This window comes from Quercus lobata, chromosome 5 (assembly GCF_001633185.2).
Source record: "Quercus lobata isolate SW786 chromosome 5, ValleyOak3.0 Primary Assembly, whole genome shotgun sequence".
NCBI classification, from domain to species: Eukaryota; Viridiplantae; Streptophyta; class Magnoliopsida; order Fagales; family Fagaceae; genus Quercus; species Quercus lobata.
In genome coordinates, this window is record NC_044908.1 from 33,008,672 (window position 1) to 33,080,760 (window position 72,089).

Sequence of the window (72,089 nt, forward strand, 5' to 3'; positions counted from 1 at the left end):
TTAGTCCTCTAACTTTTCATGCTTCAACTTTTCCATTCTCTCTACCAAGCACATATGGTGGAAAACAAAAATATTTTAAATCCTCTAACTTTTCTATCATCTCCTAATTTTCCATCCATCCAAGCAAACAAAGCCGAGATTTAGTGTTGCTGTTGCTTTGTTGGTGGGGCTTACATGGAGAAGGTGGATATTATATGGAATTGAATTTGTATGTTTAGTGATAATAGCTTAATTTTGCATATTTATATCATTATTAGAAATTATTATCATACTTATTTTGAGTTAATTCATGCATTTTATAGTTGATTTTGGAATAATGCTGAATAATCAATTTTGTGCTTAATTGAATTTTAATGCGTGAATTTGTCTTTTATAGGATAATGAAATTAAATAAGTGGATTTGTGCAAAAAAGAAAGCTAATGGACTTTAATTTTACAAGGGCCATGATGAAGTCAAAGAAGGCCAACCCAATTAAATTCAAGTCCAATTGGAGCAAGGAATCAAAGGAAATTTGCACCTAATCCAAGTCCAATTCGGATTAGGATTCTAGCTTGCACATCAGTTAGTATTTGGAGCATAACTTTCGGTGCAGATGTCCAATCGAGATGATTCACATTGGGCTGGAAAGATAAATTAAAGGGCTACAACTTTGTAGTTTACGAAAAGTTCGAATTCTGAAGTTAAGTGGGCCAAAAACGTCGGTGAAGTGAAGCCTAAAACCTGATTTCCTCCAAACGGGAATTCAACTTGTAATAGGATTCCTTGACCTATTTATAAGCTCTTTAGGGCAAAATTCAGAGAGGATCTACTGAAGAACATAATTTAGGTTTTCTTTTTTTTTTTTTTTTTTTTTTTTTTTTTTTTTTTTTTTTTTTACAGTTTTTAGAGTTTTATTTGTGTTATAGCTTGCTAGAAGCCTTGCTAAGGCAAGGGGTGAAACCCAACCGCTTATTGGTATGTTCTTAACAATTATTTATTGGTTTTAATGCTTATGTTTTTATGTTCTTGATTGTTTTACTCATCTAGAAAAGTGTTTAGATCTATATAATTCTTTGATTTATTGTAGACTCCAGGCATGTTAAATGCTTAGTATTCCCTGCAAACTAATTCACTAGTTTTGTTTTGCCTAAAATCAATCAATTGCATGAAACTACCTTAGACAATTAATTCTTGAGTTTTTATTGTTAAATCATCTGACTAAAATCATCCTTTGTATGAATTTTAGTTGAGTTATAAAATAAATATTGTTAAGACTATTAATAGGTGTGTTGTGTGTGGATCCCTAAACCTTAGCACCTTAATATATTGTTATTTTCACTCAATTTAAATTACCTTTACCAAACTACCAAAAATCTCTTTAGTTAAACTTTATTATTTTAGTTTTATTCTCTTGTGATTTGCTAATCAATTCCCTTTTCCCTGTGGATTCAACCTCGGACTTACTAAGTTATTACTTCGCGACAATCCTGCACTTGGGAGCATTATTTAAGTCGTAGCATTTAGCATCTGTTGGACTGCTTTACCTTCTAAACAGGTTATCAAAAAGAAATGAGTTTTTCAATATGTGATATGAGTAAGCTAATGAGTTTTCCTTCAAATTGCACTTCCTTGTAAAAGCAAGGTAGAAGATGAGGCAATGAGTTCAAATCAATCAATTATCAATCATCATCAATCTATATATATAATAATAGGTGAAGCTGAGAGAAACTCAAATTAGAATTTCAAATTAGAGTTCCAATTTTGTGCCATGTGTCCTAAATTATTTATTTTTAAATAGTTTTATTTCTTAATTTTAAAATAAAATGTGGGACCACATCATAAATATTCATTCAAGTGAGTTATTAAGTACAAAAACCAAAGAGTCTAGAATAAATGAATCGTAAAAAAAAAAAAAAAAAATTAAAAAAAAAGTGCTTCACAATCTTTTTTTTTTTAATGGACAATTTACATTTTATATCTAATAATATCCTTACAAAAATTTTTAAAGAGTTAACAAAATATAAAAATGACTATCAATAATATTTAAATTATATATACATGAATTATATTATGCATCTTATTTTATATCCTTAAGTGTATTCATGCATATGCATGGAGTTACAAGCTAGTATATATATAAAATCAGAGACCTCATGTTAGAGAACATGAGATTCTGCTAAGTGGCATATTCCTTGAGGCTCTCTCATTTAGGCTTCCACATCATCAAAATTTGCATTTATATCAAATTTTTGTTCATTGAATGTGTTAATGGAGTAAATACACATATTAATTATCTATAAGTGTGCACTAATTATATATATTGGTTTTTTTTTTTTTTAGTTTTTTTTAATCAATATATGTACAAAATTTAGCTACAAAATTGGTTGTAGCTTTAGGCTACAACCTTACTCAATATCTTTTTATTGAAAGTGGATTTTGACAAATCCACCATTGAATTACATCTTCTTCTTATATTGTCCATGCTTGCAAAATTTCTAGAAAATCAAAGATCAATAGCTATGTCATCAATAAATTATTTAAATTGCAAGTTTTGGTAGTTTAAAATTATATATAAAATATAAGCTTATAGATTATATAGTAAATAATATTTAATTGACACAAAATTTGAGTATTAAGAGCGTAAATAACATACAAGTCAACGGTTAGATTTTCGAAATATATAGTGATATTAATCTTATTGAGTAAGGTTGTAGCCTTAGGCTACAACCAATTTTGTAGCTAAACTTTGTCCTTATTTTATTATGTTATTTATATTATTTTGTTGTGTTGAAAGCTAAAATAAAATCACTAGATGTTTTGTAAAATAAGATGGTAAAATAGATAAAGTAACTTTTTGTGGTGCTAAATTACTACATTTATAGCTCCACCAACGTGCATGCTCGCAAAAAGTGGCTTTATGCACCACAGAACCAATCAGTTGATTTCTGTCACTTTTATGTTTGAAGAGTTGATTTTTGTAGCTTTTCTAGGAGATTCTAGGCTTTTGCCCCTATTGAGCAAAATATTTGGCAATATGTCCCTATTTCCAAACTATATAGAGGCATGCTCCTGTTTCGATACTTGAACACCCAATAATCGAGGTATTTAAGGAACTCGACTATTGTAAAGCTGAGTTCTTGGCAGGTTCTTGCCACGGTGGCAATCTAGCGTGACTTTTGGGCAATAAAATATTCTTGCGTAACTGTTTAGAACTAGGCAATGTAGAAACCGAGTTATATGCAGAATAAATTGGAATTTTGAATGTAACGTCTCCAAAACAGTTTGTCTCCCTTCCTCAGTTTGATTAGTAGCCACCCTCAATCCATTCTGTCTCCCTCCCTTAGTCCGTTCTGAGTAGACAAAGCCAAGTTCACATCTTCAAGTTCTCTTATTTCTACCTGTAGGCTGAAGCTCAACGCAAACCCACACCCAAAAACTCTCACCATAACCCTCACCATAGCCGAAGGTCAACCCAATCCATCTTTAGAGTTAAAGGATTAGAAACGTATTAAGGTAATTTGTAAATGCTGAGTTCAATTTTTTCCCTTTGCATTTAATCTAAGTTAATTGTGGCTTGTGCATGTACTCTGATTTGAGTGTGGCTTCTTAAGTTTTTCTTTGTTAGATTTTTCTCTATTCATTATTATTGTTGTTGTTTGAGCTTTTTTGGGTTTGGTTTTGAATTGGGTTTTGATGCATAACTAGGGCACAAATTCAGGTAAAATACAGTTGGCATGACAATGGTGTTCATTATTAGGGAAAATTGCTTTTTAATTCATATAGTTTGAAACTATATCAAATCAAAATCTATAATTTCAACAGAAAGTAAAAAAAAAAAAAAATCTAATCTTTACCCTAGAACTATATCGTATTTGGGCTTTAATATGGATTGTGGGTCTAATTTGTTCTCTTAAAGTAGGAGCTTTAAAATATAATTTTTCCACATACTTATAATAAACTTACTAGAGACTCAATAAAGCTATAGACATATCTCATGGCAGGAAATGTGAATTGTGTCTCAATTACGTTTCTTGATTTCTCTAACAAAAGGTATAGCTAGCCTGAATTTTATAATTTAAAAAATAATATTCATCTTGAAAGCTAGCTAGAGATTTCACTTTCATGACCCAACTTTGTGGATGTTATTGACAATGGGATTACATTTTAGATAGTATGTACTCCACACTCCATCCAAGTTTCTTATTATGAATCTTGAAAGACTGAATTTTAATGCAAAATGTTGTGAGGTGGGTTTGTGAGAGATTGAATTTTACTGCAAAATGTTACGTATGTAGTAGAACTCTTTTTTTTTTTTTAGGAAAGAAGTAGAACTCTTTTGTGAAGGAAAATGCTAAAGGTGACGCAAGTTTTACTACATAAAGCTTACAAACTGATGAGTCAATGAATGTGATTAGTGGGTTTCAACAACGTCTTAACTGAACATTTGAATTGCCTCTTTATAATTGGTGACATATCAATTTGTTAGTTCAATGTAGTAAAACTTGTAGTATCTGTAGCAATACTCGTTTGTAAATAATTATAGAGAAAAACCTAATTTCACAACTTGCTGACTTGTGCAACTGTGAGTGGCAGACACATTTTGCCCATGTAGACCCACCACTTGCTATCACATAAGGCAACAAGTTGTGAAATTGGATGTGAGGATGGGTGTGTCCATAGGAGAACTGATATTTTGAATTTGGTTCACGCAAAAGCTATGGCTACATGTGTACTCATTCTTGATTTAGTTGATTAGCCTGTGTATGATGATTAACGGTTTGGAATTAAGTAAGCCTTCTTAAATAGACATAGAGAGTAGAGGGCATTAATGACTTATTTGGGAGTTCATTCGAAGAAAAAATAAGGTTTGAGTCGGGTGGTTTGATGTAGGCTTTACTAGTGCTATATATATTTAATCATCGGTGGGTGATGTCAAAAGACAAGGTTGTTGAATTGAGGTTGACTATGATTGTGGAATTTGAAGTATATTTTGTGGTTCAAGAATATTTTTAGGTTTAAACTCTAGTGCTTTTTCTTTTTTTAAATGTAAACCTATTTTGTAAAGGTAAGTACAATGCACTCAACCATATGGGATTCAAACTTTGAGTTTAAAAGTTAAGGTCTTTTCCCTTATATTAAAGCTATAGCTACATATGTACTCACTCTTGAGTTAGTTGAGACTAAAAAAAAAAAAGGGGGGGGGGGGGGGGGGGGGGTGTAAGTATGAGCTAAACTTTCATTGCATTGCCTACCAATCACCATTCCTTGACTCCATACAAGTGTACAACCTATTTTACGACCTTTTTATTTGTTTATAAAGCACATGGGTTTGGGTTGTATGATTATAATCTGGCTCTGATAAAGTCATGAGTAAAACATTCATTGTAGTGGACTTTATTGGTTTTAGTTTAGTCCTAGTGTTGATCTGCGGGAATTCAACCTGAATTGTTGTTATCTTTTACCTGAATCTTAAGTATGTCTATCTTCTTGATATATGTAATGGTTTTGATAGTTTAAAAACATAATTTCTATAGTAAGTTTCCCCTCCAAATTTCATGGTGATCGGTTCTGAAGGAAAGTTTAAACTTTTTGAAATTCTGTTCTGCCAAATTTGAACCTTATGCATGTTCAATTTTAACAGTGTGAGCATGGCTTGCTTGGATTGTACTTAATCTCATTTAGATGTCAGAGATCAATTACAATATTCAGAAATGACAAGAATTTCGTAATGATTTAAGTCATGGGAATTATATGATTTCGTAATTTTATAGGACTTTTGAACCCTTGTTACATGTTTATAGAGAATACCATGAGTTTGATAAAATACGTTTGTTTGGAATCTTGTCTTGGTTTTTTCTTTTGGCAAAAGGAAGATTGCTTTATAGTGTAATTTCAACTGACAATTCTTGAGACTGGTTGCAGTTGTAAGTCTGACCATTTTAAGGTTCGAATTTAAAAGATTTTTTTTTCTATTTATTTATTTATAAAATTGATGATTTTTTTTTTCTAACTAATTTGAAGAATAAGAGAAATAGAAAAGATTCATTATCCATAATCTCAAAATTGTTAACTCTTGGACTGTATTCATAAAAATAAATAATAAAAAAAAACCCAAAAGAAAAGAAAGCAAAGCTCTTGGACTGTTATGGTCACCAATTCAATGTTCATTTGACACATAACTATGCACACACCATCATTTGATGGCACACACCATCATTTGATGGTATAGGTCTCACAATTGTTTAATCCATTTAATTAAGCTCAATATTAATTTGATTATTATTAGTTGCCTCCAAAGCTGTGCTTGTGAGTGAGATGTCCATTACCTACTTCTATGTTTGTCTCCCCTTTTTTCTTGAAAAAACTCCTCACTAGCCACTAACTTATTATGAACCCTTTTCACTTCTTGCTTTATGAAATAAAATATCTTTTAGAATGTGATGTCAAGTACGGAGGTACTTAAAGATTAGGGGAAAAATACTTTTTCCCCTAATATCTTTATCTTTTCAAAAGTTGTTTTCTGTCTAAAGCTGCATGTTAGTTGTTATGATACTTTCATAGTTAATATGCAACTTCTATTTTTTTGCAAGTCCTAGCTGTATTGGAAATTATGAATGTTTATAATTGCAAGTCCTGGTTGTATTGTTAATGTCTGCCTGCGATCAATGGTTTATTAACATGATTGCATGCGTGTCAGATATGTAACAACTGCCAAATATGGATCCTGGACCCGTGGTTGGTACATAGTTGACGCAGCAGCCAGCTCATTGATCCACGGCGCTGTGGGAGACGCCTGCCGCCGGTTAGGTACGTAATTGTACTGAACTTCAAACATGTCGAAATCATTTCTTTTTCTTTCTGTAGGGTTCTTTGATTATTTGTAAATAGATGTTGGAAATGGTATCATTTCTCTTTTGGTTTAGGCAGAATTTTATTTAATCCAAAGAGAAAATGGTATGAAGCAGAAATAATCATGAAACTACTAATGCTAAAAAAAATATTAAACATCAGTAGTGGCTAATGAAAAGGTATATTCAAAGTTAGTAGATCTCATTTAAAAGTTATAGTAATCAATTAAAATGAACCCGCTGCCATTATTTTTCCAAATGTGCACACACAAATAGGCGTGGCTACACATAAGACAACTGACTTTGATTCCTAATTCCCTACTCCATTTGACATAGTGAGGCACTTTGTTCATTCATTTCAAAACATAATGCCCATCACCTTAGTGCTAATTTTAAACAATGTCATTGATCTTAAATTGATCCTATATGCTATTGAGCTAGAGTGAATAACCAGTTAACATCGTAACTAACATATTGCAAATGTTTGTAACTAACCAGTTAGCCTACTGTTTCTTGCATATTATTATTATGTAGCATTCTTATAGTTATTTCGTGTGCACTATCCTAAGACAACTCTCTTTCGTGTGCAGGTAATGCTAGGCGTGCTAAAGTGCAGACGTTGATCTTGCAAGTTAACTCGGCATGGGCTAGACCCACAGATTGCCCATTACATTGCTAAGGCGGGTTTCAAAGGGTTATTTAAGGTTCCAAACATGGAACTTGATCACGCATTAATCACACACTAGTTGAGCATTGGCGTCCGGAGACGCACACGTTCCACTTACCGCATGGAGAGTTGGATATCACCTTACAAGACATCAAGGTGATGCTAAGGGTTCCTGTTGATGGATTGCCAGTGACTGGGAGTGTCAAGCTAGATTGGCCTGCGTTGTGCCATGATTTACTAGGTCATCGTCCTCCAGACCCGGTACCACGTCCCCGTGAGAACATGTCTATCATTGCTAGGGCGAGGATAAGAGTCAGCTTGCTGAAGGAACAATTTAGAGGTCCCCTACCTACAGATGCTACTGACGAGGTAGTGTAGTAACGTGTGTGCTATCACATACTGGTGTGGTTGGGGTCCATTCTATTTATGGCCAAGTCGGCAGATCGAGTGTTGGTGATGCCTCTACAGTTCTTGAACCCAATTAGCAATGCGAAGAGGTATAGTTGGGGCAGTGGAGCATTAGCTTGGTTGTACAAGCACCTATGCAAGGCATCAAAGACGAAGGTGAAGCAAATTGGAAGAGCATTGATGTTGGTGCAGCTGTGGGCATATTCGAGGTTCCCACTTATATGCCCTGTTACGAGGCCGCCACAACCGCCGGTGGAGGCAGGTCCCCTCGCCAGGAGGTATGTTATTTGATTACTTTGATACAATTGTCATGCCATTTGTCATTCACCATGCATGTGTCTATAGTTGACTTTAATAATAAATCCATGTTGGCACTAATCTTGTTTAGCACATGATAGGTTTTGATTGAGATATGATCTTCTTTATTTTGTGAAAAATATATTATAATTTTTAATATATTATAATTCTAGAAAAATACTGCTTACATTAGTAAATCTTTTATTTTCGCTCATTTTGTCAAGATATCACGCTGAGTAGAGTCCTAGCTTGTAGCCTGGTAACATAATTGGCGCATCATGGGCCAATATTTTCAAGAACCTTGAGTCAAACAAAAGGGAAATTCAAGAGAATTGTATATCAAAACACACGCATAAAATTCAAGCTATGTTCCTGACTTTTTGATTTTTGACGTTTTCTTTGGGCTTTTGCTTGAAAATAACAGTCATTTATTTTTTTATTTTTTTTTTCTTCTTGTCTTTTCCCATCTATATATTACTAAAAGCTGAAGTATAGCATTTAATGCGGCTGCTCTTACATTGCGCCACATCAGCTGCCACGTCATTTAAAATATATATATATATATATATATATAGATATATATAGATATATATATATATATATATAATTTGTCATACAATTTTAAAATGGTTTTTACAATTTTCAGCCCTATAAATGCAATCCACTACTTATTTATTTACTTCTACTATCACCTTATAATAAATCCAGCCCACTACTTATTTATTTACCTTCACTATCACCTTATAATAATTCAATATAATTAATCCAGCCCACCTCTTATTTATTTAGTTCCACTATCAAGCCCATCCCAAAACCTCTTCAGTTTACCTTTAGGGTTTTGTGTGAGCCTTTTCAGCTAAAAAAAAATAAAAACAAAAACGTTGAATCCTTTCAAGCTTTAGGGTTTTTTTTTTTTTTTCCCCCAATTTTCTTATAATTATTTTTAACATTTATTTTTTTAATATTTACACTTCTCCAACCTTTCTCTCTCCTTTACCATTTCATCTCTCCACTACTTCTTCAATCTTTCTCCCTCCCTTACCTTTTCATCTCCCCACTACCCTCTACATTAATATCATTCTTCCTCTTTCCCTTCATCTTCCTTTATTTTTGTCTCTTCTTATTCACACTCTTTTACTAGATTAGCATGGCCGGATTCGGAAGAAACTAGACTAGTGAGGCCCAACCTGTGATTGATCCAGAACAAAGGTTGGCCTGTATCCACACGAATCAGTAATGAGATGGACGAGGATGATAGGGAGTTGCTGACCTCCCTATGGATCGAGAATGGACTGAAGTCAAGATGTGGGTTGTGTCGCCAAGAGGGGCACAACCGTAGAACATGTCCTACTCAAAATGCGGAGTCAACGAGTGGTGGAGCTGCATCATAGGTAAAGCTTCCATTTCTTAACAACTTTTGTCATATAAATCATTACGTGACTATTAACAACTCAGTAGTAGTAAATTGTTGTCTATTGCCATAGTAAGTATTAGGAATAAAATGACTTGAATTTTTGGTTTGAAGATGAAACAAACGTTGGTGTTCATGCATGGATAGGCAAATGAGTCCAATTGTTATTTAAATATGATGCTTACTAGAGAATCATTAAATGAGGCTGTTCAATAGTTTTGTCACATCCTTCGTCGTAAGTCATGAATCTGAGCGGTGTTGTGGCTATGTTGCTTGTTAATAACTTATATAGGTCCATGAAACCTAACATATTTGAACTTTTTACAGTAGGTACGGTAGCCAAGGTGGAGCAAACATAACTGACGTATGTTGCACAACCAGGATGATCCCCACTGCCTGAGGAAGCACCCGAACCACACCAATTGAACTGGTACATGACGAGAAGACGGTGTTATATGACATTTTTTGCTTGGAAGTTGATACTAAGTTCTGTACTTTGTTATGTACTTATGTGGTCATGCACTTTGTTAATGGCACTAATGTTATGTACTTTGGAGGTTTCACTAAGCTGGTTAAGCGAACAATTCAGTTACATGCAAATTGGAGTTATTACAAGCAGTGCCTTATGTTTAGTATGATTTCTAGTTTCTACAACTTGGTGGCAAAAATTATTTATAGCAGGGGAAATCTCAAAAGCAACTATTTATTGTAATGCACAAGTATTTCATGAAAATTCTAATAAACATAACATAGCTGGTGTGTTGATAAAACTAAGTTGCAGCTGACAACAAAAGAAACATGCTTAAAGTAGTGATTGTTGTGGTAGGGTTTTCCACATAACTCGATGGCTCGACTTCCATGTGATCAGTAGAGTCGAAAGTACTTGGTTTTAGAAGTAGCGAGTTCTACTTATGAAACTCAATACCAGTATAGTCGAGTATTGATAACAAATTTCTCCTCCTTTGGATTAGTCGAAACTGGGGTTCGACCCATCAAAAAAATGTGTGAGTGAGGCCAAAATTTTCTGTAAAAATAGATTGGTATTCGATTGGTGTTGGATCGGTCAAGTATTATGAAACTCAACTTTTGTGGTATCGATTTTTGCAATACTCGATCATGGTACTATCAAGTTATGTGGATTCTCCACATTTGGGGCTATGGTAGATTGTTCAGTGTTATTTCTGGTGTTGGATTGCTGCACTTGACTCCCCACAAAAGCAGCAGTTCGATTGCTCTCGATTCCTCAGGCTCGAAAGCGACTTCTCGAGCCCCAAACATCGATCCTCAACTGTAGTAAAACTCTTTTACCCTTGCTTCCCATTCAAATTAACTAAAAATTCTGCATTAATCTCCCTCTAAAAGTTGAAATTTCGAACTATGCAAGTTTGGGGATTTTCATGATTTTGGGTCTTGTGGTCTGAAATGGTTCACGAGTTTTTACGTATGCTTGTTGTTCATACGATTTGTACCCTTTAATTACATAAACATTGCTGATTTGTAAAAACCCATTGAATTTAGGGTTCATGTATTCATATGGAATTTGGGGATTTTCATGGGTGGGGGTGTTTTGATGTGAAATATGTAATGGGTTTTTTTGTATGGGTGTTATACACACGTTTTCTACCCTTTAATTGCAAAGAACTCATGATTTTTGAAAAAAGGGAAATTAGGGTTCATGTCTTCATATTGGGAATTTGGGGATTTTGATGAATAGGAGTAGTTTTGATCTAAACTGGTTCATGGGTTGTTGTGTATGCTTGTTGGTGACACGTTCTCTATCGTTTATATTCAAATTTTTCACATTTGGGTATGCATGTTGGTTCATTCGCCAATCTTGTTCTTCATGGAATTTGTGGTTTTGTTGAATTAGGTATAATTGCCTGAAATTGACCACCGTCTAAAGTTTGATGGATTTGTAGTCACTAGTTTTACACCCGCTGCACAATGTGCAATGTGTGTTCGCATGTTTTTCAAATAACTTGACTGCATGGGTCAATGTTCATATATTTCCAGAAAATAGATCATTTCAATGCATTCATTCATGCCCCAATTGTATCCATGCATCATGTAGCCTTTTTCTCATGCATATGTACATTGTGTTTATGTGTCTCTAACGCAGTTCTGAATATTGGTTTTCTGTTGTACTTTCATTCCATCTCTGTAGATCCTAGTTATGGCTCCTAAGAAGTCTAAAACCATTAAAACCAAAGCCAAAAGAGTGTATACCTCCTCATCTGAGCCTGCAATTGCATTTGATCAAATAAGAAATGGTTACAAACGAGCAAAGGTTTGAAAACTTAATTCATAATAGGAATATTTTGCTAGAATGACAAATCAATCTAGATGAATTACCTCTTTCTATCCATAGGAATCTACAATGTAGGAACTAGTTGTCTCTGTGTAAAGATTTACAACCCTCTCCAACTGCCCTGATTAAAGAGTTCTATTCCAATCTCCATATTCATTCTGAAGATAATCTGAGTACTTGGATTCAAGATCAAAGTTTTGTCATGACTAAGAATGATGTATCCGATGCTCTTAATGTACCTCGTGTTTGTAGACCTACTTATCCATACTCGGAGCATACTCCTATATCTGATGTTATGACTCTTCTTTGCGAAAGATCAGTGACATGGGGATCTGACCCAAGAATTAACTCGAGTGAGTTAACCAAGTTTAATTATATCTTCTTTAGGATAGCTTGTCACAACATCTTCCCCATTCCCATGTCCATACTATTCCTATAAAGAGGTGTTTCTTTTTGTATGCTCACACCCCTTTTTTTTTTTTTTTTTTTTTTTTTTTTTTTTTTGTGATTGGAAAATGTAATAATCGCAAATTATAATAAATACTCTAAATTAACCCTTATCCAAAAAATAGAAGAGCCTCTGAGCACGCGCATGCTCAGAGGCTAGTATTTGTTATGATCTCTTTTTATTTTTTTGGTATAGCCATTGCAGAACTAATCGATAATGCATTTGATGAGGTAGGTTCCTCTTTGTTATCATTTCAATGACTGTAGTTTTTCTTCAAATATGCATATGTTATCAATGAGGTTACCTTACCCACATTCTAGTTGAAGGAAAAAAAGAAAGAAAATGATCATTCAATATAAAAGTCATCACACATTGTGAATATGGTCATATTATCATAACATTAAAACCACATTTGCGAACCTTGAAGAGTACATATAATAATATACAAATACTTAAAAATCACATTAAATAACTTTCATATAATCTACGGAAGCTACAAAAACTACTCTCCCCCCTATGCTACAATCCCTACTTCCCTTGTCTGTTATGTATTGCCAAAGGCAATCATCAAGAGTCAAAGGGTAGAGGAGATGGAAAAGCACTCCTATACTCTGAAAAATCCGCTCTCAAAGCAGCAACCTCAGTAATAAGCCCATCTAAAAGCTGTCCATGAGCTGCTTGAGTTGTCATAAAGGTCACCATCATAGCATGAAGAGAGAGAGGAGGAGGAACGGTGGGCTCTGCAACTACGCTATCAACATGTACCTCATCATCACTATCGTCAACAATAGCAGCTGTAGGATCAATAGGACTCTCCTCAGCATGAACATCTCCAGCGGTGGACTGTACTCATGGTCTTTTTGATGAACCAACACTTGGTCCAACATTCTTCTTTTGTGCACTCCGCTGTTTGAGAAAGGTGGCTCCTATAGGGGCTGTGATGTGGATCAACTTTAGGGAAGGAAAGTTTTCTAACTGTAAAAAGTTTAGAACCATATAAATGAAAACTGGAAAGAATAGACCATGCTTCTTACACTTACTCCTATGCGCCTCAGCAAGCGTTTTAATGAAAAGGGAAGGAAAACAAATGGAGGCATCAGTGACGAGGGCATACAAAAAGAAACACCTCTTTATAGGAATAGTATGGACATGGGAGTGGGGAAGATGTTGTGACAAGCTATCCTAAAGAAGATATAATTAAGCTTGGTTAACTCACTCGAGTTAATTCTTGGGTCAGATCCCCATGTCACTGATCTTTCGCAAAGAAGAGTCATAACATCAGATATAGGAGTATGCTCCGAGTATGGATAAGTAGGTCTACAAACACGAGGTACATTAAGAGCATCGGATACATCATTCTTAGTCATGACAAAACTTTGATCTTGAATCCAAGTACTCAGATTATCTTCAGAATGAATATGGAGATTGGAATAGAACTCTTTAATCAGGGCAGTTGGAGAGGGTTGTAAATCTTTACACAGAGACAACTAGTTCCTACATTGTAGATTCCTATGGATAGAAAGAGGTAATTCATCTAGATTGATTTGTCATTCTAGCAAAATATTCCTATTATGAATTAAGTTTTCAAACCTTTGCTCGTTTGTAACCGTTTCTTATTTGATCAAACGCAATTGCAGGCTCAGATGAGGAGGTATACACTCTTTTGGCTTTGGTTTTAATGGTTTTAGACTTCTTAGGAGCCATAACTAGGATCTACAGAGACGGAATGAAAGTACAACAGAAAACCAATATTCAGAACTGCGTTAAAGACACATAAACACAATGTACATATGCATGAGAAAAAGGCTACATGATGCATGGATACAATTGGGGCATGAATGAATGCATTGAAATGATCTATTTTCTGGAAATATATGAACATTGACCCATGCAGTCAAGTTATTTGAAAAACATGCGAACCCACATTGCACATTGTGCAGCGGGTGTAAAACTAGTGACTACAAATCCATCAAACTTTAGACGGTGGTCAATTTCAGGCAATTATACCCAATTCAACAAAACCCCAAATTCCCTGAAGAACAAGATTGGCGAATGAACCAACATGCATACCCAAATGTGAAAAATTTGAATATAAACGATAGAGAACGTGCCACCAACAAGCATACACAACAACCCATGAACCAGTTTAGATCAAAACTACTCCTATTCATCAAAATCCCCAAATTCCCAATATGAAGACATGAACCCTAATTTCCCTTTTTTCAAAAATCATGAGTTCTTTGCAATTAAAGGGTAGAAAACGTGTGTATAACACCCATACAAAAAAACCCATTACATATTTCACGTCAAAACACCCACACCCATGAAAATCCCCAAATTCCATATGAATACATGAACCCTAAATTCAATGGGCTTTTACAAATCAGCAATGTTTATGTAATTAAAGGGTACAAATCGTATGAACAACAAGCGGGTGTAATTCCAAATTATAATAAATGCTCTAAATTAACCCTTACCCAAAAAATAGAAAAGCTTCTGAGCACACATGAGCTCAGAATAGTTTATAGTTAAAATTATATTAAATTTGCTATACTCAAACACGTTTATACTTTTGGATAAACGTTATATAGATTTATTTCAATAATTAATACCTATGTTTCCTGTTTCCTGTCACTGATTATCCAAAAGTATATATGTTTCCACTTCTCCATCCATATCCTTATATTTAGACACTAACATATCTAATTGTCCAAGAAAATAAAAGGCTAAATTTTAGGGAAATTTAAAACATTAAGGTGCGGAATTGGTGTGACCCTATCCTTATTTAAAAGCTTATCAAAAAAAGAAAAAAAAGCACGTTTAAAAAAATCCCATGTTCTATCCATGTACTATTAAAAAAAAATCCCATTGTCTATCCCACGTTTCAAAACTATTTTCTTTTGTAAAAAAAAAAAAAAAAATTAAAAAAAAAAATCTCATGTTTTCCCTTTTTTTTTTTTTTTTTTTTTTTTTTTTTAATCTCTTCTATATTTGGGTGGAAAAAAAAAGACTCCTACTATAAAACCACTACTATAATTTCTCCATCCATATCCTTATATTTAGGCACTAACATATCTGACTTTGAAAGAAAATAAAATGCTAAATTTTAGGGAATTGGTGTGACCCTATCTTTATTTAAAAGTTTATCAAAAAAAGAAAAAATACACATTTTAAAAAATCCCACTTACTACACATCCATAACAAAAGTGAAAAAGAGTTTAAATTTCAAATATATTTATTTAACGGTGAAAGGATCAATGATGGTTAGCCACATACTACGCATCCATAACAAAAGTTAAAAAGCGATTAAATTTCAAAGATATCAATTACCCTTAAAACTGAGAAAATGTACGTATGTGACAGACTGCGCCCCCCGCTTGTTTTATAGGATGTTGGACCAAACCCACGTGAATGGGTGAAGTTGTGTTATTGCCTCTCAAAATGGAGGTTCGATTAGCTATATTTTCCCCTTTAGATGAAGGGTTTTACAATGGAGTCGCCACTTATTTAATTATTAGAATAAATAAGAAAACCAAAATTGAAAAATTCCTCATTTTATTAATTTGTAATTGAATTTACATTGATCATAGGAAAATTACATGGCTTTGGTCCTAGATACAATCTAAGATAAAGTACATGGCTTTGTTTCCTAGTTACAATCTAAAAATCGAAAATTACATGGATAAACATTTGATCTACTAACCCTTAATCTAAGCTCGAAGGCTATGTTACAAGGTGGGAAGGTGATAGGCACCCACCTTGCCTAGTGAAACTAGTCTTCTAGACTATGGTGGCCAACATTCATATCACATCATCTAATATGTTATCAATCAATTTGCATGTTGAATTTAATGTGTGTGCATGTGATAAACCCTAATTCAATTTATTAAGCATGACATTTGGATTGAAAAATAAACTCTAGTGAATGTGTGTGGATGGTGATATCCTAGATTCAAGAATTTAAAAGAATTATTAAATAAACATTTTTTCATGTTTTTTTATGTGGATTTAAGAACGAAACTAGTGTTATGCATAAACATGTAATGAACAACCAAGAATATATAAAGAACACATAAGAACATTTAAGAACATTCAAACATATTCAAGAGAATTTAAATAATTACTATCATACTTTAATCCTAAATTTTCATCATGGCAACACAAAAAACAAGTTAGGGAAATGGATTATACCTTCATGCAAGATCCATATGGTGGAGGAGAAAACTCTTGGTAGAGATCCTAAAGGTGGAGGAAAAGAAGAATTAGGAGAGGAAAAGTGAGTCTCACTCAATACCTTGAGTCTCAGGAAGACCAAGATATGACAAGACTACTCAACTTCACTAGAACTCAAGAGAGGGGAAGAGAAGGGTTTTTTTTTTGTGTACTTTGAAATGAAAAAGATGAGGGGTTTATATAGTAGTGGTAGAGGAAATATGAATGGAAGGTCATTTAATGAGGGTTGACAAAGAATCATGAACCTAGACCTCATTTTAGCCTTTGGAAAAATTTGGTACATTGAATGGGGAGATTGATGAGAGTGGGCAGCAAGCAAAGTTCAGTTTTCCTGTAGCTGCTATAACAACCTGTAAAGTCAACTTCGAAAAATCATATCTGACTCAATTCTGATCAAAATTATCTCATTCTTGTGCTTAAATTGAAGCCCCGGATGTCTAGTTTCTGGGAAAATTAACGTCATTCACAGATTCAAAATATTCTGAGAGATATCGATGAAATAGTGAGCAGAGGTCATTTGTTAGAAAATGGTTTCAGCACAATTAACATTAATAGATCCCAAATTAGCTCTCAATTAACATTAAATGGTTTCAATCACTCCCATTTCAGACTTAACTGGTTCCAAATTTACTCTAATTAAAAGATAATTGTACAAATTACTCATTGAATAATTAATGTTTAACTATCTAATTAATTAGGTATGTGCAATCCTACCATATAATGTAGTCCTAACCAATCAAATTATGACACCTCATTGATCTCAAATTGATTATACTTATAACCAATTGAAATTAATTGTTCATAATCACATATAGTAGGACTCAATTTGTGATAGTGCATCTCAGCCATTAAAACTTGATTTGATGATAACTTTCAATCTGGTGATCCGATTCGGGCTTATGACCAGTCGATTTAATTGTTACAATATCAAGATCATTTTGGTGAAATGAGATTAAGGATCTAATGACCAGAATCAAGATGCATATTTCCAAGGTGAAATTACCCTTTTACCCTCTATGTGAGGTTAAATGCGGGTTACAAAATAAGGTGTTAACAATGTAACATTGTGAAAGTTCAAATAGTGTATAAAACACCCTTGAACGTTTAGACCCCCAATAACAAAAATACTAACTCAAGCTTTATGACAAACAATAAGTTTGCGGAAAATGAACACAAGCTATAAACAGAATTGGTAAACAATCTAAGCCAATTAAAATCACATCCACAGCAAAAAATAAAAGGCAAAGATTGAGGGAAGAGAGATGCAAACATAAGGACAACACAACAATGTGTTATCGAAGAGGAAACCGAAGCCCTCGGTATAAAATCTCTCCGCCGCCCTTCAAGCAGTAAGTAATCCACTAGAAAATGTAGTTGGGATACATGAACAGTAATAGACCCTCCAATCCTAATCTACCCAGTGTACCTAAGCCCTCCAAACTTCTTGCTCCAACGAGGTTGCTCCAAACCTATTTCTTTTCTAGCTTCCCGGATTCCGCTATTTGACCATAGCATCAACCAATGTGAAATTAGTTCCTTCCTAACTACTTCCCAGAACACCAAACAGCCATCTCACAGAAATGGATATGGTGAGAAAAGGTTTTGGTAAAAGGCCTCTCAAGGATTTAACAATAGAGAGGAAGAGAGTAGAGGAATTTGAAGAGTCTCTTTTGTGAAGATTGTGAATGAATCAATCTTGTTTTACTCTAGGGTTTCTCTCTCAAAATTCTCTCTAGAAGCTCTCTTACTTTCGTGGGTATAAGGGGTATTTATACTTGGGTGAGAATGGAATGTGAAGAGTCAGGTTTTTCAAAACAGGGCTGGCTCGCGGCTTGACTAAGTCGTGAGATCTAGCCGTGAGATAACTAAACGGCCAGTTGTCCTATTTTGTCCTGTAGTGCTCCAGCTAGCATGATGCTTCAACTTCTGGCATGCCTGGCACGTGTGCAGTTTCTGACGGCTTGCAGCCGTGAGTCACCCACAAGATCCAGTCGCGAGTCTTTGTTTTTCTTGCACACTCTTGAGCATTTCTTCACACTATCTCATTCACTACCCTTACAAAAATCCCACCTAAATAAAGGGTTACTAATTGCTGAAATACAAGCAAATTTGGCACAGAATAAAGCAAATAAGATGGTTGATTAAATTCAACCTTACACATTGTTTATGGAGTAGTAAAGTAATAATTATAAAAAAAAAAAAAAAAAAGAAGTAAATTGAATTTCACATAGAATTATACAAATGATAAATATAATTTATGTTACAAAAAAAATCTGTTTACAACAATTTCTTAGATAACAACCACTTCATGTGAGGTTTAAATTGGGTAACTATTAACATGATACATCAAATATATAATAATACCCCAGAAAAAATAATGGCATAAATTACATTTATAAAAATAGCATAATTTACATGGAAAAACTTGTTTATATAATACCCTCTAAAAAAGAGTAGCGTAAATTACATTAGAAAAAAAGTAGCGTAAATTACCACTTCAAGCAGCTTAATTTCCTTAAAACCCAAAACCAAATTGACCAAACATGAACACATTCACTCCAACCTGCAATGCCTCCATAAATTCCTTGGTCCCAGACCTCGTAATTGCACCCAAATTGTTCACCAGATCTATAACCCAAAAACCAGAAAAAGTGTTTGCAATCTAAAATGACATTAATAGAGAGAGTCATGTTGAATCAAATCTTATCCAATACCTACACATGAAAATGCAAAACCAATCAATCATAATTCTCATCCAACTGGCTTAATTCCCTTAATAAAATACCATAAATTCCAAAAAAAAAAAAAACTCAAAAAAACAGCCACTTCAAGCACACACCCTCCGATTTAAAATCTTGAAGTCAACCACGATAATAAGCCACCGTGAAAGGATAGAACCAAAAAAGTTGTTGGAGCCTCTAACAGTAAATGTCTTCAATATGAAGAAAAATAAAGGAGGATGTAGAGCTAAATTAAATGCCTTTAATATGAAGAAAAGTGAGAGATAGAAAGTGAGATAGAAATTGGCAGCGTACGTGAGTTTATGGGAAGAGCATTTTGACTAGCATCCTTGAAAATGACCAAGGATAATAAACACCGTGATGTTTAAAAGTTAGTTCCAGTTAGGCTTCACTTCAAACTAGCAAGTCTTTGATTTAGCTCCCATAATCAAACGTATATGAGCAACAGTCGAGTAAATATGTATTCAAAATCTGCAGCGTAACAGTAATTGGCCACGATTATGAGAGATATTTCAGTGTTTCGAGCTGTGGGGCTACTTAATTTGTAAGAGTGATGGTTCTAAGAGCAAAGTGATGCTTTTCATGTACATATTTATGAGATGTCACTGTTTGACAGCTCAGTTTTAGGGTTCAAGATGGCTTTACCATATGCTATTACTCCTAACCAGTAGACACGAATGATGGGAAGACTGTTTTTACTAGCATCCTTGAAAATGACCAAGGATAATAAACACCGTAATGTTTAATGTTTTGTGAAAGATCAAACACAATTAATAAATTAATATATCAAAATTTCAGCGTGAAAGACTAAACACAATTAATATAGTGAAGTTTCAAGATGACCAAGTTCGAACTTTGAAGACACATCACCAGCCCGCTACTGTAGCACCAACTATAGTCATATCAAACCCCTTCAACGAACCACGTGCACCAACAAACGCCACTACTCAGCCAAGTCATGTTTGCAATTCCGCACGTGCTGCTCAACACTGTTTCACACACTCACGTGAATACACAGTTGTGTAATTGGATGCACAGATGTCCCATTTACATCTAATGTTGCAACTACTGCCCACATTTGAGGTGACATTGGGAAAATCAAAAACCCTGTTCATATAGTGTTTTTCCAACCTGTATTGACATGGCAAACCCTAATAACTGAAATTGTAATGATTGGACCATGAAATGAGGTTATAAATGCACCACAATAATGATCTTCTTTCTACCCCACTAACTTCGTATATTGACTAAGCTATGAGTCGCAACTCGTACAATACAAAACAAGTTTGAATCTACTTCAACAAATGGATCATCACAAGTTCTAGCAGATCAACAACTATAGACATACACAAACCACTATGGAGAGAAATGGGTTGGAAAGAAGAGAGATTTTGTTAATATGCCAATATACACGTACGAGAGTTTTGGAAGTATCGGGCACATCATGGTCGGCAAACCTACTAAACTAAGTACAAATACAACTGCAATAGAGTTCACCGTAACAGAACCACCTTGGTCAACCCTATATGAGAAGAGGTGTGAGTTGGAGGTGTATTGTTGATGACATGGGTTACAAGTTCTTAAGGCACGCTCAACCGAGTTACCTAGAGATGAACCTACCAACATATTCGCTCGTCTTGAACAAGAGAACAATCAAATGCAAAGGCCACTAGACCGTTTTTACGCAATCCAAAAAGTTAGGAAGCATCTAAAGGGGAAGGTGTAAGAGCGAGTCATCAAGTCTATTAATGAAATTACTACGTTAGATAATGAAAGAGATATTTTAGACTTCTTAGATTCAAGCAATGATGATTTCCAAAAAATTTTACCTACGAACATTAGACGTTGTTGTTAATGTCTACACATTCTGTGCAATACAGAATGTTGTTGTTAATGTTTGACAAATGATGATTATATACGTTCAACTTTTGCAAATCTAAAGATTAACTGTTCATTAGTTTTGGCTAAGTTTATATGAAATCAGTTTCTCATTTTTTCCCTGTTGTTCTTTGTTGCTACATATGAAAATTTAATAGATTCAATACATACAGACTCATACAAATTACACAAACCAACCACTCAGACCAACCACTCTTTCACAGAAAAACCATATGGCTCCTAAAGTAAGGACTCGCCGGAGTAGAGCGGGGCCCAACTGGGACCATCACCGGCCGTCGAGGTGTAGACACTCACATTTCTTCAAGATAATACTCCCTTCCACCATGTGTGACATGAAAATGGTAATGTATTACATTGCTATGTCAGTATGTTGCAATGTTTTTAATGGATTGGCCAAGTATATACGAAATCACTTGCTCATTTTTTCCCTATTGTTCTTTGTTGCTACATATGATTCTTGTGCTTTGGTTGGACAATGTCCTCTGCTTTGTAATGTAGGAAAAACCTTAGGAAGTGAAATGCCTCCAGTTAGATATGTTGATGTTTCCAATATTCTATCTGTGTAATTTGAGATGTTACACACATAACACTCATCACCTAACTTAGATTTATTGCACATTACTTATAGGAAAATTTAATAGATTCAATACATACAGACTCATCCAAACCACACAGACCAACCACACGTATAATTCAATAATACAAATAATTCATTTATATGACACTGTGAGTCACTGTACCATATACCCGTATTCGTGTATCTTAGTTCTGCTAGTGTACTACTTAATATAGATACATTACATACAGACTCATCCAAACCAGACTAACCACTCAATCACTGAAAATCCATATGGCTCACACAACACACTGTCACAACGATATTTGGTTTACTTAGAAATAGGGTAAAAGCCTAAAAGCCTGATCAGCCTGATCAGCCTCTTAAATGTTTCATTCATAACAAAAGTTATTGGTTTGTTGTAGCATTGCTCCAAAACTCCCTAATGTTGCAATTGTGATGATCGGACGCCATTGATTTAAACCTCATAGTTTTCTTCATGTAATTTTACATTGATGTTGAGAAAATGTAACTAAATTTTGTACCCGCAAAAACTCCCTGAAAAGTTTATGAGGGAATATAGGGATAAACTCTCAAATTTTACTACACTCACTGCTCGTAATAGTAGCATTTGGCAAGTGAGGTTGGAGAAGGCTAATACAACTTAGCATTATTCAGCCAAGTCATGTTCGCAATTCTGCATGTGCTGTTCAACAGCTCGACATTGTTGAACCCTGTCCAGTCATATCATCCACGCTCACATGAATACACAGATATGCAACTTTTTGCAATGCATTGTTTTCAAGGATGTAAAGGATCCCTCAAAAGTTTAAGCAAACTTTGGGGATGAGCTATCCACAATTGCTACAGTGATTTTCGCAGTTCTGCATATACTGCTCAACAACTCAGCACTGTTGAACCCTATCCACAAGTACCCATCCACACTCATGTGAATACACAGATGTGCAACCTTTTGCAAGGCACCGTTTTCAAGGAGGCAGAGCATCCCTGAAAATTTTATGCATCAATTTTAGGGGTGAGCTGTCCACCATTACTACACTGATGTTCGCAATGCTGCATGTGTTGCTCAACAGTTTCGCACTGTTGAACCCTGTCCAGTCATATCACCTACACACACGTCAATACATAGATATGCATCATTTTGCAATGCACCGTTTTCAAGGATGCAAAACATCCCTAAAAAAGTTTATAATACATTTAACACAACTCAATACTATCTCGTCAAGTCATGTCAGATGAAGTACAGGAATGCTAAATAATCTTCATGTGAATAAATACGCAACATTTTTTGCAGTACACATCACCAGCCCGCTACTGTAGCACAAGCTGTAGCCATATCAAACAGCTACCTCAATGAACCACATGCACCAACAGACGCCACTGTTCAGCCAAGTCATGTTCACAGTTTTGCATGTGCTCCTCAATAGCTCGCCATTGAAGAATACACTGTCGAGTCATATCATCTTTATTCACGTGAATACTTACCCTTACATATAGTCACATCCACTTGAATACTTGCTCTTACAAAACTCCTATATAAAGTCTCATTTACATCTACCCTTACAAAACATTTACACATACCGATCTGAAGTCACATTTTCCAATGTCAACGCGCAATTGGATGCCACCTCGTTTTCTAGATAACTATAGGAGGGAGAGAGATTCCGTCAAGAGGGAATACTATGCCAGACTGCAACGAGAGTGGGAGTTCCGCTTGAACGAGTCCAACACTCTGCATGATGATCTCATGTTACTCGAAGCACCTCTTGTCGACCTTATCTCACTCACACTGCCACAGCGAAACATGCACCAATATGAGCGTGCAATGACTAAAATAAAAATAAAAAAAATTTAAAAAAAGAACAATCTTATGATATTTTGTAGGTGCAATTATCACATGCTACAACTTGCAGAAGAGCTGGCCGCCGCAACCAACAGGCAACTCACTTTGGCTGAACATAACAATGTCCTCAACTACGAGGACTACCTGTTAGAATGAATGCCTATGTGGTGTGTATTATGTCTACGGGTTAAGTTAATAATGTTAGTAGCGTTAGTGTTTGATATGCAATGCATGCATATTGGTAGCATCGTGTAAAAATATTTAAGTTTTCTGTATTATGCCGTAGTTACAGCCGCCGCAACCAACGGGCAACTCACTCCGGGGAAACGTAATAATGTCCTCAACTATGAGGATTACCTGTCAAAATGAATGCCTATGTGATGTGTGTGTTATGTCTAGGATTAAGTTAATAATGTTAGTAGTGTTCGTGTTCGATATGCAATGCATGCATATTGGTGGCATCGTGAAAGAATATTTAAGTTTTATGTGTTATGCCTTAGTTGCTTATTGAAAAACATCATGTGTGGAAATATTTAATTTTTATGTGTTATGTAGAAATAATCTAGATTACGAATAACGTGCATGCTCCTCACAATCAATAATAAGGTTTACATAGTATAAATGCAACAACAGTGACACACATATATCTAAAACATAATTAAGGAAAATAGTTCTCCAACAAAGTCCAATTACACCACGACATGATTACTCTTCATCTGACACGTACCAAACTAAAGTCACATTTTCCAATGTCAACGCGCAATTGGATGCTACCTTGTTTTCTAGATAACTATAGGAGGGAGAGAGATTCCAATAAGAAGAAATACTATGTCGGATTGCGGCGAGAGTGGGAGTTTCGCGTGAATGAGTCCAAAAAACATAGTTAAGGAAAATAGTTCTCTAACAAAGTCCAATTACACCACGACACCATTACTCTTCATCTGACATCTCCATGTCTGACTGTTAAATGGGATCAGCAAGAAGTGATTGCATGAATTGTACGTGCTCGTACAACTTACACTCCACTGACTCTCGAATCTCGACTTGGGTCTGATATCGATTAAGATGTATCTTCATTCGATTATTTTCTTATCTTATGCAGTTCAATGTTTTACGAAGTTCGTCAATCGTGTCTCTTGGCATTTGCAATGCGAGTTGCTGAGGCATTGACAACTTATAACCAACCAACTCATCATAAAACATTTGCTGTTCATGGAGTAACCAAGCCCACTCTTGTCTCATGGTATTGTGAACCCTTGCACTATTTCGCAGATTCGAATCGATTGGATAGCTGAACTCATCTTCCAATACCCAGCAACGACCCATAGCAGTGAACACATTGTAAGGCCTATAGATGAAAGGGTTACTAGTAGACATTGACGCTGAATACAATAATATCAAATGATCAAATTAACAGTGTGCATCAATTGTTGGTAAATAATGTAATGCTGCATAAGATGGTACACGACAAAGACATTCATAAATTTGTGTACTATTACATGCTTCAAATGAAATACTAACACTCATATTTGACCATAAATATTAGACATTGTTGTTAATGTCTACACGTTGTGTGCAATACAAAATGTTGTTGTTAATGTCTGACCAATGATGATTATGTACATTCAACTTTTGCAAATCTAAAGATTAACTGTTCATTAGTTTTAGCAAATCTAAAAATTTTCATTTTTTGTCAATAAAATTTACACCACCAAAGACCCAATATAACCCAATGTACACACATAACACTCATCACCCAAATTAGATTATTGTACATTTCTCGTAGCACCAAACAACACCAAACAACTAATATAACCCTAATGTATTCACATAAAACTCATTCAAGAAAATACCAAAGCACAAGTAATACAACCAATCAAAAGAAAATTCTTTTCTAACAAAAACATACATTATGGTTGACAAACTTTTGTAATATCTACAACTACTTTTACCTACACAATAAAATTCTCTATGTACTTCAAAGAATGAAAATGAGTTTCTCACATGAGATGATAGAGAGATAACACCAACTTCCAAGAGAAAATTTCAAAAATGAGGAGAAGCTTATCTGAAAATGATGAGGAGAATCTAATGTAATGCTGCATGAAAAACTGATTTGTGTATTTATGAAGTAAATAGCAGAAAAATTCGATTATCCCAGAGTCGAGTATGGGTTGATAACTAGATTTTTCATTCATCGGGTTGAGCTTCACGTGCAAACAAGTATTATGAATTCCGTCAGTAACTCAATTTCAAAGTAATCAAGTTCTATAAGTAACTTGGTTTCCCTATTGCCGAGTTATGAACAGTACCCTGTAATATTTTATTGCCCAAAAGCCACACTGGATCACCACCGTGGCAAGAACCTACCCAAAACTCGACTTCTTAATAGTCGAGTTATTAAAGTAACTCGATTTTAAGGTAATCGAGTATCTAAACAGGGACACGCCCCTATATAGTTTGGAAACAGGGACATATTGCCAAATATTTTGCTTAATAGGGCCAAAAGGCTAGAATCCCCCACTTTTCTATGCGGAGAGTTTCAAAGCAAGGCTTGGGGGGGGAAACAATGGTAATTTTGTTTTTTCAAGCTTCTTTACCATATGTTCTCCAATGATACTTTTGGCATACAATAATTATTATTGTTTTGGGTAGGCATCAAAACGCATGTCCATTTGAGATTGAGACCAAGTTTTTTATAAAATCCCCATACAAGTTTATAAAAGCTTAGAAGTGATGATTTGTTTTTAAAATGTTTTTCTCATGAAAACTCACCAGCATGATGAGGAAAGTTGGAATGACCAAGGAAAAAAAAAAGGAAGGAATGATGGAACAAATAGAAAAAGATCCATGTGAATGTATTTACGTTTACAAATTATTACGAGCTGTGCATATGCATACAAAATCGAGTTGTAACACATCCTTCAAAACACTCTGCCAGACACAATAGTTCCTTTAGTATAGATGTATAATAGAGTAAAGATCTGAACAAAATTATTACACATTAGAATTAGAGATACTAAACAGCGTTAATGAAAGTTATAAGCGAATCAAGATATAACCACCGATTGTAGAAGATGGTGAACTACCATTATTCAACAGCTTGGCCTCTTCCTATTACAAGTTCCACAAGAACAAGAAAAGCAAACCGGTTGGGGAAATTTTATCTTGTGACACACACACACACACACACACACACACACATATATATATATAAAATCTCTCACATGATACCAAACCCACAAATGTAAGAGCTACAATCATGTTAAATAGATGCTATATATCTCTGTCACAACAAATACCATCTCACAGCTTTATGATTGTTGGCTGTTGGCTGTTGGGTAGTTGTATGATCTCTGACTAGAATATATGGTATGTCCATTTTTTTTTTTTTTTTTTTTTTTTTTTTTTTTTTTTTTTGATAAACGGTATGTCCATTTTCTGTTGTCTCTGAATCTTTGTGGTTCTTTTTGCATTCACGTAGATAGAATCTCTTTCATTAGCCTTACGTTCTAAAAACCCGAGTTTAGGCTCCAATCAAGAAATGAAATCCCAATTATGAGGCTCGAGGCTCAGGAGTTTACTTACATCCATGTCCACAGTAAACAGGAATTTTGGTTCCTCTAAAAATGTCAGTAAAGCTGGTTAATTTATTACAAAGGTGACTTCAATAGTGATACAATCATACAAAGGTTTTCATTAAAGATCTTCATATTAAATAATCGACATAGAGGGCAGCGGAAGATTGAACACAGATGTCAAAAAATCCATATAAAGGTTGTCTAAATCTCATGTAAATGTCCCATGCGGATCTTTCAAATTACTCTCTATATTCCCAGAAAATTGCTACTAGAAAATAAAGTTTCACATTTCCCACAACTAATAAACTTCTTCTGGCCAACAAAATAGAAAATTACTTTTAAGTATGTTCAATCTTACAGAGCACTCAAAAGGAACTCCTGGAAAGTGAAACATTTTTCTTACAACTGGCATGAATAAAAGACTGCAGGTTTTGTAGTTACAACACAAAAGAACCTAGTATATATGGTACAAATGCGGCATCTACCACTCATTAATTTCCTGAAATTCAAAGTACAAACAACATACACTATTAGCCTATGAACAATACAATACCACCCCAGGAGTATTGATGTTGACCAACTTCATCATACATCTATATCCCTTAATAAACATACCAGCTAACAAGTCTTATTTCCAAAAAAAGAAAAAGAAAACTATATCCTTAGTCATTACCACAGAAGCAGCTGCATTAAGGTTGATTACAAGATCTGTTGCAATAGTATCTGTCCAGGTCCTAAAAAGATGATCATGCAGCACTCAAGCAGTTCTCCCAAGTCCCAAATTTTGAGCTGAAACTGCCCCCACCACTCTGCTGTGCATGCTCAGAAATAACTGCTCGAGCACAAACATCCCAAGTCCTTGCTATCTCATCAAGTGACATGGGTTGTGAAAGGCTTCGTAATGATATGCTAAACCTTGACTTCGCCTTTACTGAGAGATCTTCATACTCCTTACTGTTAATTGCAGAATATTAGACTTAACTTTGTGTATGAGTAAGGGAATTTTAAAAACTCAAATGCAAGCTGGTATAAAGAAAGAAAGGAGAGAATTTAATACACCATTTAGTATTTTAACTGTGAGATATACATTTGAAGAACATTAGAATTTTATCCGTCGCTTGTCTTTGAGACTCCTCTACTATTACAATTCATGAAAAATGAGAATTCTCTAAGATCCTTATTGGTGATATGCATGGGCAGACATTTTTGCTTCACTTAACCTCAAAGTTTGAGAATAAGGAAGAGCATAAGTGCGGATTGAAAATGGGGATCAAAGAATTTATACCAATAGACAGATCAGATTTAGGAATGGAGTTCCTTTCATGAACAATTTTGTTAGTGGGGTCTTTTCATTCAACCACACATATTATCCATATTAGGTAACATCTAAAGAAGTGTTCCATATCCATTTACTTGCTAAGGTGGCTGTCAGGAAAATGTAAATGAAAAGGAAAAAATTTAGATATAGTACTTAGGTGTTGTTCCTTAGGTTCACCTCTTAAAATTCAGCCATGTAACAGTACTCAACTAAAAATGCACTTCCATCCCATGAGAAAAAAGCTACATGGCTGAATTTTAAGAAAAGAACCTAAAGAACAACACCTAAGTACTGTACCTAAGTTTTGTCCAAATGAAAAAATATTAAGAAAAGGGCATTGGTGGGTAAGAAGCATTAAATGTGAATTGAGATGTCAGTATAACCAGAATGGGCTGTAATAGACCTTTGAATCAGTGAACTGGTCACCCAGCCCTGTGAGCATGTGATTTGTTCTTTTAATTGAAAGTGGAGCAGGAAGACATTGTGAACCCAGTTTATCAAAGCAATCTGTGTGCAAACCAGTAAAACCAGAAGGTTGGACTAATGGAGTCCTATGTTCTACATGATTATTGATTTTTTTTTTTTAATGAAAATGATTATTGATTTTAGTCTTACTTCAAAACACCAACAGTAGAATCTTGCCTCAGAATACAGCCAATTAGCCATAGCAGACGTATTACTTGACTTTCTACAATGGTAAAGCTTATATGAACCATTTTTTTAACAAGTGGATTTATCTAATGCAAAAGAAAAGGTTAGGTATGCCAATACGAGAGTTGCCGGTAGAGCTTTGGAGTACTGGAATCACTATGAAAACCTTCACTTTAGATGCCAATGGTCTTGAATTACTTGGGACAGAATGAAAGATCTTTGCATTGAATATTTCCCACAGTATTTTCACAAGAAACTAACCCAATCTCAGTATGGTAATTTTGTAAAATTGAAGTGATAGTATGAGGAAATGGAATAGCCAGCCAATTGCATGCTTTGAAGAAACTATGATGAATTCTCATCCAATTTTATGTCGTCAATGCACTCTTGAACAATCTACCTTTCGTTAAGACTTCAAAGAACTAAAGGAATTACTATCTGCCACTGCCAGGGAACAATCATTCGAAAATCTAATGAAAGATGTTCAAGACTTGGCTGCTCAGGTGAAGCAAATGAGCTCAAAAAAAAAAAAAAAAAAAAAAAAAAAAAAAAAAAAAAAAAATTGAGATACTAAGGATGATAGATCACAACAAAATTATTGCTTCCCACATAAAGGAAAGCGTCAATGATGAGATCTTGGTAATGGAGGGAGATCAAGTACCACTAGATCCTGATGTTGACAAAGAAATACAAGAGCCAACTGAAGTTTCAATCTTTAACCAACCAAAAGAGTCTACTATCAAGCCTAAACTGCAAAAACACTCGAAGAATCCTCCATGCTGCATGAAGATAAGCAGCTTGAAAACGTTGAAAAGGTTGATAGCATGGTGCTTCCTATGGTTCAAGATAAGATTGTTACGATTCCACACATTGGTTTTGTAATTCCAAAATTGTTTAATGATGTGGTGGAATACAAGGTTTTTCTATTTTCAAAACTCCCCAAGGTGATTCTAGACTTGAAGTTTAGCACTTCAAAACTCAAGGTCGAGTTTTCTCCAACCAGGGGAGAATGGTGCAAGATGCAAATTGGGGGATTTTATTTATAATTTAGTTTTATTTATTTTTAGATATCAATTGTATTTTTAATTTAGCCACCCCCCCACACCCCCCCCCCCTTTTTTTTTTTTTTTTAAGTTTAGGATATTTTTATCATTCAATAAGTAGGGTTTTCAACACCAATTAGAATTAGGGTTTATTCCTATAAAAGCAAACTACTTTACTCCTTTTGAAGAGGATTTAGAGATGATTTTGATGAATGGGAAAAAAAAAAAATTGGTTTGGTGCGACTCCATATCTCCTAAAGGTTTTCCTCACCTGGTGCTTGTTTCAAAAAAGCCTAGGTGCTAACTCCTAAGTTCCTAACCTTTATTTTTCTATCTTTTAATTTTATTCAGGTTTGTCCTATATTAGTTGAGCTACAAGACTCTTAACACCATTTGAATGTTCTGCCTAGGTTCCTAACCTTTATTTTCCTATCTTTTAATTTTGATCAGGTTTGTCCTGTGTTAGTTGAGCTACAAGACTCTAACACCATTTGAATGTCCTGCCTAAATAATAAAGATATATAGAAACTAGCTTTCCAAAACTTTTGGCTACATATGTGTGTTTGTATAAATGGAAAACGATAAGTCCTATTTCACCTGAACAAGTTTCCACGTAAGAGACTTGCGTGGGCAATCATCCAAGGCCAAGGCATGCTGCCAAGGCCAAGGAAGAAAATCAATTAACTCAAACTAGATGATAAATGTTTAAATATTAGTTACATGGAAATCCAGCTAGATTCAAATGAAGTTCTTTTTCCACAAAGCCTTATCAGAAACCTCAAAATCAAAAGAGGCTCTATTTCATTTTAATGTTCATTTTGTCATAAGGATTGCCCAAAACTATATTAAGTCTCTTCAGTTAGACCTGGGAAACAATCTTCAAATCATATTTATAAAACCAAAACAACATATAAAAGAAAGGTATAGCACAGTTACATCACCTGACTTCAACAGGAAACTTGTCTAAAAGTATTGGCGAGCAATTTGGATAATTTGAGGGAACAAGCAATCTTAATGGCTGAATAGGTGACTGCATAGAAGTGGAGCATGTATAAATAGAGATGAGATTTATACAATAACAAATTAATTCATGTTAAAAGGTCCAAAAGCCCACCATTTGCGCTGAAGCATACTGTGATTTCAAGTTCGGACTGAGAGCAACAGCACTGAAAGAGCACTTGACAATGGTTCCTTCACCTCCTTCAGCAGCAGCTGCAGCTGCAGCTGGATCAACATCTTCATCACTGATGTCAACAACTGTATCTATAAGTCGCTGATTTATCTCCCTTATTTCTTCCAAAAGGGCATGATTAACCTGCAATAAGTGTCGCATGATTTATTTGTACTAAAGAGACTCATGTAGGGTTCTGACCATAAAATTGAAAAAAATACCAAGATGGGGGAAATCATGATTCACTACTATCCTACCAAAATGTGGACTGTTTGAAATGTCACACTTATTGAGTAAACTTTGGAAAAATATAATGTAATATTTCCTTCTTTTTCTTCTTCCCTTATTCACCTTTTCTGAGACAGAATAGAAAGTATTATTAAAATCTTCTATAGATCACAAAGCTTTTGGGCAAAAAGCCAGCAGACAACCACTATGTATTTAACTCATAACTACTTTGTTACATTATAAAACAATGTACATTAATCTACCAATATCTTTCCACTTACAATGGTAAGTGGCATATCGTGTTCAATTTTGTGAACCACAGAATCGGTGCTCTACATACTTTATTTAAAAATTGACAAGCTATTTTTTTTTTTTCAGATTATTACATATGATCTTCAAATCTAAATAAATTTTATCCACAAAGGGAGCCCAGCTATATAAAAACCTCATGGGTTATGCCAAAGTCTAGTGATAAGACAAGGTATCCACTTAAAAGCTTAATTGATCACCTAGTTTTATAAAAGATCCCTAACATCAGATTTAACCATCAGAACCTGGAGTCCCAGTATATACTGGTAAATGAAGAGTATATTAACGTTCAAAGAAATTCTACAGACCTTTGCACTATTGATGCTAGGGCTTCTTTCAGAAAATAAAATTCCACCCTCCATCAGATATATAAACATATCTTTAGTTCTTGGTTTTCTATTTTTAAAAGATTTCCTTGTAACTTCTTGCGATGTCCTAAATCATCATGCACATACCTGACAATGATGTGTGTACATCTAGTTCTCAAATGACTTTTTCCTGTGCTAAAAAATAAATTCCCTATGAGTTCAACCCTGTACTTCAGACATTAATTTACTCTCATATTTCCACTTTTTTTCTTTCTTCGTACCTCTACTTTTCTTTCCCATGTCAAAACAAGACAAATTTCGAAGAAAATAGAACACAGGCAATTACCAAAAAGGTCATTTTATAGGTTGCATGAAGTCAGCTACATAAATTAGATTTGCCATTAAGCTTCATCAAGAGTCATACCTTCTGAAATCTTATAGGTCACCATCTCATTACTGCCTCATCCAACATTTTTCATGACCATCCTTTAGTACTGTTTATGCTTTTAATTTGAAGCAACTCACTCTTACAAATAGGATCCTTAGTGCTCAATGTACATGTCCATCTTGTTGACACACATTGCCACTATAATGGCTGTTCTCAATACACATCATCATTCAATAGCCTCACATTTAATGATATTTTGTTAATCCCACCAGTAGATTGTATGTTCTCTCTATGTTTATCATGTACATCAAATTATATATCAATCATGTCTTTTAGTATCCAATCCACAAAAATCATACATTTAGTAAATTTTATTTATTTTTTATTTTTTAAAGAACAGTATGAGTTTTTTTCTTTTTTTCCTTATTAATAATTACACATGCTTTTGAACCGACCATCTCACCTTCTACTGAGCCCTTACAAAGGAAGGAAGCAATCATTTGAGCTAGAGCTCATTAGCTTATAGGCAACACAGTTTTTAATCTCCAGCCATCTTGATACTTGATGAGCAAGACCGACATGGGGAAACTATATAATTAAATGGTAAGTTTGAAGAAATAATTAGCCACTAAAAAGATATTTTGTGGTGGTGAACCCAACCTCTCTCTGACTAAACTACGATAAGATAGCATCTCATCAATCTTGATGGACATTTTTTTTTTTTCTCTAAATAAAAATGGATGCTCTATGTGTTCATACTAAATTAGCCCCACAGATTGCTCTGAATCTGCCAGACCAACAGGCCTCCTTGCATAATTAATCGATGACTCAGGATTGTCAAAAAAAAAAATCTCCCCATGCTATTGTAAAGCTTTATATGTAGATGAAGGGGCAAAGTTTGGCTACAAACTTCGTTGGATGTGAATTTTGACAAATCCACCATCTTATATCCTCCATGCTTGCAAAATTTTCAGAATATCAAAAATAAATAGTTATGTTACCAATCAAATATTTAAATTTCAAATTTTTGTAGTCTAAAATTATGCATAAAAAATAATTTTATAGATCGAATGGTAAATAACATCCATTGGTATGAAATTTGACATGAATGTTAAAAACATATAGAATATGCAATCCAACATTTAGGATTTCAAAATATGTAATCGTATTAATTTTTTTGGTAGGAGTTGTATCCTTAGGATACAACCAAGTTTTTAGCCAAACTTTTTCCTAGATGCAGTATAGGAACTATTAAAAAAAATCTCTCTAGTGGGCCTCTAAACAACCAATAAAATTTGTACGTTTAAAACCTAAAACATCATCTAGTCAACATCTATCAATAACATAGTTTTGAAAGGCGCAAAAGAAAAACATGCTGCTTTACCCTCCACATGTAAGTGCATACACATCTTAAAAAAAGCCATATATGTCTCTCCTTTTTGCTCAAGTGCTCAGGGAATGCGAAAAGGCGGGTACTGAATTGACAACCTTACCTTCCACCTTGTTCTTACAAGGGGAAAAGGTGTAATTTTAGCTAAAGCTCATTTCCATGCCTTTTTTAAAATTACCATCAACACCATGATTCTTCTAGAAGTATATAGCACAAGCTGGGATTTATACCTCAATCCTAGGCCTCTTGATACTAGATGTTGCAGTTGACTCCAGGTCAGAAGTCTCTGAACCAGTCAGCTGCTTGAAACTATCATTCATACTACCAGCTGATGAAACAACATTTAAGGGCATGGCACTTGTGTAGCGCCTCATTTTCCTTGTCCCATTGCTTCCATCTTGAGGCATGTAATTTCTTGCTTGAAGACGACACTTTGTCATGGCAACCAAATCCTCACCAACAGCAGCCCTGGATCCATTACCTGGTGCCGATCCTGCTATCCTATCAATCATACTTACAACTGAACCAATGTCACTGACAGATGCACTCAATGATTTGGGTGACATTGATTTTACCTGAAAAATACAAGTTTTGTATAATTCACGACCAACATGAGAGGAAGAAAAATAAAACTACTATTAAGTGCCACGAAAGATCATGGTGAGGAGAATATTTAACTAACCGCTTTAATTAAGCGTTCAAGAGGCTGCTCAGTAATGCTTGGCTTTCCAGAAACATTCGTTAAAGCATTACCATGAGTCCCATCTGGACCAGTAAACTCAGCAAGCAAAGGTGAGGCTGATATCCCAGGAGTACCAATGGCAAGTGATGGAGCTGGTGCCCCCACACCACTTGTTTGTTGATGTCCAATATTTCCTGCGTTTGAGAGTGAGGAAACACCAGAAACAGGTTTCTCAGAATCCCCTGGCATGGGAGATGGAGCCATAGGAGTCGAAGGAGATGGGACAACAAAAGGTGAGTTGGCAGATTGCAGCGGTGTTCCAGCTTTTGTGAGAGATGACAACAGATTTTGCTGGTCAACTTGTGGAGAAGAGTGTTGCAGGATCTGTGGGGATGCAGCCTGAAGGAGTTGGGGTGAAGATATAGGATATGAAGGTCCTGGTTTCAACTGTTGATGGGAATAGGCAGAGCGCTGGCCTGCTGATAGATGTTGCTGAAAGACCCCTGGCTTAACACCCAAACCCTGTCTCATTTTTATGTCATTTACATCATTGATTTGATGAAGCTGCTGCATTTGATGTGTCTGCAAATGTGCAGAGAGCTGCTGCTTTGATTGTTGGTGTAACTGCTGCTGCTGCTGCTGCTGTTGCTGTTGTTGTTGTTGTTGTTGTTGTTGTTGTTGTTGCTGCTGCTGCTGCTGCTGCTGCTGCTGCTGCTGGATTATCTGCTGCTTCTGAAATTGCTGCTGCTGCTGGATTATCTGGCGCTGCTGAATTTGTTGTTTGATTTGTTGTTGCATTTGCTGTTCCTGCTGTTGTTTCAAATGCTGTTGTTGAAGCATATTAGAATTTGACTGAAGTGGATTGATGTTAGGCTGTAGCACATTTACTCCACTCTGTGATGACAAGGTGTTGATGTTTGTCTGCTGGGGAGTACTCACAGGATTCTGTTGTAGAGATCCCATAGTCACCGGCTGCAAAGAGCTCAGAGAATTTCCTTGTCCTGAGTCCAAATTGGAGCCAGGTTGTAGTGAGTTCATCATGTTTGGCTGTGCTGTCGAAGCCCCAGATAGAGACATAGAATTGTGCTGCAGGCTTGACATGGAATTCTGCGGCATTGTTGGAACAGAACCTTGTAAGTTCATTGATTGCAACTGAGGGTTCATTTGATTTTCATGAGACTGAATTTGAGCAAGTTGAGGTGGCTGTTGCATGGTTTGCATATGAGGCGCAGGAAGCTGTCCTTGCTGCAGTGCAGGCTTCTTAGGTCGATTTGTGTTTATAAAATTTACTATCTGCTTCTCATATGACCCCAACTTCTCCTTGTAACCAGGTGATATATTACTTTTGGAAACCTGTAAGAATGTTATAATACGCTCCAACATAGTCTTAAATACTTTCAACTTCTCAAGCTGATCTGACTTTGATTGTTGTGGAAGAGAATCATGCTAGAGAACAAAAAAAAATAAAAATAATTATAAGAACAAGAATTCTAGTAAAGGACAAAGATCAAGTTACAAAACCTAATCAAGTTATTTTTAATTTGTTCCTATACGGTAAACAGCGGGGTGTTTCTAAGCACAGGTGTATTAACAGCCCCATGAGGACAGCTGCCACTATCAACCACATATCCATCTCTCCAGAAGGATGCCATTAATACCAAAACTATCATGTAATAGGCTGAATAATGAGTAAACTTAGGCGATGAATTGCACAAGGAATTTTTGAAGCACAACATACCTGCTGCAATTTAGCAGCAATTTTCTGGTACATTTCACTTATTTCAGGCAAGTACAAGTCCTTCATGGTTTTGATCTGCAAAAAGAAATTAGCAAGACAGATTATCAAACTCTTCATTTCTTCAGAAGCCTTTATTTATTTCCTTATTATCAGTGCACTAATGCATGCTTCCCCTTGGGGGAAGGTTATACATATCCATTAAAGCATGAGTTTGTATAGGGTTTTACACAAGCTTCAGTTAACGTTTCAACCAGTGGATTTTATAACAATACAAATATGAAGCTGTCATTGAAATGTACAAATATATTCCAGATGAAATTTAATAAAGAAAAGAAAAGAAAAAAAGAGGGGGAGAACAAAAGGAGTCTTAAATTGATAACATCCATCCATCATCCACAAGTTCTATTCACTCTTAATTTTAGGAGAAAAATATGCCTATATTTACTGATCCTAAACCACGTTCAGCTGCACTACAATAATCATCTTTTTCTTTGACCTAATGTACAAATTTTTTCTTAAAATATTTCCTTTTAATGAACTTTGATATGAAATAAATAAATACACATGTCCACTCATGCACAAACAAGAATTCCTGGTTCTTCTTCTCTATGCTGATGCACCCCACATCTTTCTTGATAGGTACACCAGACAGCCATGGGCGGAGCCATGTTGAAGGGTGGGGGGACCATGGCCCCGCCAAAATTTTGAAAAATTTTAAAATATATATAATTATTTTAATGTTTTCAAATTTTAGTCAACAAAAATAAGAGTTGGCCCCCCCTAAGTATTTGAATTAGTCCAATGATGCTTTAAAAAAAATAACTGGTCTAATAGTTATAGAGACAACTTTATTTTTCGCAATTCTATTTTTTATTGTAAAATGTGTTTTTATATCTGTTAAATATTTGAAAAAGTTTGGCACCAAACATGTTTGAATTTATATTTTTCAAACTGTTATGTGGCGATTAACAAGTCATTGACTCATTAAAAAATTATTGTCACTAAAACTACACATGAAATGTCTCTTTAATTGCCACATAATGGGTCAAAGCAAAATAGTTTTAAATATGTTTGGAGCCTAATTTGTTCCTCCAAGTTTTGGATCATTCTTGTTTTTGAAAATTACATTAGTTCAATTGAATAATTTTACTTACATTAGTATAAAATTTGATAATTTTTATAGAAAATGAAACTTTTTAAGAATTTCACTATGAAAATTGTGAAAATGTATTTTATTAATTTTATGAAAGATAGCCATTAAACATAATTTTGATTGAAAATATTAAGCTCTTTTTTTGTTGGGTGTGTATATATATAACTTATCAAATAAAAAAGTTTGTTTATATAATAAAAAAAAGCATGTGTATTTATGTGTGTTTCTGGGGTTGTCTTGATAAATATATTAGTGTTGTAACTTGGTCCCCCCAAACAAAAATTCCTGGCTCCGCCCCTGCAGACAGCCTAGTTGATGGACAAACTCACTACATTTGACCAAGATTTCATCTTCATGAATTCCTTTTTATTTCTACTCAAGATATGGGTGGTTCCCCTTTTACTTCATGTTGACCATCTTTCCTAATAGGAACTTCACCAGACTAACTACTTGCTAGATAAACAATATTACAATTAATAAAATACTAATTTTCTACAAATTACTCTCAAGCCTTTCTTTTATATTATTTTTGGCTCAGGATAATGGCTGTAGAGATTTTTCCTATAATCTATTTAATAAGTCATGTGAAACATTTTTTTTTTATATAAATCTTAGCACCCAAAAGCAATTTTTTTTTTTGATAGGTAAGAAATATGTATATTCAAAAAAGGCACAAAGCAAAACAAGAGAAAAACAATAAACAGAGAAGGAAACTAATTACAAAGAAAAAGAGAACTAAGGAACAATGGGAGAGAATCACTAGATGCGAGTCCCCAAGCCCTAGAACAATCATGAAGAGAACCAGTAAAAAGAGCAAGCAACTTGTCATCGGATCTGTCCAAATCCTCAAAAGTCTGCCAATTGCGTTCCTTCCAAATACACCACATCAAACACAATACAACTAAATTCCAAATGTTAGAGGAGTGCTTTTATATCATTGTCTAAGCCCCACTCTGACCATATTCTGTCCAATGCACCAAAATAACTATTTGTAAAATCAAGTAGTAAAATAACTCAATTTGCTACACAACTAAAAAAAATATGAATAAAAAAATCATCTCACGATTAAAATACAGATTCCTACCTATATATATATATATATACATTTTTATGAATATTTAATAAATAACAAATAAAGGCCGTGCAACCCATGTACAAAATGTTCAGCCAGCAGCTTAAGGGCATCCAAAAAGGTGAAATTCAGAATATGATTAATCAATCTAGGAGTTGAAGATAGCCATGAAAAGAACTCAAAAGCAACCCATCCCCTTTGTAAACAGGAAATTTTAATCTCTCAAGCACTATAGCATATCTTTTCTGCAAAACACCAGATTGAACAAGATGATTTAGATTTTTTTTTTCCTGCCTAAAACTACTAAGACTAGGTTTCAAATACACAATAAAAAACTATTAAAAACACTTCCTTATCGAGCCTTCATAGGTTCAGTCACCAGTGAAAGTTATACTTACAAAAATATATATGATCAGCAATGCTCTACAGTACCAAATGTTGGGCTATAAAGAGGCAACATATCTATTAAATGATTGAAACTGAAATGAGAATGTTAAGATGGATAAGTGAAAAATAGGGTTTGAAATGAGGAAATCCACTTAAAGGTAGGGGTAGCCTCTATTGATTAAAAGATTAAGGAAAGTCACTTGAGATGGTTTAGTCATGTTCAGAAGAGTTCTCTATTCTGCCTTATGTTTTCATGAGGTAGTTTCTTGAATATACATCTTTCTTACTTATCAAAAAAAAAAAAATGTTCAAAAGAGAGTGATTAATGCACTAGTAAGAAAGAGTGAGTTGATCCAAGTTGAGGGAACGAAAGAAGGTAGAAGACCAATCATTAGTAATAGTAATAAAAAATAACATGTCAATTATAGAAATAGCAGAGAGTGACTTCAGATAGAATAGAATGAGAAAAAAAAAATGTGGTCAACCCCAACTAATCTGTCAAGGATCTAGAGCACCCCCCCAAAAAATTTGGGACAAAGGCTTTGTTGTTGTTGTGTCGAGTTTGGCACACACTAGACAACTAGTAGTAGTACCCAATGCAGATATCCCCATCTAGGTATCATCATGAAGAGTAAAACCATTGAAGTGGGCTAGCAAGTACTAAATTTTGTGTTTTTCCCACTTCGTAAAATATAGAAGTGGTCCTTGATTGGTCATTTTTATTTCCAATATTAGTGTTAATGGTTTCAATAAAAGGATTAAAATGTAATTACGAATCATTTAAACAAACTAATAAAAACAAAAACTAGTTCATCGTTGAAGTAGTTTTTATTTTAGATTTAGGTCAAAACTAAATTGAACTAGTTCTATGGTTTGCCAAGCACCACAAAATGTGCAAAATAAAATTCATGATACGAAGAACAAACAAGAATAGCATAAGAGAATCTCTTGAAGAAAACGGAAATCTATCGCTGAAGTTCCATATTGGAGAAAAATATGGAAGAATAGTCATACACTGATTTATTATGTGGTCCTCATAAGACTGGTTTAGCTGATTGTGACTATATATAGTATTCTATATTATCATCTAAGTTCCTAGTTTAATGTCAGTTGCATATGGCAACACTATTATCATCAATAATGCATCATAATAATGTCAGATTTATGAGTATCTAAGCTTCAATGATGTTTTGTTAGAAAATAATTTATTATTTCTTTTAAAAAGAACAAGAAGTTCAAATTCTCTACTGCTAAGATAATTCTTCACATCCTATTAAGTTGGAAGCTTTGCCCTTTATTCCATATCTACATTGTTCAGAATAATTATTTCTTGTTGGTCAGCAACTCTAATCAATTAAGCCCAAATTTCAACTCCACCGAAACTCAACATTTCCCACAATACCTATGAGAATTTGTCATAAGTGAAACTTCATCCAATTAAAAAATAAAAATAAAAAAAGACATGGCATATTACCTTTTGATAGACCTCCTCTTGCCAATCAGCCCCATTTGCATGCCCTGTCTGAGCTGTGGAATCTAGAGATGCTAAAAAGTATATAAATATATGTAAATAAATGCTCATGTGAGTCAAATGAATATCTTCTTCTAAGGAAACAATTAAAAGAAGCATTACTCACTGAATGCTATACTAGTAAAAATCTTCATTCCAAACTATATATCATGACACTGTAACACAACTGTAATAAAAGCATGTGAAATGAAAATAGCACCCAAGATTAAAGGCTAATTACTTTACACACCCTCTGCATATTAAATTACTTAAAGACTCCCCATATAGTTTTGCATTGATCCACCATGCATCACTCATCCCCCATAAAACCCCTTAGAGGCTTCCACAGCTTGTTTTACCCATATTGTCAGATAAAATAACATTCACTAGCTATTTTGGATGGGGAGTTGACCTCCATTTGCATGTATATATCGAAATAAAGTTACAAAATCAGGTTGGACAATGATGGACATTCAGAAATTTCATTATTTATCAAAAAAAAAAAAAAAAAACAAAGAATTGGCACGTCCCAACCAACCGAGTTGAGTGCATCCTTCTTACACATGGACATAATTTATTATATTGATTTACTTGAGTGCTTTGCAAGGTTTAAATCTACATAATTAGCTTGTATGTACTTTGATCATTTTTTCTCTGACAGTTGACATGTACTTTTTGAAGTTCAACATATTACTTCTGCAGGAGGTATATATATATCAACCACAATGCATTTTGAAAACTTGGATAAGGAAAAAAAGGGGGGGCAGGGGAGAGAGAGAGAAGCAAGATGTATAGATTTTCCTGTTCAACTCCCTATCCTGATGATAGTCATTCAAGGTGATGAATGATAATCTAAACAAAACAAAGGCAACAAACAGCAAAAGAGATTTATGAAAAAGAAATAAAATTGCATAGATGCAATGACATACTTGATGACGTCTCTGGAGGAGCTCTTTGTGATTGATATAATTGCTTTTGCTGATCAATCACATTCTGTGGTTGAAGCAAGGAACCTGATGCTTGACCTGATGCTTGAAGCCTTTGCTGAATATCCCGTTGTAATAAATTTGGCTGCTGCTGTTGCAAAGCCAATTGCTGTTGCAATTGTGAAGGTTGCGACTGAATCTGTGACATCAATTGCTGCTGTTGCTGCTGTGGCTGTGACTGTGATGGCTGCCCTTGTGTGTGTAACATATTAGATGCACCCTGTTGTGATTGTTGCTGCACCTGAACCTTGGACTGTTGTAATATGTGTACTGAGTGCTGATTAGTTTGCATACTTGAGTTACCAGACTGAGTTCCAAGCAACTGTTGTTGCGGCTGCTGTAACCCAGAAACATTACTTTGAGGGCCCAACTGTTGCTGATGCATATTAGAGAGGTTGCTTTGCTGAGCCATTAACTGTTGTTGTTGCTGCTGCTGCTGCATGTTTTGAAGATTATTCTGCTGGCCAAGCATCCTCTGTTGCTGCTGCTGCATGTCTCCAACACTGCCTTGTTGTGCAATTAATTGATTCTGTTGCATATTTGTTGCATTTGACTGTTGCCCCATCAGCGGCTGCTGCTGCTGCTGCTGCTGCTGTGGAGGTAACATTGGCTGCTGCTGCATAGATGCCTGTTGATGAATAACAGCAGCCTGTTGTGAGTGTTGCTGCTGCCTGAGAACTGATTGAGGATGTTGCTGAAGCATGGACTGTGTTGCCTGCTGAATAGATGACTGCTGATTCTGCTGCAGACCAGGAAGAGGAGACGATTGCATCACAGAAGGCTGCATGATCGATTGCTGAGAAGATTGCAACTGATTGGGTTGTAATAGATTTTGCTGCTGCTGCTGCTGCTGCTGCTGTTGTTGTTGCTGCTGTTGTTGCTGCTGTTGCTGTTGCTGCTGCTGCTGCTGCTGCTGCTGTTGCTGGATGTGAGATTGCATGAGTGAGTGTGACATATTTCCCTGCGGGAACTTCTGCTTTAATTGCTGCTGGTAAAGATATTGCTGTATATTCTGCGACTGCGGTTGCTGTTGGGGAACAACTTGTTGCCTTCCTGGCATTTGCCGCTGATTATTTGCAAACATATTGGAGGGAACCCCTTGTCCCATTGAATTTCCTACTGAGTTCTGTGAACCAGGCATATTCTGCACATTGGTATTCTGGCCAACAACATTTGGCATAGGATTCTGACTTAAACCAGAGACAGGAGGCAGTGCAGATGGTAAACTGGCAGTGCTTTGAACTCCAGCAGATGGAATGTTATTCTGAATGTTCTGAGATAACATCTGTTGGCGAGACTGATTAGCTGATAATGGAATAGGAAGTGACTGCCCTGGATTATGAACTTGGGGCTGCATACTCATCCCTATTGCATATGAAAGAACAAAAACAGACACCAAACTATATGAAATGTTGAAGGATAAAAAAATAAAATATTTTAAAATTTTAAATTTAAAAAATAAAAATAAAATAAAATAAAATAAAATAAAAAAGTGGAACAAAGAATACATAAAAACACATACTATACCATGGGCAAAGGTGTTAAAGCACTAAAGCCCGGCCCCCCACAACCCCACCCCCCCCCCCCCAAAAAAAAAAAAAACCAACAATGGAACAGAAAAAAAATGGAAATATATTTCAATTGAATTCCTTATATTTGAACCCACAACCTCACTCCATTACCCTTACAAGGAAAGGAAATGGAATTTAGGCTAGAACTCATTAGGTTACTCATATCACCTTCTTTTTTCTTTTCTTTTTTTGATGAGTACACTCATTTATTTTTCATAACCTGTTTTGAGGGTGAAAGCAGTCCAACAGATGCTAAACATACAAATTCAACTGCATATAGCATCCACCTTTCCCCATACCACCCCCCCACCACCACCAATAAAACAAAGGCAACATTACTTTTCAAGATGTCACAAAAATAACATCTTTAGACATTTTAACAGGAATTATGGATCCATGTCCAAGAAGAAAAAAAATTGCACACATACACATATATAAACATATATCTATGTTTCTGTATATGTACATATGCAAGTAAGTATGCGTGCGTGTAATAATCCATGAAGATACATGAAATAATGATTTCGGTGTCAAAAACACAACACCAGAGAGAGAAGCAGGGTGGATTAATATGTAAATAAAACCATGCACATAATTCTTTGATGTACTTACCTGCATCTGAGGACTTATTACTATTGCCAGCAGAGTTGGATGGCAAAGCATTGCCTATAGGATTCTGAGACTTAGTTTCCATTGTAAGCATTTTCAGAGATATTTTTCGTAGATAATCTGACTGGCTTGTGGCAGCAGTATAAATCTTTTCCTCAAACCTTATAGCAATTTTCCTGAGTTCATGTAATCCCTCTTGGCCAGAAACAGGGAGATGCCTCTTCAAAGTTTCCATTCTATACACAAAAGGAGATACTCTTATTATGTTACTGACCATACAGGCACAATTAAGCTATTAAAGAAAAAAGTCCCAAATGGGTAAACTATGCTGACAGTGCAGAACTTAAAGCAACAAAATGTGAAAAGAAACCACATAAAATTTCATGAAATTTTTTTTGATAAGTAAATAAAATTTCATGAAATTTTAAAAATATGAACAAAAACCCAATATTTTTTTCTCTGAAAAATATCAGCAGTAGCACTTGATTGTTCAAGGTTCACTATGGAAGATCTGTCAACAGAAAATGTTTTCCTAGTCAACTAACATGATACCTTGCTTTCCATATATTAGACCCCCAGTGTTCCTCAACGAATTGTATTCCTAGCTCTTTATTTGGGTGATGCATTCAGGTGTTTTGTTTCCAACTCCTAATATAGCACTACTAGTTCTTGTAGTCAACTCCCATGATACGACATTTGCTTTCAATGTCATATCCAATTCTTATACCTGTAGATGCAATTGTCATATTTCCGAGAAATTTTATTTTTCTTCAAATGAGGATCATCGACACTTACCACAAGCCTTCCTGACATTAATTTGAATATTTGTTCTCTTCTTTTTCCAGTTATGCCCTTCCTCAGTTTTTTCTAATAATTAACTGCAGTAAAATATTGCTTATGGTATGAAAAGCTACTACGAGCACATGCTTTATCAAGATTATATACGGAATGAGTAGCTAAGGACAGACACTTCATTTGGGGTGCTGTAACCGTGTCCTAACAGTGTCCTATCTGCCATCTTATGTTATAATTTTTCAAAAATTGCTCGTGTCGCCATATTGTACCCGCACCCATGTTCATGCATCCTAGCTTGAGTAGAGAGACACAAGCCCCACCAGCCAGAGCACAAATACAGGCCTAACAGAAATCTTAAAGCAAAAAACGCATTCCATATATGAGCTTGATAAACCAGAGCCACCGACAATGGATAGGAGGCACCGGTTTTGATGGCTTGTGCTTGGAAAATTTTGTCATACCAATTACCAAACACTTGAAAATGTTTTTGTATACAATGTTTTCAAAAGAAAATACTTTATTGTAAAAAATTTTACATTTGAAACATTTTACAGTAAAACAAACAACGCGTTAATTCAGTCATACACAGTATTCAAAATGTCAAACGAAAGAAAATGAGAAACCAAGCATACAAAGACTCAAGCTTGGTTTTTGGAATAGCTTTGTTGTTTTCACTAGTTTATTTTCTTTAAAATGTTTGTTATTTAAAAGTACAGGTGTACATAGAAAAATGCAAGGCTTTCCAAATCTGTACCTATGAAATAAGTTGGCTTATTTCGATTTTTGAACCTGACCAAACAGGGTAACAAGTGTGTGTGTGTTACAGCTTATTTTGGTGAGTTATTTCCCCCAGCTTGTTAGATAAAATTTTATAGAGTATTACTTTTTTTCTTAGTATAGCTAATTAAAATGGATAGCACTTTTAAAAGTAAGCAATCTGAAATGGAAATTTAGTCTTTCACATGATTACTGGTTGTGCTGGACCTAGTCTTATGTTAAAGTAAGCTACTAATGTCACCACATGGGGATGTCTTACTTCTACGTGATATCCCAAAAGGACAAGTTACAATTAGAGCTCCCACATACTTGCACACTTCCAATGTGATATTCATTGCACTTCTACTACATAGCGCCCTCACAATCTTGATGGGGGTCTCAAAGCATTACTCTTTGGTGCAGACTGCAGACAAGCTTTTCAGTTAAATGTGTTCTTGAATGTGCGTGGCATTGAAAGTGAAGATTGTAAAAAGGAAATCTTCAAGTGTTCCACAACAAATTCTACCCCCAGCTCTATATTTGGGTGATGCACTCAAGTCTTTTGTTTCCAACTCAAAATATAGCATTATTAACCCTTGTAGTCAACTCCCATGATACAATACTTTCTTTCAAAGTCATGTCTGATTCTTATACTTGTAGATGCATTGTAAAATTTCCAAGGATTTTTATTTTTCTTCATATGAGGATCATCTACACTTACCACATGCCTTTTCGACATTATTTTGAATATTTGTTTTCATCCTTCCAGTTATGCCATTCCTTTTTTTTTTTAATTAACGAACTGCAATAAAATACTGGTTACGGTATAAGAAGCTACTACAAGTACACAATTTTATGAAGCTCATATATGGAATGAAAGCACAAGTCCCATCAGCAAGCCAGAGCACAGATACGGGCCTAACAGCAATATTTAAAAACCAAATATTTCAGTTACATGCAATATTCAAAATGTTGAATGTAGAGTTAGTCAAACAAAAGACAATGAGAATCTAAGCATATGAAGACTCGAGCTTTGTGTTTAGAAATAGTTTTTTTTTTTTTTTTATTAGCTTATTTTCTTTAAAATGTTTATTAGGAGAGGCCTGGCTACCTCGAATTAGTCACAAAACTTGTGTTTGTCCTCTGTTGTTATGGGGGGTTCAATTTTCTTTTTCGTTGAATCTAAGACTTTCGAATTCTCAGTCGAGGAGGGAGGTACGTATTTAATGTTACGCATTTTTGAGCAAAGTCGGGATTCTCTCCAATCAGTTTTCATGGGCAGAGAAAGCGCTAAGTGTATGCTAGCTATTGTTTGTGGAGGATCTAATGTCTACTAAAACTCCTGGTAACTTTGCACGAACCTTTAGGGAAAATGAGAAAGTTTTTATTTTGCAATTGCGTTCCAATTCACACGGCAGTTTTTTAATGATCTCGGAACTCATCCATGGCCGTCGGAAAGGACTTCTCGTGGTCCCAGAAGGGAAAGCTATTAGTGGGTGGCGAGGTTTTGGATTTCATCTAAGGAAAGCAATTGCACTTGGGACACTTGCAACCAAACAGCCTTTTATCTCTGTCCTGAAACCGAGAGTGGAGAATCACAAAACTTTTCTGCTGGCAGCAGCGGAGGGTGATTGGAGAGAGGGTAGTGGTAGCAGAAAAGGAAAGCAATTAATACCGGAATTTCAAATTTCAACCGAATCAATTTTGAGCAATAAGAGCCACGATACACGCGATTTGAATGCTGGGAAGAAACAAGCTATATCTAAGGCTGAATTGTCGGTTGAGATTACAGAGAGCAACAGCTGTATCAATGACTCATCTTTAACGTTTGGATGTTGGCCTGAGATTGGAGCGTGGGCCAGATGTTGAGTGGGAGGTAATGTGGTCCAAAGTCAAGGAAGTGGGCCGCATAGAAAAACCCAAAGACAAAAACTTTAAGCCCGTTAGCCATTTTAAACCCACAGCTCCCTTCAATGCAAAGCCCAAACTTAATCCCAAGCCCATCAAAGTCTGGAGGCCCAAACCAAAACAAACACTTCAAAACGCGAGACTCACCCACGTAACTTAACTTCTGCTTCGAAGAGCTCAGCCAGCGATCCTCGCAGAGGCGTTGTGGACTCTACCTCGGAACTTCCTCTTGCTAACTCCCAAAGCTTGTTGAGGCTAGCCCAGTCGATGAAAGCCTCCGACGGTGCCGGTCTTGACTTTATCGGCGCCGATGAGCCCGATAATGAGATTCTCGGCTCCGATGAGTCCGATACAGCTTTTCTCAACTCCGATGAGTCAGCAAACACCTCCAACGGTGAAGAGAAATTGCACCAAGACATCCGTTTGATACTTCAGGAAAATTCTGGCAATGTTAGCAAGAAATGGGGGAATTCATAACAGTGGGTGCTTGAACTTCGAGATGGAAGAAGAGTGGCAGTTCCGATTCAAATTTCTCTGCCTCCAGGTGAAGTCACAGAGGTATTGGAAGAGCAAACCCAATTGGCCTTGGTCCCCTTGAAGTGTTCAGATGTTGTGGAGGTGTCATCAGCCCAAGTTGATGAGAATGAAGTACTTGTGGAGGATTGGGTCTCAGACACTTCAGAGTCTTCTGAGCTACCTAATGTAGAGGGTTTGTCGCCTCTAAGTGTGGAACCACTGGCCTTTTCTCTACCCTTGGCAATGGAAGGGCAGGAAGTGTTGGGTGTGGAGAATCCAGTGAGGGGAGAAGCTTACTCTGAGTGGGTCCAAAGCAGATTTAAAGGGTTTGATAACTTCCTGGGCACGTCCCTAAAAGGTTTAGAAAATCAAGCAACCACCTTTTTATTGGCTGTTGAGGCTGAATTACACCGTAGGGCTACTTTGGAAAAAAAAGCACGTGATTTGAAGAGTTCTGGAGTGAAAGGTATTAGAGAACTGAAGGGTCTATTCAGCTCGATTAATTATGGTTCTACTTCAACTAGGTGCAGTGGTATTAATAAGGAGCGGGCTCTCTCTGTTCCTAAATGAATTTGAAGATGATTTCCTGGAATGTCAGAGGATTGAATGAGGCTGGGAAGAGACTTCAAATTCGTAATTTGTTGCGTGCATGGAGACCTGATATTGTCTGTTTGCAGGAGACTAAACTTGAATGGATTACTAGAGGAGTAGTCAAAAGTATATGAAGTTGTCCATATGTAGACTGGTTGTACTTGGGTTCAGAAGGTGCTTCTGGAGGTATTGTATTGATGTGGGATCGGAGGGCAGTGGAAAAGGTGGAAGAAGCAGTAGGGCACTTTTCTGTTTCATGCAGATTTAAAACCATAGGCGATCAATTTGAGTGGGTTTTTACAGGTTTATGTGGGCCAAATTCGAACAAGAGGCGTAGGAAGATGTGGGAGGAACTGACAAGGCTGATTAGTTGGTGGGATGTGCCATGGTGCCTAGGAGGTGACTTTAATATAATTCGTTTTCCATCGGAGAGATTAGGGGCTACAACTAGTACTCGGGCTATGTATGAATTTTCGGATTTTATCTCTCTTCATGGGCTGATGGATATACCTATGGAAGAAGGCCTTTATACTTGGTCCAACAATTCCTCTACCTCTAGAATTGACCGGTTTCTTTTCTCTCCACTTTTGGCGGATCATTTCACTCTATTTGCACAGAGAAGGTTGTCTAAGATACTTTCAGACCACTACCCAATTCTGTTGGAAGGGGGGAGTCATCGGAGAGGTAGAACTCCTTTTCGTTTTGAAAATATGTGGTTGAAAGCGGAAAATTTTGTTGATAAAGTGAAAACTTGGTAGGCATCCTATTTGTTTCAAGGCAACCCGAGTTTTATACTAGCTAACCTAAAAAAATGGAATGAAACAGAGTTAAGCAATGTCACTTTAAAGAAACAGCTGTTATGGAACAAATTGAATGACTTGGATGTTAGAGAGGAGACTCAACCTTTAATAGCTGAGGAGAAGTTAGAACAAGTTAATCTCCGTACCGAGATTGAAAAGCTTACTCTTTTAGAAGAAATTACTTGGAGGCAGAAGTCTAGGATGCTACACCTGAGGGAGGGGGACGCAAGTACAAAATTTTTTCATAGAATGGATAATTCCAATAGAAGAAATAATGGTATTGAGAGCCTTATGGTTGATGGAACCTTGTCTTCTGATCAAGGTATGATTGCTGATTATATTACTCAATTCTTTATGAATTTATACTCGGAGCAGCAAGTTGTTCGACCTTTTCCAGAAGTCTTGGTATTTCCTAGGATATCCGGTGATAATGTTGATTGGCTAGATAGACCTTTTGAGGAGGCAGAAATTTTTGATGTCATACAGAATTTTAATGGTGACAAAGCTCCTGGACCTGATGGGTTCCCAATGGCCTTCTTCCAAGCACGCTGGGGTATTCTCAAAACTGATCTTATGGCTGTATTTCACCATTTTTTTGCTAAAGGTCAGTTTGAGAAAAGCTTAAATGCAACGTTCATCACTCTCATCCCTAAAAAAAATCCAGCAATTGAAGTCAAGGATTTTCGCCCCATTAGTCTTGTTGGGGGGGTTTATAAAATCATTGCTAAGGTCTTAGCCACCAGACTTCGCACGGTCATGGAAGATACAATTTCTCCTTCTCAAAATGCATTTGTGAGGAACAGGCAGATTCTTGACCCTGTGCTTATTGCTAACGAATGCCTCGACAGTAGAGTGAAAACTGGTTTGCCAGGGGTACTTTGCAAATTAGATGTTGAGAAGGCTTTTGATCATGTCAACTGGGGTTTTCTTATGCAGTTACTAGAACGGAGTAGGTTCTCTGCTAAATGGAGGCAGTGGATTTTCTTTTGTATATCTACTGTTCGATTCTCTATATTGATAAATGGCACTCCTTGTGGGTTTTTTGAGAGCTGTAGGGGGGTTGAGACAAGGTGACCCATTGTCCCCTTTGTTGTTTGTCTTGGTGATGGAAGCCCTTGGGAGAATGTTGGATAAGGCTGTCCATGATGGTCACATGTCAGGCTTTGATGTGGGTCGTTTAGAGGGAAGATCTTTGGAGGTGTCCCATTTGCTCTTTGCGGACGACACTTTAATTTTTTGTGATGCTAATTTGGATCAGGTTTTGTTTCTCCGTATGATTCTCATTTGGTTTGAGGCGGTTTTTGGTCTGAAGATAAATTTGGGCAAGTCAGAGCTGGTTCCTATTGGTATGGTGCATAATCTTGACTTATTGTTGAATGTCCTTGGTTGTAAACAAGGTACCCTTCCAATGAAATATTTAGGCCTTCCTTTGGGAGCCAAATGTAAGGATAAGTCAATTTGGAACCCAATTCTAGAGAAGATAGAACGGAGATTAGCAGGATGGAAACGTTTGTACTTATCTAAGGGAGGTAGAGTCACTTTAATTAAAAGCACTCTATCTAACTTACCCACATATTTTCTATCTTTATTTCCTATTCCTGCTGCTGTGGCTAACAGAATTGAGAAACTTCAGAGGGATTTTTTATGGGGTGGCATTGGTGATGAACCAAAATTCCATTTGGTCAAATGGGCTACTGTTTGCACTTCCATTGCTTCGGGTGGTTTGGGGATAAGAAAGGTAAGACTTTTTAATGAAGCTCTGCTTGGGAAGTGGCTATGAAGATTTGGGATGGAGAGGGCTGCTCTTTGGAGGCAAGTGATAGTCGTGAAATATGGTTGTGAATGGGGTAGTTGGTGTACTAGGCCTACTAACGGTCCATATGGTGTTGGCTTGTGGAAAAATATTAGTCGGGGATGGCCTACTTTCTCTCAACACATTATATATGAGATTGGGGATGAGTCTAGGGTGAAATTTTGGCAAGACCGTTGGTGTGGTGAAACTTCTCTTGCAGTCAGCTATCCTGAATTGTTTAGATTCTGCCGAGATCAAGAGGTTAGTGTGGCTAAGGTTATGAAGTTTGATAACAGAATCCTGTTTTGGGATGTAAGTTTCTTTAGGGGTGTGCATGCTCGGGAACTAGAGGCACTGGCCAGTTTCATGGATACCATATATGGTGCGTCGGTTAGAGGGCTTGGTGAGGATAAAATGTGCTGGAAATCTGTTAGAGAGAAGGGCTTCACGGTTAGGGATTATTACAATCTCTTTGTGGGCCCTAATGAATATTGTTTTCCTTGGAAAAGCATTTGGAAGCAGAAGATTCCTTCTCGAGTAGCTTTCTTTGTTTGGACTGTTGCTTTAGGGAAATGCTTAACGATTGACAATTTACGAAGAAGGAAGGTTTGGATATTAGACTGGTGCTACATGTGCAAGTGTAATGGGGAATCGGTTGATCATCTTTTTCTTCATTGTCCGGTTGCAATGGATATGTGGGCTATGGTATTCGGGTTGTTTGGAGTGAGTTGGGTTATGCCACAATATGTAGTGGGGCTTCTAGCATGTTGGCAAGGCAGTTTTGGCCGTCATCGAAATGGGTATATATGGCTTATGGTTCCCCATTGCTTATTGTGGTGCCTTTGGAGGGAGAGAAATAGTCGGTGCTTTGAAGATAAGGAGAGATCCATATCAGATTTGAAGCTATTTTTCTTTAGAACATTAATGGATTGGTTGGCTGCATTGCGGAACCAATCCTTTTCATCCTTTCTTGATTTCCTAGATTCTTGTAATTTTTGTTCTTGATTATTTGACCCCTTGTACACTCCCTGTGTACTAGGGTGTTCCATTTTTTGAGATCAATAAACTTTTACTTATCAAAAAAAAAATGAAAGTATAGTTGTACATAGAAAATGTGAGGCTTCCAAAAGCTGTACTTATGAAATAAGCTAACTTAGTTCCAATTGTAAGGCTAACCAAACAGGGTAATAATTGTGTGTTTCTTACTGCTTATTTTGGCTAGTTTATTTCCCCAGCTTGTTTAGGTACAATTATTTTAGAGCTATACTTTTTTTCTAATTATAGCTAATTAAAAACCTTTCATATTAAAACAGGTGCACTATTAAAAATAATCTATCCAAAATGGAAACTTACTCTTTCACATGCTAAACCTAATTTTATGTGAAAGGAAGGAGTATTTGTCGTAACCCTAGGAATTTTTTTTTTTTTTTTTTTGGGTATGGATGCGTGTTGAGTCTAACAGCAAGAATGAAATATGAAGATACTATTGTCAGCAGATGGAGATTCGTTAGTCACATCTGTGTGATAAACCAAAAGCACTAGTTATAATTAGAGCTCCTGCCATAGTGGCACGCTCAAAAGGAAGGAGTATTTGTGGTAACCCCTAGGACTTTTTGCACGTTGTATGGACATGTGTTGAGTCTTATGTCGAGAATAAATTAGGTCTATCTGGGCGATATATAAATACAAATGAGTAGTACATGGAGCTACTATTGCTACCAAATGCAGATTCATTACTCACATCCATGTGATATCCCAAACGAACTAGTTATAATCAGAGCTCCTGCCATACTTACGTACTCAATGTAAATGTCATATTCATTGCACTCTTACTGCATAGCGCCCTCACAATCTTAATGGGGTAACAAGACCCTTCAGATCAAAACTAGTTTTTGAGTTAAACTCTACATTGTTGAATGCATGGCATCAAAATTGAAGATTAAGCAGTTAGGTTCTAATCCCCTCCAAAAAAATGAATAACTTGACCAGTTAAGCTAATGAATAGGATGCAAGGGGAATCAAAAAAAGAAAATGAAAGCTATTATAAGTTCATTTTTAACCATCATACCCAAACACAACCCGTAAAGCTGTACCAGGTTTGTTACCGCTTATTTTAATGAGTTTATTTCCACTTGCTTGTTTAGGAACAATTTTTAAGGGCATTGCCTTTTTTGACCTTAGTATAGCTAATTAAAACCTTACTTATTAAAACAGGGCGCACTTTTAAAAATAAGCTATCTGAAACGGAAATTTACTCTTTCACATGATTAATGGGTTGTGATGGGCCTAGTTTCATGTTAAAGGAAGGAGTATATGTGGTAACAACCCCTACGATTTTGATGAAGTTGTATGCACACATGCTGAGTTTGACCTTAAGAATTTTTTATTTCCAATTAAACTCTGTATTCTTAAATGTTTGTGGCATCAAAAAGTGAAGATTTTGCTGTAAAGTTCTCTAATTTCCACCAAAAAAGTCAATAACTTGATCAATTAAGCTAATGAATAAATTCAATTTGATCGGATTCAGACCCAAACACAACCCGTAAACATAAATATGTAAAACAAAAACAAAAGGCAAAAGCAAAACCATAAATTTAAGGAAGAGAGAAGAAAATTACATTTTGTTGACGATTCTTTGACGAGAATCGGGCTGCAATTGGCTCCGCCAATCAACAGAATCCATGGCAGCTTCTCCACCGCCGCCTCCAGGAGCTCCAACGCCGCCACCTCCAACTCCGCCGCCGCCGCCACCGCCGCCTACAACAGGACCTTGAGATGGATTTGGCCTCCAATTATTGTTATCCATGATGATCTAAATTTTGTAACCGAAATTCCAACCACCAAATTTATATAAAAATTATGAAAATCGCGAATAACTTTATATATATATGAACTCCGATTATGAGATTAAAATAGAGTGATGAGGAGGAGGCGAAGTCTAATTTAAGGGAAGACTGTTAATTCATAAGTAAAAGGTTGAAGAGTTTCAGGCAGAAAAGGATTTTGAGAGATAGAATTGAGAGAGAGAGAGAGAGAGAGAGAGAGGAATATATAGAGATGTATGTCATGTCATGTCATGTTTGGGAATTGGGGTTGTTTTTGGGAAAGTTGGATTCTATTTTCTAAAATGAGCTTGTTGTGGCAAGTGTTTTATAACAAAATCTACCACTATTGAGTAATTATTATAGTTGCAGTTTCAGGCCTGTTTGGGCACACACAAAATGGAATTTTTTTTTTAAATAACAATAAATATTAAAAAATTTAATTAATTGTCACGTTTCAAAACAATGGTGAAAACTAGCATCTCGAATGTCTAAAACTCGAGTTTCAAGATAAAAATCGAGTTTTTAAGTCTCGATTTGTAAATAGATTAGTTTAAAGTGGAAAAAAATTAAGCTAAAAATCGAGTTTTAAAGACTCGATTTCCATAAATTAAATAAAAACGCCGCTTATGTTTATAAAACGTCACTATAGGGTTTAAAAAAAGGCCACTATAGGACTCCATAAATCTGTACTTAAGAAAAAAAAATTTCCAGGAAAACGCCACTATAGAGCTTTAAAACGTCACTGAAATGCTTAAAAACGCCACTATAGGTGAAATTTTTTTCGCATGAAACTTGAGTCTTAAAGACTCAAGATCTATGTGGCCTTTTTGTAATATGGATCTCGAGTTTCTAAAACTCGAGATGCTACTTTCCTTTATTGTTTCAAATGTTGCCTAACTAACTATATACAATTCTTTTACATTGCTGTTTTGCACATTACCTCCACAAAATGAGGTAATGATAACCTTTAGGGATGGCAATGGGGCGGGGCGGGGCCGAAGGATGAGATCTTCGCCCCCGCCCCGCATGGATTTTTCTTGCCCCATCCCCGCCCCGCCCCGCATGATGGGGAAAATTTCTTGCCCCATCCCCGCCCCTTAAGGCCCCATGAAGACCCGCGAAGCCCCACCCTACACCGTAAAACTTTATTTCTTGTTAATTTTCCCTACAACTATTACCATTTTTTTCAAATAAAATGACATGTTTCAATAATAAAAATATATTTGAAATTATAAATAAATTTATCCTATCAAATTAAACTAATTTTTAGCAAAAACTAAATAATATTATCTAAATGTTTAACAAGACAATATCACAACAAAAATCTCATAACATGATAAAATAAAATTTTAACAAGCTTAAAGAAACAGTGTTGTTAAGCAGCCAAATGCCCACACAAAATTACAAAAACAATTACACAGACACATATTTAGAGCCACAAACTCGTAACTCATTAAAAAAAATTATATTATGTACATGATGAAAAGTAAGTTGAGAAAGACCGTATGAATCATGAATGAAATCATCAATTCAATAGTATATAAATTTGTTTCCAATAAAGACAAAAAAAAGAAGAAGTTAAAATTGGTACCTTATTTCCAACTTTGCTAGAGAGAAAAAAGAGGTAGAGCCAAGTTAGGTAGAATAAAATAAGTTGATGATATTTTTGTTTAAATAGTAGGGTTTTAGGATACAATAAAATTACAATTTAACCCTTATTAATGCGGGGCGGGGTGGGGATGGGGCGGGGTGAGGCGGGGTGGGTCTAAAAAGTGTAAACCCATCCCCGCCCCGCCCCATGGTGTGGGTCTAAAATCTCGCTCCATCCCCGCCCCACCACCTTTGCGGGGCGGGGAAAACCCGCACGGGGCGAAGTGGGGAGGGGCGGGTCAAGCGGGGCGGGGAAAAATTGCCATCCCTAATAACCTTCTTCATTACTAGTTATATTTTGAAATTTTATTTATTTTATAATAAAAAAAAGACATTTATAAAAATAAAAGAAAAACGGTAGTATTTCATCTCATAACTTGTACAGTATATTATCAAGAAATTTTACTAACAAAACAAATAAACCTCCATGCAAAATGATAATACTACATTATCTCTTGGTTTTATGGAAAAATAGGGATTCAAAACTCTATTTCTCATTTAGACATATTTGGTTAAAAAGTTGGTTACATGATGAGATATAAAACTTCACTCATCATTTGAGGTAAAAATCGCATATATGACTATCTAGAGTAATTGTAAAGGTGATTTATTTGTCAACTTTTCCACTATTTGACATTACAACAAAAAATAGAGTTTGACAATAGATATTTTGTGAAAAAATATATATTACGGAAAAGTCGTTATGGTTTCGTAAAGAGAAAGACTTCTGTCCAGTGCCCAATTCCACTAGACACACTAGGATATGGACACATGTCCAAAACTAAACACGTATCCGCATTTCAACATGTTCAATGGAACTGGTCATTAGACACAAGCCCAACCCTTTCGTAAACTACTGATCTGCTTTGATAACCATAATAACAAAGAGATATTCTTTTAAGTAAGAAAGGACAAAAAAAAATGACATTATAAATGTGCTATTAAATGTTGCTATTTTATTTATAAATACTTATATTCATACTTAAATTGAAATAATTTAATTAGTGGCCAATGTTTCATTATTATTTGACTACAGCCATTTGGTGTATTTTTAAATAAAAGTCATGGGCATTTCTAGACAATTTTTATGAAAAGCTAGATATATCTTAATAAACCCTTGTATAAGTCAAATTCTAAACTATTTAAAACCCTAGGCGTATGGTTTTAAATAGTTTAGTAAAAAAAAAGCCCTAGGCGGAGGGCCCTAAAAGCATTAAGAAAAAAAAAAACAAAAACAAAAACAATTTGTGAAACGCCTTTACTTTTTTTTTATAATTCCTCCTCCTCTTAACACAATGCTAAAAAAAAAACCCTTAAATATTTCTAGTTTTGATTGGTTAGGATCCAATCATAAACAACTAATTACAGTAATTGAAATCTTCATCATCATTTATATATACTATTAATAACATGATTCTTTATTTGGGTTTCATCATTTTGCGCCCTAAAATATTCTCACACAAATTCTTTAACCCTCTAAAATGCCTCATATCTTCTAGTTAAATAATTTTAAATTTAAAAAACACAAACAGTTAAAAGAGTAATTTACTATTTTTTAAAAATTCCAAAGTTTTAGGTTTTTTTATTTATCTTCTCCAATCTAAATTATCATTTTTGATTTTCAATTCAAAATTTTAAACTTTTATCAACGCCATGGTAGAGAAAGATCCTAAAAATTAAGACACTATCTCTATCTCACTTTTAAATGACACTTAGGCCAAAAGAAAAAATAAAAAAGAGTCTTATCGCATGCATGAAGCACGTGTGATGAAACTAGTTTTAAAAATCTCTTAAAAAACAACTATTGGAGTCAATTTTGGAATGGAAAATTTAAATGAACTTGAGCCTATCAACCTGTGTTCAAAAGTGTGTGTATATATATATATATATATATATATGAAAGTTCAAATAGTGTGTAAAACACCTATGAACGTTTAGACCCCTAAATATAAAAATACCAACACAAGCTTATAATCAAACAATATATGTGCGGAATGATAAATATAAGCTATATCCAAATTGGTAACACACTCTAAACCAAAATTAAATACAATCACAGTAGCAATTAAAGGTAAAGAGTAAAGGAAAAGAGATACAAACACAAAGATAACACGGCGATGTGTTATCGAAGAGGAAGTCAAAGTTCTCGACGAAAAACCTCTCCGCCGCCCTCCAAGCGGTCAATAATCCACTAGAGAATGAAGTTGGGATACATGAATAGCAGACGACCCTCCAAGCCTAATCTACCTAGTGCACATAAGCCTTATAAGCTTCTTGCTCCAACAGGGTTATGCCGAACTTTATCTTCTCTAACTTACCAGATCCCACAATCGCCCATTGCATCAACCAAAATGAATTGGTCCCTTCTGAACTGCTTCCCAAGCACCAAATTACCTTCTTACTTTATAGGTATGGTGAGATAAGGATTTGGCTAAATGTACCTCTCAAGGATATGTCAATAGAAAGGGTGAGAGTAAAGGAATTTGAAAAATCAAAAGATAAAGATTGTGGATGGGTCAATCTTGTTTTTCTCTAGGGTTTTTCTCTCAAAATTCTCTCTGAAAGCTCTCTACATTTTGTGGGTATAAGGGTATTTATAGTAGGGTGTATGAGGAATGCGAAATGTCAATTTTCATCAAACAAGGCACTCTAGCGACTCAACCTCGAGACTAGAACGAGTTGCGAGTTTAAGTCGGAGCTAACTGCCTGGCCAGACTGGAAGTTTTGTCCTATAATACTCCAGCTGTCATGATCCTTCAGCTCCCCTGCATGCTTTACACGTATGCCACCTTTGGCAACTTGCCAATCGCGACCTAGTCGCGAGATCCAATCGCAAGGCTCTTCTTGAGTGCACACATCTTGAGCTTTTTTCACACTCTCTCACACACTACACTTACATAATTCTCACCTAAATATAGGGTATCTAATTGCTAAATTACAAGCAAATTTGGCACGAAATAAAGCCAACACATGATTGAATAAATTCAACCTTACAATCTCCTCCTTTGACTATTCCGTGACAAAACCCTAAAACAGACTTTAGACTTAACATATGAGTTGGGAACAGTTGCCAAAACTCACTCACATCTAACTCTAGAACCTGTGAAGCTCTTGAAAAATACGAACAAGTTTTTCCTGAAAACAATAACACAAGATGATCACTGTAAGCAGAAATCTTGAAATGTATATAGAGCAAGCATAATGCGATCAAGTAGTAAAGACTAAAGCAATAAAGCATATCTTGACCAAACAAAAACAATCACTATAAATAGTTATCATAATGATCATTCACACAAGGAATGAACATCCAGACATACAAGCTAATAAGCTCAATACAAAGTATCATTTGCATGTCTAACACTCAACCGATACAAATACACAAGGTAATTGCATCAAGGATATAAAATCCAACAAGGGCACAAGAGTGATGTACTAAAGAAAATGCATAACATTAACTAAAAGTACTAAGTTACAAAGCAAAGGTACATAAAAACATAGTTCAAATACATAACATAAACTCTGATATATGATAATATGAAGCAAAATATTAAGCATAGGCCTTTTCTTTCTCTTGCTCTTCAACTTCAATACTCCCCCTTTGATCAAGCTCTTTCTCCCCCTATCGTTATACTCCCCCTATCATCACCATCTCCCTCTTTTTGTCATGGAATAGCTAGTTCTCATTTTCTTGTAGCTTTCTTTGAATTTGGTCCAATTGAGTTTGGAGAGAAGTGAACTTCATATCACAACGGATGTTGTGATGGTGCAGGAGAGAGGCAAGTCCAGACATCTTAGTGCTTATGCCGTGGACGGATGCCAGAATGTTGTATAACTTCTCATCATAGGAGTATAAGCGAGAGCGTGAACCATCATAAGAAGTTGGACTCTTTGTCTTAATTCCCTTTCGACTATGGCCAATGCTAGCATTGAGCGTATGAATATGGATTGGACTTAGCTTCAGGTAGGGAGACTCATCTTCCAATGGATGAATGCCTTTGAGTTTCAAAATCTTTGAAATGAGGCAGCAGAAAGGAATGCAGTTCCTTACGGCAATTTTGCACAAAATATGGAAGATATAAGCGTAAATATCGATCTCTTCATCAGTAAACAGGTCATGAAGGAACAAGGCTCTACCAAGATTCATGTATCCGATGCTGGATAAAGGATAGAGATTGTGGAACATGATTGTTGTAAGTACTCTCAATTTTGGAGATAGTGAGGAAACACTAATTGATTTCCCATTGGGAGAGAATTCCAAGTTATCTCCAAGAATGTCTCGAAGTAAATCCTCCTCTAGATTCAAGTCATCATACACCAGTGGCTTTGGAAACATTGGCTAGTTGATGTGCAAAATGTTAGCAAGATAGCAAGGTGTTACTGTGAAGTGCTGTTCTCTAACCCAACATTTCAGCTCAACCCTTTCATAAATGGCGTTTGCATAGAATTCCTTCACCATTTGTTCATACGGTTCTTCTAAGCTGGATAGGAGAAAGTTCCAATCCTTGTTAGCAAACCATTTCGAGATGTTCGTATCTAGAAGAGAACCTTGCTCAAGCACCCTTTCCACTAACAAGGGAGCTTCCATGAAGTAATTCTCATAAGCTTGAGAAGCTGCCTATGATCTGAATTTGCTGACATCATAGAATCCTATTGATGATCGAGACTTCTTGGCTTTAGGAGTGAAGTTGTCAAGATCAATCACTGGTTCTTTGCCTTTACTACTACTTCCTTTCACGGTTGATCTCTTGAACGAAGACATTTCCAAACTGTATCATGTAATTTAAAAGAGCAATAGAAATCACACATGACAACAAACTTTATTAGCACTGGTTAGTCTCAAATTAGAATTTTTGAATAAAACCCTAAAATCATGACATTGAGATCTTAAGCATGTCAAAGAGTGTGTGTGCGCAACAAATGACACCATATGCACCCTAGGCAAAGAGTAAGAACACATAACCAACAAAACCCATACAATAAGCTCAACAAAACATCAATGGACCATATTCAATCATCATATTTTCAGATCTCAACACAAACACACAATCCAAGAAGTCTAGGGCTAGAAACATGAAATACATTGAGAAAGAGACAAAACCCATACCTTTTCTTGAAAATTGGTGAAGAAATGATGAAGAGATTGAAGGTTTTGTGTGTGAAAACGGCGATTTTGGCAGAGGGAGGGACGAACAAGACGATGAATAGTCACGAGATGCGAAGGAAAAATGAAAAGTTTTTGAAAACAGCTTTGAAAATAACCCTCAAAGCACAAAACACACGTTTTTCACAACTGGAATGAGTTGCGAACAAGTCGCCAAAAACCCGTGTGACAAAATTTGAAAAATTTTTCTAAGTGTTTTTCATGACTAAAAGGTCCACTCACGAGTAAGTCGCGACGGGAGTCGCTAAACATTCTGAGTAAAACTTGCAACTGGAGCTTCCACTTGTGAACCAGTCACCAAACTGAGTCGCGAAAATCTTAAAAACCCAGATTTTTGAAAAATTTTCTAAGTCTTTTTCGCGACTGGGGGCCTAACTCGCCAAAGATTCGCGAAAGCTTCTGAGTATGCTCACGGCTGGGGGCACGCGACTGGATTGACTTGTGAGAATGAGTCGCCAAAACAAAGTTGCACAATTTTGAAATTATTCAAAACAAAAACACTTTCCAAAAATAGTTAAAACACTCAAAAATCTTTTTGTGTTTGATCAACATATAATTGAGTATATGCAACACATTTAAATAAGTACAATTACGCAAATGAATAAGGCATTCATTAAACATAGACATGTGTGATGTGTGTGGGTATCAAAGATGAGATAGTCTTTAGTCTAATATGAAGCTTCAATGATCAATTCAACCAAGACATACACAATTAGCACGAGGAAAAGTGACAAATCTCAATTATAGAAGTATGCATATATGACCTCCCACATAACTTGATAACATAATTTTCAAGCTTTTCATTTGGCTCGATACACATCATAACATGTGATCATTTTGGATCAATGCATCTCATTTTAAGATTGATGTTTGAAATTTTTGATATTTCAATTTGATAAACAAGCCTTTAGCTTTTTGGGCATCATACATTTTCATATAAGTCGCTTTCTCTTTTTCCTAGTCGAATACTAGTATGTGTGACGGCTTTTACAGCTCATTATCTCTTTTCATTTTAAGATTTACATTGGTTGAGCTTTTTAAGTAAAAAAAATAAAAGAGTGGGAAGATATATAGGCACAAGTCTATGTAAATCTCAAGATCAACAAAACCATTGACTAATCATTCATGACAAATTTGAAGATCTATTTACAACAATCACATAGATGTCAAGATTTTTTCCACAATGATATGAGTACATAAAGAACAAGCTACACTCGTAAATGCACAAAGCCATAAGTATGAAGGTACAAGGCAAAACATGCATGTGACATAACACAATAATGCCGATCAAACTTTTTGGATTTTCTACTTTTTATGTGTTTTTGGATTTTTGACACAAAAACAAGTAAATATTGATTAAAAAAAAATGTAAAAACTTTCAAAGCTAATAACAAACAAACAAAAATTTTCAAAACATGCTAGAATGATAACACAATGCACACAACCAATCAATGTCACACAACATAGGAAGCATTAATGCATGGATATGTTGTAATGTTTATGCATGTGTACCCTTCTTCACCTACACGACACGTGCGTTTGGGGTGATATCCTTAGAGGATTGGGTACTATTGTTGTGACTTTCAAACCTTCTGGTGAAGCTTGCCAAACATGTAGTGAAGACATCAATCATCTTCATCACATCCCTCACTCTGGGATCACCTTCTTGACTTTTTTATTGCTCAGCAGTCCAATTCCCTTTGCCATTTCTTGGTCCTCTTGACCTTTGAGCACTTGCATTCTTTAATGCTTTAAGCTTATTTCAATTAGGTCTGGTATGTCCTTGAATTCCACAATGATGGTAGAAATGTTTAGTTATCGGACCTCTTTATGATTTTGGAAGTGATTTCCCTTTAGCTTTAGGTTTGACCACTAATTGGTTAGGAGGCTTTATCAAAACCCATTGGTTAGTCACATTCCTCTTCTTCTCCACCTTCACTTTCTCAGTAGTAGTGATTGCTACCATTGGTTCCTTAGCTTTCACAAACTTCATATCCTTGGACATATTAGCACTCGAACTACTCTTTTCGGTGTATCCCAATCCACTTTTGTCAGAGAAATGTTTTTGATGAGCAAGCACTTCATCAAGCTTCTTGGAGGAAACTCGCTCTACTTTAGCATTAGCTTGAATCACCTCAAGCTCAAGGAATTTGATCTTTGAATAGGCTTCGGTTAACTTTCCGTTCAGTGTCTCAACTTCACACTTAGTCTCCTTGTATCACACCAAAAGACTTTTATAATCTTGCTCTACTCTTTTCATTTTCTTAATGGCTGCTTTAGCCACTTTTGCATATTCATTGGTCTTCTCAAGGAGGGAATTGTAGGTTTCTTACAGTCCCACTATTCTTTCATCTTGCTCATCATCGGATTCCTCGACTATCCCCATCGACTCCATGTTAATGTGCTCACCAAGCTCTTCCACTAACACACTCAAATCATTCGAAGATTGTACGGAAGCAATGGTCATAAATGCGGAGTAGTTTCCTTCTCTATCATAGCTTTCTTCTGAGTCTGAATTAGAGGGGTCTGAATCACTAAGAGCAGTAGCATACACTTTTCCCTTCCCTCTCAAATAGTTGGGACACTCTTTCTTGAGATGTCCATGACCGTTGCATTATAGCACGTGATTCCTTGAGAGGATTGAGACTCCTTCCCATCTTTGTTCTTGAAATCCTTTTTCTCCTTCTAGGAATTTGGGAATTTTCCTTTCTCAGCAAATTTTCCATTCTTTTTGAACTTTTGGAAGTTCTTAACAAGATTCGCCACATCCTTTTCAACCTCATCCTTATCTGATGAGCCTTGAGCTTCCACTCTCTCATTGATTGTCTTTAGAGCAAGAGATTTGTTCTTCCTTTGTGATGGTAGAGATAGCTCATAGGTTTGAAGTGAGCCAATAAGTTCTTAAACTTTGATCTCATCAAGGTCCTTGCTCTCTTCAATGGCAGTAACTTTTGCACGGAAGCTCTCCGGTAATAATTGTAGAATTTTTCTCACAATCTTGGAGTCATCCGTCTTTTCTCCCAAGTTAAACTTCCCAATAAACACCTCATTCAGCTTCCCGTAAAATGAGTCAAATGACTCATCTTTATTCATCTTCAGCTCTTCGAAGCGTGTGGTAAGCATTTGCAACTTGGTGTCCTTCACCTTTTTGGTTCCCTCATAAGTTGTTTCCAAAATTTACCACGCCTCCTTGGTAATTGTAACATGGGAAACCCTGTGAAACTCATCAGGAGAAACACCACAGAAAAAAGCATTTAAATCCTTGCTATTAGCATTAGCTGCCACGAGGGCTACCTCATCCCATTCGGATTTGGCAGCCTCCGGCCTAGTCCAACCTATATCTACAGCATCCCAAACACTCTCATCAATGGAACATAGGAATGCCCTCATATGGACTTTCTAAAATGCAGAGTTGCTTCCATCAAAATATGGAGTAGCAGTAAGAGATTGAGATCGATCCATCTCAAAAGGGGTCAAGGATTGCACTCAAGTAATTAAACTACAACAAGTGCACCTACTCTAATACCAATTGAAAGTTCAAATAGTGTGTAAAACAACTATGAATGTTTAGACCCCTAAATACAAAAATACCAACACAAGCTTATAATCAAACAATATATGTGGAATGATGAATATAAGCTATATCCAAATTGGTAACATACTCTAAACCATAATTAAATACAATCACATTAGTAATTAAAGGTAAATAGTAAAGGAAGAAAGATGCAAACACAAAGATAACACATCAATGTGTTATTGAAAATAAAACCGAAGTTCTCGATGAAAAACTTCTCCGCCGCCCTTCAAGCGATCAATAATCCACTAGTAAATGAAGTTGGGATATACGAATAGTAGAAGACCCTCCAAGCCTAATCTACCCAGTACACCTAAACCCTCCAAGTTTCTTGCTCCAATAGGGTTACACCGAACCTTGTCTTCTTTAGCTTACCGGATCCCGCAATCGCCCATTGCATTAACCAAAATGAATTGGTCTCTTCTAAAATGCTTCCCAAGTACCAAATTACCTTCTCACTGTTATGGGTATGGTGAGATAAGGATTTGGCTAAATGTACCTCTCAAGGATATGTCAATGGAGAGGGTGAGAGTAGAGGAATTTGGAGAATCAAAAGATGAAGACTGTGGATGAGTCAATCTTGTCTTTCTCTAGGGTTTCTCTCTCAAAATTCTTTCTGGAAGCTCTCTACATTTTGTGGGTATAAGGATATTTATAGTAGGGTGTATGAGGAATGCGAGAGGTCAATTTTCATCAAACAGGGCATTCTGGCGACTCGACCTTACGACTGGAACGCATCGTAACTTTGAGTCATGAGCTAACTGCCTGGCCAGATTGGAAGTTTTGTCCTGTAGTGCTCCAATTGTCGTGAACCTTCAGCTCTCCTACTTGCTTCACACGTGTGCCACCTTTGGCGACTTGCCAGTCGAGACCTAATCGCAGGATCCAGTTGTGAGGCTCTTCTTGAGTGCACACATCTTAAGCTTTATTCACACTTTCTCACACACTACCCTTATATAATTCCCACCTAAATACAGGATATCTAATCGCTAAATTACAATCAAATTTGACATAGAATAAAGACAACACATGATTGAATAAATTTAACCTTATATATATATATATATATATATAAGAGTCAAGCCCACTACTCACTAGTCACTGCAATTGAAAAATGGAAGCAAGTGGTGCATCACTGCATTATGGAGAAATACATAAGACACTAAATCACAAAGTAGAATTTAAAAAAATATATATTTATTATTGTTATTATGATCACCATATAATGAGCATAAAGAATGGATTGGTGAAGGAGAGAGAAGGTTATTTGCACCATGACACACCCTAGAGCTCCTTTGGAATATGTTGCTTCTTATATCAGAAGATTGGATTCAAGCTTGGAAGAGTGAATAAGGTTGGTGAGGTAGGTAAAATCTTGCCCATAAATGCATAGTTTGGTGACAATGTTTTGTAGCAAGTCTGGGCATTAATTCCTAATATCCATCTCTGAATAAGAATCAAACCTTATGGCTGTTGGATTTATAGTGTAGATGCCCTTGGGTGAGATTTTGGGAGAGGCACGAGAGTTCTGAGCTCTCCCCTCTCAAGTATTCACACATTGGGCATTTGACAATGTGTTAAATGTGCACGTGTTACTAAGGTAAGGTGTGTGTGTGAATCTTCTTTCTTATTTTTATTTTATGGAGTTGTCACCAATTATTGGTTTTGTTATAAGTGTGATTCGTCACCTATTTGTCTAATTTTTTTTTAATTCCCTAATTAACTAAAACCAATTCAAGGGTTCTTAAATTAATTAAGGTAACCAGGGTCTCAAACCAAAGATTCTTGGACTTGAAAATTCGGTTATAGGTGGGAAAGGTGTTAAATACCCTACATTGCTTATCAAAAGAATAGCACCTTATTTTAATTTAATCACAACATTCGTATTTTAGAAAGATAAATAGAATACTTGGCATTTGTTTTTGAAAAAGTTTTGTACAAAACAATACATGTACATAATATCTTATTTACATATCTAAATAACATGTGAATATTACTGCAAAGAGTAATTTACAAGCAAACATGTGAGTATATATAAATAATATGTGAAAATTAAAATGCAAGAAGGTAAATATATATAACTAGCATGTGAGTATTATATTTATTATGTATCTAGCATGTGAATATATAATACTATACAACATAAAAGAAAGGAAGGGAGGGGAAAGATATCACATTATGCATTTAGAGTAATAAGCCAAGTTTATTCTCCAAATTTCATTCCTATGCACAAACACAATAATCCAAAATTGTTAGTGGAGGAAGGAGGGGATATGTTAGCTTGATCACATACCATCAATTCAATTAAAATGAATCATGGATACAAATCAACCTCTTTAAAAATTGTGCAAAAAAGAAATTGATTGAAAACAAAAGATAGAAAACACCATTTACTTACATTTGAAAAGATGAGTATTGTCCTTTGGAAAACATCATGACTTTTTGGAAAAATTCTCATTTTAAAACAAAGGAAATATTGGGAAAAGGAATTTTGAAAAAGGGATTCTCTCTTGAAATTTTACGAAAAAAAGGCTTTTGAGGGGAAAACATAAAGAAAGAGCAATATTCTTTTTAAAAAAAAATATTTTTATGCACTTTAGAAACCATATCCAAGATTAAAATCAAAACTATTCAAGAAAAGGGATTTGTTTTAAGAAAATTGTTTCCATGTTTCAGGAAAAAAAAAAAGGATGGTTTTGGTCCTTTTGGAAGTAAAAATCCATGGTTTCTGTTTATTTTTTAAAGAAGAGAGTTTTATTTTGACTTCTTAAGATTTTTTTTTTTAAATGGCACTTATTGAAGCTTTAAAAATGCTTCATTGGAAGGCTTTTTATTCAAGGGTGTACTTAAAATGTTTGCATATTTTAATGACTTATTGAAAAGGATGGTTATTGGAGTATTTTTTTTTTTTACATTTTACGAGGTTTGCTTGAATCAAACTTCTCATTGTCGGGTGATTTAGGGTGAGAAGGAAACAAGGGAAATAAATAGGGCTTAATGTAAAGACATAAAGCAATCAAGGAATATAAATACATACACACACACACACACACACACACACACATATATGTGTGTGTGTGTGTGTGTGTGTGTGTGTAAAACACCCTTGAACGTTTAGACCCTCAATTTCCAAATTATCAATTTATCAAACAATTAATGTGCGGAATATGAACATAAGCATATAACAGAATTGATAAACAATCCAAACCAAATAAAATCACATCCACAGCAGAAATTAAATGACAAAGATTAAGAGAAGAGAGATGCAAACACAAGGACAACACAATAATGTGTTATCGAAGAGGAAACCGAAGCCCTCGGCGTAAAACCTCTCTGTCGCCCTCCAAAAAGTAAATAATTCACTAAAAAATATAGTTGGGATACATGAACAGTAGAAGACCCTCTAAGCTTAATCTACCCAGTGTACCTAAGCCCTCCAAGCTCCTACTCTAACGAGGTTACGCCGAACCTATTTCTTCTTTAGCTTACCAGATTCTGCTATAACCCATAGCATCAACCAGTATGAATTGGTTCCATTCAAACTGCTTCCCAAAACACCAAAAAGCCTTCTCACAGATATGGGTAAGGTGAGAAAATGATTTGGTTAAAGAACCTCTCAATGATGTAACAATGGAGAGGGTGAGAGTTGAGGAATTTGAAGAGTCACTATGTAAAGATTATGGATGAGTCAATCTTGTTTTTCTCTAGGGTTTTTCTCTCAAAATTCTCTCTGGAAGCTCTCTATATTTCGTGGGTATAAGGGGTATTTATACTGGAGTGAGAAAGGAATACGAAGAGTCAATTTTTCCATAACAGAGTGGACTGGCGACTTGGCCTCGCGACTTGACTAAGTCGCGAGTCCAGGCCGCGAGCTAACTAAATGGCCAGTCTGGACTTTTTGTCCTGTAGTGCTACAGCTGGCATGACGATTCAGCTTCTCTGCATGCTTCACTCGTGTGCATCTTCTGGTGGCTTGCAAGCTGTGAGCCATCCGCGAGATCCAGCTGCGAGTCCCTGCTTCACTGCACAGTCATGAGCATTTCTTCACACTCTCTCACGCACTACCCTTACATGATTCCCATCTAAACATAGGGTTACTAATTATTAAATTACAAGAAAATTTGGTACGGAATAAAGCCGACAAGATGGTTGATTAAATTCAACCTTACAATCTCTTCCTTTGGCTATTCCGTGACAAAACCCTAAAACAAACTTTAGACTTAACATGTGAGTTAGAAACAGTTGAACAAAACTCACTCACATCTAACTCTAGAATCTGTGTGGCTCTTGAATCATAAGAACAAGTATCTCCTAAAACACAATAACACAATTTGATCATTGTATGCAAAAAACTTGTAATGCATATGAAGTAAGTACAATGCGATCAAACAAAATGGAATAAAACAATAAACCATGGCTTGACCATACAAGCAATCACTATAGAATAGTGACCACAATGCTCATTCACATATGGAATGATCGTCCGAACATGCAAGCTAACAAGCTCAATGCAAGATATCATTTGCATGTCCAACACTTAACCAATGCACAAAACATATATGCATCTAGGAACAAGATCCTACTAGGGCACAAGAGTGATGTACTTAAAGAAAATGCAAAACATCAAACAACAAGTACTACGCTACAAAGCAAAGGTACAAAACCCAAAGTTCATAGAAATTGAATATAAACTAAGCATTAAACATAAGCAGCTCTTGCTTAACATCAGCTCCTTCTAAGCATCAGTACTCCTCCTATCATTATACTCCCCCTATCATCACCATCTCCCCCTTTTTTTCATGGAATAGCTAGTCCTCACTTTCTTCTAGCTTCCTTTGGATTTGGTCCAATTGGGTTTGGAGGGAAGTGAACTTTGTATCACAACGGATGTGGTGATGGTGCAGGAGAGTAGCAAGCCCGAACATCTTGGTGCTAATGTCGTGGATGGATGCCATAATGTTATCCAATTTCTCATCATAGGAGGATGAGGCAAAGTGTGAACCAGTAGGAGGTGCTGAACTTTCCGTCTTGATTCCCTTTCGACTATGACCAATGCTTGCATTGAGTGTATGGATGTTGATTGGACTTGGCTTCGAGTAAAGAGACTCATTGTCAGATGGATGAACACCTTTGAGCTTCAAAATCCTTGAAATGAGGCAACAAAAAGGAATGCATGCCCTTGAATCAATTCGTAGAACTGTTTTGCGCAAAAGATAAAAGATATGAGCACAGATGTCGATCTCTTCATCCGAAATCAGATCATGAAGGAACACGGCTCTCCCTAGATTCATATATTCAGTGCTGGATAAAGGATATAGATTGTGGAACATGATGATGGTAAGCACCCTCAGTTCGGGAGATAGGGAAGAAACATTGATTGAATTCCCAGTTTGGGAGAATTCCAAGTTTTGTCCAAGGGTTTCCCGAAGTAAATCCTCGTCTGGATTTAAATCATCATAAACCGGTGTTGTAGCAAGCATTGGCTAATTGATGTGTAGGATATTCGCCAGATAAACAAGAGACACGGAGAAACTCTTTCCTTTAACCTAGCATTTGAGCTCATCTCCTTCAACAATGGCATTAGCATAAAATTCTTTCACCATGTTCATGTACACAACATCAAAGTCAGAGAGAAGAAAATTCCAATCCTTGGTGGCAAATCATATGGGAATGTTGGTTTCACGAAGAGATGGTTGGTCAACAGCCCTTTCAACTAGTGGTGTGGCATCTCTAAAATAATTTTCATGGGTTTGAAATGCAACATAGGATCTAAATTTGTGGGGATCATATACTCCTGACGGTGATCAAGTCCTTTTTGGCCTAGGAGAGGGGTCATCAACCATGGTTTTAAAAACCAGTACGGTGAAAGAACCGGAAAAAAGACTGATTACCGGTTTTCTGGTCAGACCTGGTCAAACCGGTGACGTCATAAATAATTTAATTAATAATTTTTTAAATTATATAAATAAATAATAATTTTTTATACTAAAACTAATTAATAATTTATGAATACACATGTAAACTAAAATGCTTTGTAAACTATAATGCTCTATAATTCATTAACTACTAATAATTGAAAGAATAATTAAATATAAAAGTTACCCGTAGGGTAGTGGACTGAATCTAATAATATATATATATATTTTTATATATATATATATATATATATTACTTGAATGTTTATAAAATTTAATTTTTGGTGAAAGTCTATATAATATGTTATGCATCTTTATAAATGATAATAGTAACTAGTTAGTTTAGATTCAACCAAAAAAAAAAAAACAAAAAAGGTAACTAATTAGTTTACACCTAACTCAATGAACTTATAAGGTATCTATATAATTATAAATAAATAAAGGGAAAGAAAAGACTGAGACAAGACAAGAAAACATTAAATAAGGAATGGTAATGATGGTCACGCTGGAAGAGTAAAAAATGACTAAAAAAATTAGAAACTTGTGGATTTAGAAACCCAAAACTCAAAAAGCCAGCCTTTTGCCGTTGGAACTATAAAAAAAAGTCAGCCACTGTCAGTCATTTTTATGTTTCCCACGTCTTCCAATATTTTATTAAAAGATTTTTTTTTTCTATACCACGTCTTCCTAGTTCCTAGTACTCACTTCAGGTTTAAGTTTTAACTCTTCATTTTTCAGATCTCTAAAGTCTAAATACACTCTCTCTATTCAAGCTTTCAAGTTTCACGCTTTCAGGCTCTACCTCTCTGTTCAAGCTTTCAAGTTTCAACATCTTCCTCTCTGTGTTCATGCCTTCAACCCCAGTTTGCAAATGTCAATGAATCAATGGTGCACCCACCTACCAACGCTGTCCCAGTTAGGCTGAGAACCTAGCAATGCCGTCCCAGTGTTAGGCTCTCGTCAGTGGCGTAAAGACAGAGTTGCCAATAACCGGTTCAACCATATCGGTTCCGGTTTTACGGTTCAACAGTCCGGTTTTCAGTACATTTCGGTTTTTTGTTATTTTTCGGTTTTTAATCATAACCGGACCAAATTGATGACCGGTCCCCGGTTGAACCGGCCGGTCTGATCTGGTTTTTAAAACCATGTCATCAACATCAATCACCGGTTCTTTTACCTTGTTGCTACCTCCTTTCACAGCTACACTCTTGAAAAGAGACATTTTTAAGTTGCATCATGTTACATCAGTGAACAACAAAGACCACACAAGACAACAAACTCTATTAGCACAGAGTTAGACCCAAAATAAATTGTGGAAAAACCCTAAAATCATTAGATTAGAATCACAATCATGTCATAGAATGTGTGTGTGCTACAACTAACACATTTGTGCAGCTAAAGACATAGTGAAATAACGCATATCCAACACAACCCACACAACAATTTTAGCAACACAGCAAATACCCATATTCAACCATCAATAAATCTCAAATCTCAATAACATCTCACAAATCAAGAAGTTCAAGGCATATAATATGAAATACTTATGAAAAATAAGAAAACCCATACTTTTTTCTTGAAGATTGAAGTAGAAATGATGAGTAACAATGGGGATTTTTGTGAGGAACACGGTGGGTTTGAGAGAGGTTTAAGTGAGGAAGATAATGAATAGTCACAAAATGTTCTAGGGAAACTCAAAAGGTTTTAAAAACTGACATATTTGCACAAAACACGCGATTTTCGCGACTAGGTTAAGTCGCGAACAAGTCGCCAAGGCCAGTTGCCAGAACACTTAAGACAAAAATTTTGAAAAATTTTCTAAGTGTTTTCGCGACTGGAAGTTTTACTTGTGAGAGAGTCGCGAAGTAAGCCGCGAAAATCTCTAAGTACCCCACGCAACTGGAACCTTCACCCACTAACAAGTGGCCAATCTGAGCCGCAAGAAACATAAAAACCCAAAATTTGAAAAATATTGTAAGTATTTTTTGCGACTAGGACATTGATTCGCCAGTGAGTCGCAAAAAATCTCTGAGTGGGCTCCTAACTGGGGC

General features: G+C 35.7%; 1 protein-coding gene across 2 annotated transcripts; it reads right to left on the minus strand.

Annotated features, from left to right (window-relative positions):
• Positions 1 to 27,540: 27,540 nt before the first annotated feature.
• Positions 27,541 to 54,046, minus strand: LOC115991752 (mediator of RNA polymerase II transcription subunit 15a). Of its 2 annotated transcripts, none has more exons than XM_031115651.1 (10): positions 53,532 to 54,046; positions 43,759 to 43,991; positions 41,519 to 42,940; positions 40,554 to 40,615; positions 36,468 to 36,542; positions 34,730 to 36,175; positions 34,278 to 34,622; positions 31,368 to 31,568; positions 31,195 to 31,283; positions 27,541 to 28,195 (listed from the first exon to the last, which is right to left on the minus strand). In XM_031115651.1, the coding sequence occupies exons 1-10, from the start codon at positions 53,717 to 53,719 to the stop codon at positions 27,988 to 27,990; spliced, it is 4,269 nt and encodes a 1,422-aa protein (XP_030971511.1). In that variant the 5' UTR covers positions 53,720 to 54,046; the 3' UTR covers positions 27,541 to 27,987. The 2 variants fall into 2 exon arrangements, with proteins under 2 accessions (XP_030971511.1, XP_030971510.1); XM_031115650.1 differs by having other exon boundaries at positions 40,554 to 40,624.
• Between the last annotated feature and the right edge of the window lie 18,043 nt (positions 54,047 to 72,089).

Excerpts from the sequence above, each read along its gene's own strand:
- LOC115991752 (XM_031115650.1), bottom strand. The coding sequence starts at position 53,719 with ATGGATAACAATAATTGGAGGCCAAATCCATCTCAAGGTCCTGTTGTA. Across the intron at positions 42,941-43,758 it reads TAATAAGTCCTCAGATGCAG|GGATGAGTATGCAGCCCCAA; the intron begins GTAAGTACATCA and ends CATATGCAATAG. Across the intron at positions 28,196-31,194 it reads AAGTTTCCTGTTGAAGTCAG|TAAGGAGTATGAAGATCTCT; the intron begins GTGATGTAACTG and ends TGCAATTAACAG.